The following is a 72,089-nucleotide window of genomic DNA, read 5'->3' on the forward strand; positions in this document are numbered from 1 at the left end:
CATGTCTGTGATTTTATATATGCATGTAAAGCCTTGACACGCTTCTTAAAGATACAGCACACATCACTTGCACTCCAAACTACACCAGGAAAAGCATTACAGCAGGGACTGTGCAGCACTCTCCCATATTAGTGAGGATCAGATCCAGTATGGTTGCACCCCTGGTTGGTGTACTGACAATCTGGTCCAGGCATACCTCTCAACCTTGAAACATCAAAAATCTGGACAAGGCCCATGAAAAATAGGTACAAATCTGTACGCTGTTTAACATAAAATTTGCATACATAATTATGTAACCCCGCCCACTCCCGTGGAATTGTGGGATACCAACTTTCGTGCAAATTGAAGAACAGGCAAACAAAATATGGCACCAGAGTCACCCTGCAGCCATTCCCAGTGTCCCTTTACCTGGCTATTTTGCCCCATTTACTATAAACACTAATGTGTGCACACTGCTTTACTTCTACAATGACTTGGGTTTTAATTTTTACACTTTACAGCACAATGGACAAACACCAATAGACACCTGTTAAACTGTCTCACAATGAAAATAGATTTGACATTAAAACTTCTCTACCCTTGAAACTCACATTCATTAAAATAGCGTTGAAACATGCACCACATCCAAAGAAATTACATCTGGCCACAGTGGCCAGTGGTGGTTAAAGATTACCTTTTGGGTTGTTTTCAAATCACTGGCCCCTTGCACACAAAACAAGAAACATACATGTCTTTAGTAAATTATATTCCTTGTATAATACAGCACACTTGTTATAGCACATTTTAAATTTGTTTGAACATTTTTTCAGTAGGCAATGAAACAAAATGCATGAACCAGTAATAAAACAACTGCCCAATTCAGAACATTTCCATCATAAAAGTCTACTTACACACACACCTCCTGTCAATCCCTGAGCTGCAGGGGCTATAAGACAAGTATATTGAGATACTAAATAGGAATTTGTGAGCTGTTATCTGCCTAGATTAATATAATGTCTGAGCTGCATCACACACTCTTCAGTCACAATCTTTGCTAAGACAGGAATCTCATAGTATAATGAGATACCACCAAATATAACCAGTCGGTCACAGAGGAATCTATGAGCTGTTAGCTGCCAGATTAATACACAAGTGACTCATGGAGATCTGCACTCACTTACTGTAACTGCCTAATACACAAGCGAATCTAAGTCTAACCAAACTGCACCTTCAATATTGATCACGCTGCAGCAGCCAGGATTAATGAAGTACTGTTGCCTGTTAGCAGAAGTCTTTTTCTTATCTCTGTGTGGGACACAGAGGGAATCTGCTAAGACAAAATATAACTTAGCCTAAGTAACCACTCACTCTGCCTAGATTAATACAAGGTAAGACACACCACATGCAAGCAAGCTATTAAATTCTAATACAGAAGTGAATCTAAGACCAACTGACATCTTGAAACGTCACATAAACCCAATAGGTTTCCTCCCACTGACCCAGGTGATGGTGTAAGACTAAGGGCGCACCAAGTACAATAATAATAATAAAAAGCAACTGAAAATAAAAGCTTTTTTTACACAAAAACACACTGCAAAATTACAGCAAAACGCAGATATTAAAATTGTTCGCTCCATGCACTTGAGAGAAAGCAGGATCCTGTCAAAGTACGAGCTGCCCTGAGATCAGATTTACTTTTATTTTTAAATAAAACCATTATGTATAGCATCACTTTGCTTTGTGAATAATTATACACAATTTATTTGTGCTACTATTTTTTATTGAAATGTGATAATATCTGTTACGCCCATAGTTGTGACAATAAACTTCAAGTGCCTCCGGAGAAAACACGGTGGTCATCACCACCGTTCAAGAAAAGGTGAAACGTAGGCTCTCAGAATGTACACAACCCACTTTGGGTTCAAAACCCAGGCTGCAACCAAATATAAGACATCAAAAGTACTATAGGCAGTGGCATGACAACACACTAATAGTGCAGAAATGAACCAGGAAGGTGTATACACAAACACTGACACACATGCAAACATAAACCGGACATAAAACACACATAGCAGCAATTCTTCAGCGTGTAATATTTCTATTATTCACAAATTCCCACAGGAACTGCATTTCCCCTTAGTTATTCCTAAACATTTGTTATCACTTAGTGTCAGCTCTATGAACAAGTGCAATTTACCAAAAAACAGGTGGCCATTAATTCGCAAGGCATTTCAAATGAGGGCATATAGCATCTCACCCACACTAAAACAAACCACCCGGTTTCCAACACCCTTAAACGATGCACACAGAAGACTCACCCGAAATCCTGATCCATGGATTTAAAGAAGAATTTGTAGCTCTGCACAGGCCGATTACTAAGGACATTTTAAAAATCTGCCAAAGTGACTTTTTCTGGAGGAACAGGCAATTTTACCAGGTACGGTGTTTCTTCCTCATCAATGTGGTAAATTATTTTAGTCTCCGCCATAGGAGAAGTGGGAGTATAGGGGGATTTCAGGGGTAAAAAAAAAAAAAAAGAGGAAAGGCAGAGGGGGAATAAATCCAGGTTGGTGGTAGTCCAGCCAGTAGGTTTGACACAATTCTAGTCCAGGCTTTCTGAAACAGGAAGGGAGCTCCGGGCACCGAGTACAGAGCTGGGAGCTGGGATTTGAGTTGCCACTTCGCCCTCGCCATACTGCTGCCATCCATTTACCTGTATCAGCTTTGTGGTTAAAAGTTAACCACCAGAAAGCCGGAAATGATGCTGCAAGCTCCTTGAGCTCAATTCCGACTGGCTGGTAGCCTGACGGTGCTGACGTCATTGCGCACGTGATGACGTCAGCTCCGACAGCACGAAACTTTAAAAAAAGAAAAGAAAAATCGGAAATGAAGGGGTGCCACTCAGGAATCGTGGCACCCCTTCATTTGGACCCCAAAACTCGGTAAAAAATGAGTAATTCGGAACGGTTGGGAGGTCTGGGTCCAGGCAGTTTGTATTTACAAAATCCTGGAATCTCTCTGCATGTACATTTGGTGTCATATAGGATTCCCAGTTAATAGTGGGGTAATTAAAGTCACCCATGAATATGGTACTGGGTTGGATGGTTAGTGTTTCTAATAAGTTTAAATACATGGTATGGGTTTCCTGGGTCATAGAGGGGGACCTATAGCTTGCAAAGAAGTGGTATTGGATTTTGTCTATGGTGCTTTAAACATGGAGCAGCTCAAGTGCATTGTCCTGTTTGACCAGCCTTGAAGTATATTTATCTTTGACGTAAATAGAGACACCTCCACCTTTAGTCCCTGCCTGTTAAGTAGTTGGCCTAAATGTGTGGAAAGCATTATAACCTTGCACTGTTGGTGTACTGTCCATGGCTTTAATCCATATCTCAATGACCGCACAGACATCAGCATTCTCTAGGGTAAAGAGAGCTTCTAGGGAGTGAGTTGGTCATTAAGGTAAACAACAAACCAAAAAATAGTTGAAGTGAATAGATTCAAGCCAGAGTTTGACCAACAATAGGGGGTGGGTGACTGTGTCAAATGCTTTACAGAGATCCAGGACTAGGCATGAGACCAGTCTGTTGTTGTCTCTGGCTTGGGAGATAGTGTTAATAAAGGATATGAGGGCTGTGGAGGTATTGTGTTTTAGGTGAAAACCATGTTGTGTGGAGGTATGTAAATGTTCTTGTATGAGGTAATCCAGCATTTGTTTGTGTACACATTTCTCCAGTATTTTGGAGACCGAGGATAGAATAGCTATTAGCCTAAAGTTGGCAAGTTCTGTGGAGTTACTGCCTTTGTGGATGGGTAAGGTAAAGAAATGTTTCCACACTGAGGGAACTTTTGATTCGGTTATAGACCGGTTGATAATATGGAGGCAGGAAGGGCTAGTGACTTTGCTGCCATCTGAAGAAAGAATGGAGATATATTGTCTACTGAGGGGGAGCAGAGTTTAAGTTTGAGAAGTAAGTATTTACTGTAGCTAGTTGATACTGTATTTAGAGAGAAGGCATTAGCAAAATTAGAGGATGTGGGAGGGTCTGAGTAGTTGACAGCTTCAGTGTTGGAGAAGGTTGGAGGTGTCAGTTTGCTAATAAAATCAGTGAAATAAGTATAAAGGTTAGGGGGTAGGGAAATGCAAATAAGCTCCTAAACTTCAAGCCTATAGCCATACTGTCTCCACTCTCATAAATTCAGGAGAACTGCACCTAGTCTCATCTCCAAAGCTTTCTTGCTACAAACTGCCTTATTTCCTCTGCACAGTATGGTTTTTGCCCTTTTCATAGTAAGTATACAGCTCCCCTTAGTTTTATGACATCTGTTAACCAATATCAGAATTCTGGGAAGTTAGTCTCAGCACTTTTCCTAGATTTATCCCAAGTTTTTGACATGGCATCCCACCACAAATTGCTTCAAAACTAGCTTGCCTAGGAATACACAAAACTTTTCTATCTTGGTTCTTCAGCTACCTCTCAAACAGGCAACAGGCAGTAAAATGGAAAATGACTTCCTTTTTTCCTTCTCATTACAGTGCATGCCCCTTTAAGGATCCATTTTAAGTCCCCTGTTGTTTAATATATTTATGAATGATCTCCACCTAACTTCTAAGCCAGGCAGTATCAGACAGTTTTCAGATGACTCAACAATCATCAGTTCTGTTAAAAGCATAGATAAATTAAAACAATTCACCTAAGAGACTTTCTCCACCATAGAGGCCTGGCTGTCTGACAGAAAGCTGCTCCTTAACCCTAAAAAGACAAAACTGATCCTGTGTACCCCAATGTATTCAACTGACTCTAAAAATAATTTCAAAATAAATTCTAACAATACCAACACAGACTTAATAATTCAAGCCAAGCTTTTAGGTAGCACTATTGACAAAACTTAAAATCTGATCATCACACAAAACAAGAAGTAAAAAAACACCCATTAAAAGCTGAGTTAACTCTATAGAGTCAAACAATACGTCACAGATAATGCCAGAAAAGTTTTGCTCAATCCCTTCTCATGCCTACACTACTTTATGCTGGTCCAATCTTGGTTACTGCACAACCCACTCAGCTGTAACTCCTGGAATAGTGTTATAATAAAGTGGTGAAATTTGCTGCCAGTCATCATTATAGGGCACATCACTGTCTGGCCTTAAAAAAACTTCAGTAGTTAGCGACTGCCTTACTCTTTCGCCACTAATCACTTCCCATAAATGCATCTATTATCAAGACAAATGACCTAGTTTGAAAAATATTCTCCAACTCCATAACCCAGGTAGACAGCTAAGATCCACTGACAAAATGTTAGTAACTGATACAAAAGCTAGCAACACAGCTGGTGACCCTTATACTCCTCTTTCTTGGCAAAAATTTGGAACCCCTTTCTCTCCTTTTAAGAAACACAGTAAACACCAACTTTTTTTAAGGCACAAACAAGAGAATACATAAGAGACACTGCTATTAAGTAATGATACTCTGTTTAAATGTTGCATATTTGTTGATTACTTATATAAGAGGTTCTCCGGTTCGATTCTCGGCTGGGGTGCCTTCTGTGTAGAGTCTGCATGTCCTCCCTGTGGTTGCGTGGGTTTCCTCCTGGTGCTCCGGTTTCCTCCCACATCCCAAAGATATGCTGTAGGTGGATTGGACACTCTAAATTGGCTCTAGGAGTGAGTGTGTGCATGTGCGTGCCTTCTGTGGAAGGTTGGGTGCCGGGATGGCAACTCAACCCTGTAAAACTCCACTGCCAATCATGAGCAGACAGGTGATCCGCTGTGGTGACCCCTAACTGGGAAATGCCAAAAGAAGAAGAAGATTTGTTGATTACTTATATACCTGTATTGATGTTTAAGTGCTGTATATTTGTTGATTACTTGTATACATGTGTTGATTACTTGCATACTTCTGTTTACTATAATGTTGGAACTCTCTGGCGCTTTTTTTCCTAGGCCTCCTCTGAAACAGTGGCAGCTTTCTGCCCAGTCAGACTATCCTGGTAAAGAAATGCAATAAATAAATAATTAGCGCAATGATTCAAATTAAAGCTAATATGCTGAGAGACACAGCTGAAAGAAGTTTTTAAATGCTTGCACAGCATTTTACTTCCAGATTGGACAAGTTTGCTAATACTGCAGGTGTGCTAATCTGCTTATCAGCAACTTTTTGAATGCAGAGGAGTGTTGCCACTTAAAGTCTTTGCCTGGATATGTCATTCTTTTGTTTTCTGTAATGTAATACATACATGCATGCATACATACAAATATTTCAAGCATGGGCAATAATGCCCTTCTAGCCTGCCAATACACCAAAGCAGTAGTTTCCATAATAGTGTCCAGGCAGTTCTTAAAACTATCTAAACTAGTGCTTGCTATAATGTAATTTGGTAGTCTATTCCATGCATCAGCTACTCTCCAATTAGTTCACTCCTCATTCCTATAGAATCTTCTATATAGGTTATCTGATGATTCTCTACTACTTTTTGATAATCCCAAAAATTCCTCGAGGTAGTTGACTCTAAATGTCCTATATAACTGAATAAGATATTCTCTTAAATATCTATATGAGAAACTGTACAAGTTCAGATATTTTAGTCTTTCATAATAACTTCAGTTTTCACAAACATGGACACCCTAGCTATATTTCTGCTGCACTCTTTCCAGTTTATAAGGTTTCCATATTGTTATTCCATACTCAAGTTTGAGTCTGTTGTAACTAACAAACAATAACGTCATAATTTTCCAATTTACTGGACTTTATAAATCTTTTTGTACAGCCTATAGTTCTATAACTATCATAAGAGACTAGGCGAACTGTACATCTGTACCCTGATTGGAGAACAAATGTTTTTTGGCAAAGTATATGCGTGAATGGGTGTTTTCATTGAAGGTTGTGCGTCAGGGCTGGTAACTCGGCACGTAAAAACAACTACCAATCATTAGCGGACCGGAGTTCCGCTGTGGTGACCCCTAACCGGGAAAAGCCGAAAGACACAAACAATTAACATACAAGTAATGTCTACTGAAAAATAAATCCACCACTTCACGGCAGTATATCAAGCTACCGTGGAGCTGTGACAGAAAAAAACTAATGGCTGCCATTATTTTACCGCTCACTAAGCAGCACTTCTGCTGTTTAGCAAGTATAAAATGTAAAAAAAAAGAAGAAAGAAAATTAAAAGAAAAAGTGTGTGTGTTTATGTCTGTGTGTGTAAGTGTATGCATGCATGTGAGTGAAAGCGAGATCGATCGAGCTGGTATTTTACACTCACTAAGCAGCAGTTTTGCTGTTTAGTGAGTGTAAAACTAAATATAACAGAAAAAAGTGTGTATGTGTATGTTTCTGTTTCTGTGTGTGAATGTGTGCTTGCGTGCATGAAAGCGAGGTATGTGTGAGTAAGAGAGAGAGAGAGTGAAGAGTGAGAGCGATCCAACACTGGCAACAGCAGCATTCAGGAGGTTTACGTACCTCTCACCTCTTAGATCCAGTTAACTGAATAAAACCTAAAATAAAGGAGGAACAATTTATTTATTTTACATTTGTTAACTGGGATAGTCTGTCTGTGTGTGAGCCTATTTTCAGCGTAGACCAGGGTAGAAAAGCTTCATAAAACAATACTTATATATGCAATAATAAAACGGAACAAATGCAGTAAATATTTTGAAGAAAGTAAAAATATACATTAACATCATTGTGTCACATTGAATCAATTGATAAAAATATTATACATTGATACAAGAGAAGTCTCAAAATGTTAGGAAAAAAAGAGTTATTTCATAGAGGGTAAATTGAGAGAAAGTGAGGTTATGACTCAGGTTAGTTGAGAAAATGAAAAAGAAAGAGAAAGAGAAGGGGATTGGAAGAAGAAGATATATCAGATATTTAAGTAGGGGGTATTTAAGTAGAACAAAGGTTCAAAACAGGAACATATTCCTGTAAAAAATGACAAAGTTGCTTCAATAATAGGACTTAAGTTAGCATGCATTTTCTGAAGTGCAAGTGTGTTTATGTGTGTATGTGTGTGTGTGTGTGTGTGTGTGTGTGTGTGTGTGTGTGTGTGTGTGTGTGTGTGTGTGTGTATGTGTGTGTGCGTGTGTGCATGTGTGCGTGTGTGTGTGTGCGTGTGCGTGTGTGTGTATGTATGTGTGTGTGTGTGCGTGTGTGCGTGTATGTTGGTGTGTGTGCATGTATGCGTGTGTGTGTGTGTGTGTGTGTGTGTGTGTGTGTGTGTGTGTGTGTGTGTGTGTGTCTAAAATGAAATGGTACTTCATGATTTTTAGATACAAGGATCACAGTTTATTATTTATTTGCCAGTCAATAAATGCGATATAACTGGTGAAAAATGAGTGTCCGGTTCTTAACCTCCTCTCAGTTTTTCCTACGTAGAAACATGGACATTTTGTACAGATGGCTAGATAAATCACAAACTGGGTCTGACAGTTGCCCTTTTTGAACCTTACTATTGTTTTATTGATATTGTCTATAGTGCGGGTGTGCTCCTCATATATGGCACAACACTGATTGCAATTAATATTCATGAGGTCAAATTGGTGTATCACAGGATTGGATAATTTGAATTAGTTAGTACTATTTAAAGGCTGTTAGTTTGAGAAATGGTGTTCTGAAGAAGTCTATGGAGGATAGATGAAAGCGCTTTACCTGATGTACCAATAAACAACAGTTTTGGTATTTTCTGTCTCTTTCCTTGGAACCGGACATTCATTTTTCACCAGTTATATCGCATTTATTGACTGGCAATTGTTGGGTTTGACTGGTGTAGTACTTTTTTGGCTTTATTATTTATTTGTCAGAGGATGTGTTTTAAAACAATGCCTGGTCAGGTGTTACTTTTTAAGATTTACAGACATGGAATTCTTAATTTCTTAGTTTGTGGAAGCATTTGGTTAGGTAAAAGAAGCTTTTATTTAGTTTCAATATATACTTACAAAGTCTGATGTTTTATCATAACTGTATTATTTGTAAACAACATAATGAATGCTTGGTTGCTTTACTTATAAGTGATTAAAAAATAAAGAGGTTTTCCTACCAAAATTACAGTAATTAATGTAGTGTGACATTGTCACATTATTATTGGACATGGCTTATGCATATTTTGCCTTGGCTAACCATTCTTTCAGCAATATGATTGTTTTGGGGTTATAGAATGTACACCATTATAAAATAAAAGCTAATGTGGTTACTCAGGGTTTCCTGACTTAATTTGTTCCTTCAGTTATGAGTAAAGCAAATCCCTTCAAATCTGAGACTTTTATTAATAAATTTGAATTTGTGCCCATTCAATAAAGCTGGATTAAAAGAACGTTCCCCTTATGTAAACTTGATTCTTGTACAAAGAGGTTTATTCTCTCCATTCTACTGTGGCCTCAGAAAGAATTGTTAAATTATGCAGTCACGTTTCTTGAATTTCTGTACTTGACTTGTGGTTGGGGTAGGTGACAGTGAAACAGTGGTAAAAAAAAAACACACTCTTGCAGAGTGCTTAGTAGAAGAATGGCAGATTGTGGGTCTACTGCAAATGTCCAAATCCCAGGCACTCAGGGTCCACTGTCTCAGAACCAGAATCTTGGGCAGTTTGCTGCTTGCACTCACATTTGACTACACGTTCAGGTGTGATGCAGCAGGTTCATAGATGAATAGTAGGCTAACTGCTCTGAGGGTTCCTGTCAGATGACCGAAGATGCATTTTGTCAAATGCGACTTGGTCGAACTTGAAATGTCAAAAAGGCAAACTGACGAAGTGGCATATAAGCAAATTCATTCCCTGGGAAAGAAGTCACTTGGCCATTTCCATCACTTTGCCATTTTTGGCACTGTAGTGTGATCTTGGGGTTGGTATATTTAAGTAGGAGGGATGTGGGGGGCAAAGCCCCCCACTTTATGCAATGTTTTAGTGTCTTTTTTTTTTGGGAGCAGAGATTTTTTTTCCCTGGGGAAAAAAATCACTGTTCTGGTTGTTCGATGTCTTGTGAATTCGAACTTTTGAGTTCGATATAACAACGTTCGATCATTTGATCACTCATTGTTATAATATAGACCCTGCTCTGAAGGGCCATTTTAAGTATAGCCAGCAACCCGAGGTCAGAATCAAACCCTGTCTCTTGTGTCTATGAGGTGAACACCTTAACTATTACACCCAACCCAGAAAGAGAGAGAGAGAGAGAGAGAGAGAGAGAGAGAGAGAGACTGCTACATCGCATCTAAACACAGTAGCTGAGATTCAAGGTAAGTCCAGCAGCTATGGGGGGAGTAACTTTGATGAGGGTTTCATGCAGTAATCAGGAGTGGAATTTAAGTTTAGGAAAGGGGAGGAGAGTTTAGGCTTAGGGAGTGATTTGGGATTTTAGGTTTAGGTAGTGCAACAGAAGTGCTAGGTTTAGGGAGAAATAATGGAGTTTTAGGGTTAGGAAGTAATCATGGACTTTAGGGTTATTGAGGAGACTGCAATGGTTAGGATTAGGGACCAGGTGGAAGGTTTAGTTTTAAAGTAAGTGTTTTAGTAGGGCTGTGCAGTTTGGTAGGGCTGGATGATGGGAGGGCTTTGTGATTAACTAGGGTCAAGCTAATGAGAGTTAGGGCAAGTGACTGGAGCAAATGTCGTGTGAACTACTAGCAAGTGAGCACATGTAGGAGCCATGCATATTGTTTTTTGTGACCCAATATATCACAGAAACAACAAAGCAATGTTGTTTACAATAACAATAATGTTATAATAAGCAAATTTGTTTTATGATAATCTGGAGAGATTTAAAAGTATAGAGTTTAGTAAGATACTTCATTTAAGAGTTAGGAGTAATGAGGACTTAAGATGAATAAAGACACTTTAAATGAACATGGAAGAGAGTTGTGGGCCCATTTCAAGTGAAAAAATCTCAATAAATAACAGTATTTCAAATATATTGACATTCCTGTGGAGAGATAACATAAAACCTGCTCTTACAGGTTTCTTAATCAGAGGACATCTATGCAATGCAAACCGGGAAGCAGTTCAGACTTGCAAATTAGTCCACTCTGTGAGGAAATTGCATAGATTATGTTTTACCAACAGCCATTTGTTTTGTGAAGTAAAATCAGAACACAACATCTGAAGTGAAGTGAAACCAGTTTCTGTAAGATGTGCATTAAACTGCCTAACAGTAATATGAAATCAGTATACAGTACTGTAAATTTCCTAAACGCATAACTCCAATTTTTATTCAGTACACTGTGTCGTAAACTTCCTATACAGTTTGGTTATTGCAGTCCATATTTTGAACTTTGCACAAGTAGGAATACCTTTGTCATTATATAATTATGTCACACACAATATCTTATATAAACTCATATTCACACATAAATAAAGTGTTTGAATGAACTGCTACTGAATGCAACAAAATAAACCAAAAAAAGACAATAGCAGTGTAAGATACCTTTCAAGTACAAGCCAGTCCTTGTTGTATTCTGCAAGAAATAATGGCTCACTCTCAGGAAATCTGCTTAAAAAATAAGTCGAACATGCAGCACATTTGATCGTCACGATGATAGTTTAGTCTAAACGAGGTATACTTTTTTAAATTATTTATCATTAATGGTTTAACAATCACAAAACAGGAGAACAGCAGTCACTACTCTTTATAAATTAACTACCACCTCCTCATGCAACAAAGAAATGATCACGACTTCACATTGCTGCTTCAAACTGTTGTGTAGGCATGACATTATAACTAAACAAAACAGAACGAGTACTTCACTCTTCCACAGTGAATCAGGTAAGATGGCAGCCAGAAAGTAACTGCTACAATTTCACTTGTTGTCACTAGAAGTGGGACCAAGGCTTAATGCCACCATGAACAAAGAGACCGTATAGTCTTAGTAACCAAAGTGTTTATGAATGCACAGTGCATGGCGGGACAATGCTGCTGTCCCATTTCTGATTGCTATGAAGATTGGAGGTTATTGCCAAACAGCAATATGACTATGTGGCTTTGTTGCCTGTCATATCAGGAAAACAAAGACCCCAGCCCCCCCAACCATGCAGATGTAGACTGGATCAAGGATCAGAAATGTGTGATGTTTCCTCCAGTTTTCTTAGATTTTGATGCAGATCACAAGTCACAGATCAATAAATAGATGGATCGATAGATAGATAGATAGATAGATAGATAGATAGATAGATAGATAGATAGATAGATGGATACGGACAGACATATAGATAAATGGATACAGACAGACAAGTAGAGGATTACATTAAACTTGCTTTTTTTTGAAAGTCAGCTTTTCAGCTTTGACTAGCTGAGAAGAGAACACCATCTTTTCCTCATAATTCTGTTAATACATTTTATTGATTATATCTTCACCATCTGTTCCTTAGAATTTTATCAATGAAGGGATTTTTACTAGTGTTTTATGATGATATCTTTATCACATGGAAGGGCTCCCTGGACAAGCTGTAAAACTTCTTCTGCATCAAAAACACCACAGACATTTTATACTTCACTGACCAATATGGTTTCGATAAGGTGAAATTCCTGTATATCACTGACCTATAAGGATAGAAATTATGAGAAGCCCAATAATGACCTTTACAGAAAATCTACACAAGTGAATCGACTTCTACATACTAACAGCATGCACCCCGAAATTACTAAAAAAAATGTGATTAACGCACAGGGAATGAGAACAGCCAGACTTTCTGGAGAGATGGATTCATTTATCACCAAGCTGGATCAACTGCTGCAAGGTTTTCTGAAAAGATGATTTAATGAGACTTTGGTGACCAACATACTGGGACCCATAAAACTCAGACAAAAAAATGATCCAGCTGTGCCACCCCCCAAAGGAATACATCAGGTGCCATACAACCAAGTATCAATGAAGGAAATGGCAAATATAAAAGAATATGATCCTAACATATTCCAAGGATTTTTATGTAATAAAAAGAAAAAAGTGTCAAACTGGAGCATCATAAGGGGAAACCCCATTCAAACACCACTCATTGCAGAATTGCTCATACCCCCCATCATCACTACAGAACATTTTCTTAAGGTGTTATCACAGTTAACAAAAATGCTTCATTCATTGGTTACGACACCATATCTGGGTGCTTAATAAGGAGCATCAAACAGGCTCTCACTGAACTCGACCTCAAACTGTTTAACCTAAGCTTAGCAATAGGCTATGTTCTTGAACCCAGGCACACTGCTAAAGTGATGCCCCTGTACTAAGTGGCTCCACCATTGACCCTGGAACTTATAGATTAATTAGCCTTATAAGTTTCATCTGTAAAGCAATAGAGTGCATTGTAAGCAATTTCATAAACTATGATAGCAAAAGTAGAATTAGCCTTGACACCCACAAATTCTGTCTTCAGAAAAGTGACATAATGCCTGTTAATTTTTGTTAAATTCTTTGAGAAGGTCACATGCTGTGGATTGAAGTCATACTGTTCACACAGCTTATCTTGGTCTGGCCAAAGTATTTGATACCATACCGTATGCCAGAATTTTAAGTAAGCTATCAACCTTAAACATAGATCCTCTCATGGCAAGATGGATAGAAAACTGGCTAAAAGATAAGAACCCACATAGTCTGTATGGCAGGTGCCGCTTCAGTTAATGTTATGGTAACCAGTCCCTCAGGGGTCTCTGATGGGTCTTATCCTCTTCAGCATCTACTTCTCTGATGCCAGAGTTGATAACTAGAACTACTGGTTGACCAGTTTTGCTGACAACTGCAAACTGGGTACAGTTGTGAAGATCCTGTCAGATATATGAACACTTTAGAAAGAGCTTACCCAAGTTAATGCCTGGTGTAGTGATAATTGGCTTAAATGGAATGTGAAAATGTATATATTATTTTGTTCAGAAAACAACCATTATCCAAAACATACAGGATAGATAACACTCCTTACTAAATGAAAAAGTAGGTCAGGGACCAGGGCAATTAGTTTGATAGTTCCCTCTCCTTTGATTATTCCATGTCAACTAAAAAGTATTTAGGCTTTTCCCAGTTAGGGGTTGCCACAGTGGATCACCTGTCTGCTATTGATTGGCAGTAGATTTTTACGGTGTCAAATTGTCAGCCCAGCGCCCAGCCTTCACAGAAGGCACATACACACACTCACACACCTACCTGCATGTCTTTAAAGTTCAGTCACTCGCAGGGTGGAAATGCAGACTCTGCACAGAAGGCACTCTCGTTGAAAATTGTACCAAACAACCTCTTGCTGTGAGGCAACAATGTTAACCGCTGCACCACTGCAGCGACCACATTGTCCCATGTCAACCATAGTCAGAAAATCTTTCTACTTAACATGGCTACTAATTAAAGGTATTTATCGAAATCCAGATATGTTTTCATTTTCCTATACTTTTAACAGATTAGACTCATTACAGAGTATAATGCCCAGATACAGATATGTTTTCATTTTTCTACACTTTTAACAGATTAGACCCATTACAGAGTATAATACACACTTTGGTATGTGCCTCTCTTGGCATGTCAGCAAAATAAAAAAGTCTCAGGGGTTCCTAACTAAAAAAAAAGATCTCTGGTTTTAAGAACCTTAGTTACCAGGAGGGGATGGAAAGCTTGTCCCTGTACTCTGTGTGATGACCGTGCCCTGGCCCAGCAATCAAGGAGCCTCAATCCTCACCACTACCACCAAGGAGGTCATCTCATAGAAGAGAGGAATGGATAACTAATACACACAGCAAAGTACAATTTCCCTTAAGTGCACACAGAGATCACAGTCAGTCCGGAGCTTGTTGCTCCCTTGCTCACCAGGTCCCCAATAAGACTCCCACTGGCACAGCTATAGGGTCCAGGTCTCAGCCTAGCTGGGCAAGCTAAAACCACCAGTACCCTCTCTGTCCAACCAGTTCTTCGTGTCCCTGCCCAAGTAGGTGACACAACACACACACACTTTGAGATAAGTATTTACACAACTTCACAGACACTCCTGGGAAAGGCTGACACAGATTCTCCAGCTGTGCCCCTTTACCCAAACCATATGGTAGTAATCCTTGCCACCACCCAGATAATAATATCAGCTACTAAAAGGCTCTTAAAAGGGTGTCCAATTATTACTGTGCAATATTATTATCCAATGGTAATGTGACTATTCAGTCTAGGCTTATCGGAAGGGCTTAGTCAGTAAACTCTATAAATATATAATGTACTCTAAAGCATAATTTATCTCTACATAAACCAGCCACAGGCAGAAGGTTTTAAAAATATTTAATAATAAATAATTAAAACATAAAGACAAAACTACTACACCACAGAGATATCTAAGAGTTCAGAGATCCCTCAGAAACTTAAAATAATACAGTAGGACAGATCTGATTTCAAAGAAAAATACCTAATTAATCTTTACTAGCTTTAACTGTTCCTACAAGAAATCACAGTGCTAAAACTTACATGTGAGCTTAGACAGAGTGCTGAGTTAGATATCCAAGATCAAAATGTTCCAGTCTCTTGTGAGAAAACAGTATTTAAACATTACTAACAAACATGTCTGCTGGGTCCCTCACACATTACATCATGTTGACACTTAGGTTTTCCCAGGCAAACAAACTGCATTATTTAGCAATCTAACACCTGCTCAGAAACGTACAACAATACAAGACATTTTACATGTATACTCTAACAGAAACCAGAGCAATAAAGCACATTCCACATCTAAATTCTGGTCATAAACTTTAGCCTTAAAACAATGGGCATAAAACCTTCATCCAGACTCACTGGAGCTGAATTCTAACATTAAAGGGTCACAACATGCTTTACTGGGCCAGTAGAGTGCAATGTTGTTACATATTTTGCAGTTCCACATTTCACAGTATTCGTCTACACTCAAGAAAACATGCCTGTATTTTTACATGTATTTACAAATGCCAGAATTATATATAAAATTCTATTAGACTAGGCTGGCAGCCTTCGCCCATCTCTCCCCAATCATCACATCTCCCCCCCCCCGGGGAACTCAAGCAAGATTTTCAAGTGCCCCTTGAGAAATGTCGCTTGAGAGTGTCAGGTTTATCTTGTTGTACCTCACCCCATTCCCTGTCTTTAGAGCCTATCTGCATTGGCATTGCTACTTCCACTGCGGTGCTGCACTGACATATCATATGCTTGCAACCCCAGACTCCATCTTAGCAACTTGGCATTTTGCTGACTTGCTCTGTTTAACCATGTTAGAGGGTTGTGATCTGTCATCACAATGAATTTTATTCCATACAGATAAGGCTGAAGTTTTTGTAGTGCCAACACTATGGCTAGACATTCTTTTTCTACTTCTGCATAGCATTCCTCCCTGGGTTGGAGCCTATGACTGAGATAACCCACTGGGTGCTCTTATCCCTCTGAAGAAATCTGGCTAAGTACAGCCCCCACCCCATAGTTTGAAGCATCTACCTGCACAACAGTTTCTTTGCTATAGTCTGGACTGGCTAACACAGGGGGTCCTCCCAAAGCTTCCTTAAGCTTCTGAAATGCCTGCTCACATGCTGGGGTCCACACTACCTTATCTGGCCTGTTCTTCCTTGTCAGGTCTGTGAGGGGAGCAGCTATGGTACTATAATTGTGAACAAACTTTCCGTAGTACCCTGCTTTCCCTAAGAATGCCCTCACCTGGTTTTTGTAAAAGGTGCAAGCCATGCCTGAATAGCTTCCTTTTTGGCAGGTTCTGGCCTTATCTTACTACTCCCCACTCTATGGCCTAGGTAGGAGACCTCTGCCATACCCACCTGACATTTGCTTGGCTTAATGGTCAACCCTGCCCTCTGTAGTCTGCCCAGCATCTCCCTGACATGCTGAAGGTGCTCTTGCCAGGAATGGCTGTAGATAGCAATATCATCCATGTAAGCAAGGGCAAACCCTCCTGCTCCTGCTAAGATATGATCTACCAGCCTCTGGAAAGTCACTGGGGCATTCTTTATCCCAAATAGCATCTTTGTGAACTCGTACAAGCCAAAAGGAGTCACAAAGGCTGACTTCTCTCTAGCACTGGGAGTCAAGGGCACCTGCCAGTAACCCTTGGTAAGATTGATGATTGTAAGATACTTAGCCCCACCCAGCTGCTCTAGGGCCTCATCTGTCCTATGCATGGGGTAAGCATCTGACTCTGTGTGACTATTTAATTTCCTGTAATCCAAACAGAACCTGGTGCTGCCATCCTTCTTTGGCACCAACACCACTGGTGAGGCCCAGGGACTGTTGGACTCTTGAATCACCCCTAGTTCCAACATTTCCTTTACCTCCTCCCTCAGAGTCTGTTTGACTCTCTCAGGCACCCTATAAGGGGCCTGCCTAATAGGCTTTGGGGTCCTGTATCCACCTGGTGCTGCACCAGGTGGGTGCACCCTGGTTTCCCAGTGAACACATCCCAAAATTCCTGCAACACTGCGTGGATTTCTTGAACCTGGGTAGGAGATAGCTGCTGGGACATTGCTACCCCTTCCACCGAGGTGTCAGCCCAAGCCTCACTGAGGAGATCAGTCACAAGATCTCTCACAGACTCCTCCTGCAATCCACTGCAAATGCTCAGCACAAGGGCCTCCCTATCATGGTAAGGTTTCATCATGTTAACATGGTACAATTTGTGCCCCTGCCATCTGCCTAACATTTCCACCATGTAGTTAACATCACTTACCTTTCTTACCACCTTGTAGGGTCCCTCCCAAGCTGCTTGCAACTGGTTGTGTTTGACAGGAATGTGAACCATCACCTGCTGCCCTACAGCATACTCTCTAGCTCGAGCATTCCTGTCATACCACACCCTTTTCTGTTGTTGGGCTTCTGCCAGGTTCTCCTGGGCCAGGCCCATGAGTTCTCTGAGCCTTGTCCTGAGGTTCAGGACATATGCCACAACAGACTCCTTGTGAGACTTACACTCACCTTCCCACTCATCTCAAATTAAATTTAGAGATCCCCTCACCCTATGCCCATACAGCAACTCAAAGGGTGAAAAAACTGTGGATTCCTGGGAAACTTCTCTGTAAGCAAACAACAGATGGGGCAAATATTTGTCCCACTCCCTCTTAAACTGATCTGCAAATGCCCATAGCATGAACTTGATTGTAGAGTTTAACCTCTCAACAAGACCATTAGTCTGGGGATGGCAGGGGGTGGTCTTCATGTGCTTCACCCCACAGGACTTCCACAGACAAGCCAGCAGGTCTGACATAAAACTGGCTCCTCTGTCAGACAGTATTTCCTTTGAGAAACCTACCCTGCTGAAAATCTCTAGCAAAGCATTTGCCACTTTCTCGGCCTCAATGGAGGACAAAGCCACTGCCTCAGGGTATCATGTAGCATAATCTACAATCACTAGGATATACTTTTTCCATGTGGAACTTGGGGTACTCAGAAGACCCACAATATCCATAGCTACCCTCTGAAATGGCTCCTCAATCACAGGCAAAGCCATCAAAGGAGCTCTCACCTTGTCTCTTGCCTTGCCTACCTTTTGGCACTGCTCACAGGTCCTACAGTACCCACTTACATCTCTGGAGATTCTAGGCCAATAGAAGTTTTGCATAACACACCTCTTTGTACGTTTTATGCCCATATGATCTGCAAAGGGAATATCATGGGCTATGGCTAGAAGTGCCAGACAGTAAGCTCTAGGCAGTACCAACTGCTGTACTCTCTCACCTTCTAGCCCTCCCTCAGGGGTCCACTCTCTGTACATAACCCTTTGTTCCAGTATACAGATTTCCCCTTCCCTTGAGAATCAGGTGCCTCCCTAGCTACCTGCCTCAGGCCTTGCAATGTAGGGTCTGAGAGCTGAACCTGTCTCAATCTCCTCCTTGTAACTCTTCCCAGCTCCCCTTCCACAGGAAGTATGGCATCTTCTGACAGTGGTGCCTCACTGTCAGCCTGGGTACTACTACTCACCTCTACCTTTACAGTTACCCTGTCCAAGGGAACATCAGTACCCACATGCGGCTGTGGCTCACATTCAGTCTCACTGCTACAGAGCAACTCTCTCCCTGAAGTAACCACCTCAGCAGTCCTGGCTGCAAGTGTGCAGTCTGTCTGGGTCTCCCCCAGGCTACCAGACCCACATACTTGTCTCCTAGCCTCACTGCATGTAACTGTATAAGTACATAGTACTGTCTCATCCAAATCCTTTCCTCTCAGGACATCTGCAGGATGGTAGTTCCATACCCCTATTGTCTCAAGACAACCTACTGTTGGCATTTTGTCTTTCCCAATTACTGGCTCCCTCACCTTTGGTTCCCCACCTTACCTCTGTGGACATCTGTATGCCACATGGCCCCACTGGTTGAATTCATAACATTTAACCCTAGCTCCTGGACGTGTACCTGGACTAGTGGCTTACCTTGCTACTGGCAGATTGTGTTGGGGCAGTCTGTGCTGCCCACCCTGGGTTCCTTTAGTCCCATGAGCAGTACTGGGGGTCCCTTTTCTGTGCAGGGCTGCCCTGCTTGCTAGGTATAGTTCTCCCTTCTTTCCCAACTCCTCTGAAGTAGCACACTGTCTATCAGCTAACCAGATCCTCATGTCCTCAGGCAAAGAGCTAAGGGCTTGTTCCCTTACCACAAGGTCTACCAGCCCTTCAAAAGTGGTGTCCTGACATCCACTCACCCAGCTATGAAAATAAGTGCTCAGTTCAGCAACATATTCACATACATTTTCATCTGCCTTGCGTTTATGTTCACAAAACTTTTTCCTATACATTTCAGGTGTTAGCTTAAAACATTCGAACAAGTGTCTTTTTACAGCAGTATAGTCAAAACAGTCAGTGTCATGTATTTTTGCTAAAGAAGTTACAGCTTTACCATGAAGTAAGGGGGTCAGGAACCATACCCAGAACCCTTGGTCAACTTCATACTGTTTACATACCCACTCAAACATATGAATGAAGCTATCAAAATTATCACCCTATTTAAACTGCGGAAGAATTTTACTGACCTTTTGTGCTTCTAGGGTCCGGTTACTCCCTTCCCCATTGCCTCCATGACTCTGGTAAAGAGTCAGCATTTCCCTCTCATGCCTCCTCTGTCATTCATTTTCCTCAACTTGTAGATTCTTCATTTTCTCAGCTGCTTCTAGTTCCATACACCTGGCCTCCATCTCAAGTCTCTTTAGCTCCAGATGGATTTTTAAGTCCACTGCAGAAAGACTGAGCTGTCCATTCTCCGAAGTTATTGTATCTCCACTGTCAATCTAATTGTTCTCCAGGCTGCTGTTTTCTGATGCAGCTGTAATCAAGGCTGCAATTAGGTCGGCATTAGTCAGGTTTCCATACACCAGTCCCCTAGCCTGGCACATCTCTGCCAGCTGGCTCCTTGTCAGCTTTCCATACTCTTCTGCCTGCTCACCCTGACTAACACTAAGCTAACAGAAGAAATAAAACAATTGTGATCTGAACTCTGAGTATACACTGCGTGGCTGTTTTAGAGTACAAAGCACATTTAGAGATCACTGTACGTAAGCTATAGGAATTCACTGTACCTACACTACTACAAGCCAATTAGTGTGTGAAGTAGATCCCACCACTGCCACCACTTGTGATGACCGTGTCCTGGCCCAGCAATCAAGGAGCCTCAATCCTCACCACTAACACCAGGGAGGTCATCTCATAGAAGAGAGGTAAGGATAACTAATGCACACAGTAAAGTACAATTTCCCTTAAGAGCACACAGAGATCACAGTCAGTCGGGGCTGGTTGCAGTCTTGCTCACCAGGTCCCCAATAAGACTCCCCACTGGCACAGCTATAGGGTCCGGGTCTCAGCCTAGCTGGGCAAGCTAAAACCTCCAGTACCCTCTCTGTCCAACCAGTGCTTTGTGTCCCTACCCAAGTAGCTGACACAACACACATGCACTTTGAGATAAGTATTTATACAACTTCACAGACACTCCTGGGAAAGGCTGACACAGATTCTCCAGCTGTGCCCCTTTATCCAGACCATACGGTAGTAATCCCTGCCACCAACCAGCTAATAATATCAGCTACTAAAAGGCCCTTAAAAGGGTGTCCAATTATTACTGTGCAATATTATTATCCAATGGTAATGTGACTATTCATTCTAGGCTTATTGGAAGGGCTTAGACAGTAATCTTGATAAATATATAATGTACTCTAAAGCATAATTTTCTCTACATAAACCAGTCACAGGTAGAAGGTTTTAAAAATATTTAATAATAATTAAAACACAAGACAAAACTACTACACTACAGAGATATCTAAGAGTTCAGAGATCACACAGAAGCTTAAAATAATACAGTAGGACAGCTCTGATTTAAAAGAAAAATACCTTTACTAGATTTAATTATTCCTACAAGAAATCACAGTGCTAAAACGTACATGTGAGCTTAGGCAGAGTGCTGAGTTAGATATCCAAGATCAACATGCTCCAGTCTCTTGTGAGAAAACAGTATTTAAACATTACTAACAAACATGTCTGCTGGGTCCCTCCCAAATTACATCACGTTGACACTTAGGTTTTCCCAGGCAAACAAACTGCATTATTTAGCAATCTAACACCTGCTTAGAAACTTACAACAATACAAGACATTTCACATGTATACTCTAACTCTAACAGAAACCAGAGCAATAAAGCACATTCCACATATATATTCTGGTCATAAACTTTAGCCTTAGAACAATGGGCATGAAACCTTCATTCAGACTCACTGGAGCTGAATTCTAAAATTAAAGGGTCACAACATGCTTCACTGGGCCAGTAGAGTGCAATGTTGTCACATATTTTGCAGTTCCACATTTCACAGTATTCTTTTACACTCAAGAAAACATGCCTGTATTTTTACATTTATTTACAAATGCCAGAATTATATATCAAATTCTATTTGACTAGGCTGGCAGCCTTCGCCCATCTCTCCCCAGTTGTCACACTCTGTATCTTATAGACTTCTGAAGAATGATCTGTGACTTGGGTACTACACCATTACACATCTGGCAGTCCTTGACCTCCCCTGTCTCAATAAGTCTAACAGTTCAACTAACATTCACTAGTAGATAAACAGAATGTGAATGACAGGTACATGTATCACCTGGTGCCTCTGCTCTCTTTGGAATAAACTTTCTCTACAGGTTAAACAAAGCAAGTCAATGTCTTCCTTCAGATTACACCTGAAATGTATACCAAAACTAACTGGCATCTCCCTCCTTGAGTAAGGACGTAAATCTTTTGGGTGGGCACTGGCATTGTGTACATGGTCATTAGACTAGAACAGCCTTGAGACTCCTATGAAGCTGAATTATAACCTACACCCTTAGGACCAAAGGGCAGACACAGACAGAATACAGCAACCATTTTCATCTAAACCAACTTTAACAGAAACAACTGCAAATATAATCAATGCATTTGCATTTGCAATCAAACTTTAACTTAAGCCCTGAAGAATCACCACACCAAAATATATGTACCTATATGGCACTCTAAATACAGTGATTACAAATGTCACACTGTATTTACATTTGCAATTAAACCCAATCTTTAAACCAAGCTGCTAAACAAAACAGTGCACCAAAACATGCCAGCCTTACAAATCCACCACTCCCGTAAAAAGATATGTCCAACACTTCATTTCACATCCAAACATGGGGGCTGTGCCCCTGCGACCCTATAATTTGAATATACTTACTTCCTGGTCACAAAACTGTGAAAAAAAGGAAACACCCTAAAACTGTGTTATGGATGATAATGCCATTAGCTGACTATAACACTATTGGATAAATTTATTCATCAACCATTTTCACAGCGAAACCTGGCTGCAATGTTTGCACCATGTGACCTCTCTGCAAAGACATATAACAGTCTGAATCGCAAAGATTTGATACATAGTCCTTTGTATCACAAAGATGTGTGTGTGTATGTGTGTGTGTGTGTGTGTGTGTGTGTGTGTGTGTGTGTGTGTGTGTGTGTGTGTGTGTGTATGTGTGTGTGTATATGTGTGAATATGTGTGTGCATTTATTCATGTGCGATGTGTGTGTGTTTATATATATTATCTATACATTATCTATATGTATATATATATATATATATATATATATATATATATATATATATATATATAAATATACACACATATATATATATATATATATATATATATATATATATATATATATATATATGGTTTTACTTCATATCATTGAATTATCATTTCATCGAATTTCAAATCATCGAGACCAAATCATTGAATACTCAAATCGTTGAAAACTCATAACATCGAATCTCAAATCATTGAAAACTATAAAGCAGCTAGAAATAACATCCCAGATACTGTTTACTACATTTATGCAGGGGGGCAAGCCCTCCTGCACCCCCCACATCCCCTGTAAATTAAATATACCAACTCCAAGGTCACACTACAGTGTGGTAGGAAATAACTTTTTCCCCCACTCTAGTGCGACCTTGGAGTTGGTATATTTAATGTACAGGGGTGGGGTGGGGGGAGGAGTGTAGTAAAAACTCTGTTGGATGTTATTTCTAGCTGCTTTATAGTTTTCATTGATTTGAGATTCGATGTTATGAGTTTCCGACGATTTGAGTTTTTGACGATTTGGTCTCGATGATTTGAAATTTGATGAAATGATAATTCAATATATATATATATATATATATATATATATATATATATATATATATATATATATACATATATATATATATATATATATATATATATATATATATATATATATACATATCAAGTGCTATTGCCAGGGTTTGGATACATGAGATTGCAGAACAGTGGGGATTGAGGAATTTGCATTTTGCACAAGCTCAGAGTTGGTTACATGTATATAGATATATCTATATATATCTATATATCTGTATATATATATATATATATATATATATATATATATATATATATATATATATATATAAAATTAACAGGGGGGGTGTTGGGGTGTAGTGGAGGACTGGCCTTCCTGCAAAAACAAAATTTATGTTTTTTGTTTTGTGGTGCTGCGGTAGCGTTGTCACCTCACAGTAAGACACTGTCCAGTTCGATTCTCAGCTAGAGCATCTTCTGCGTGGAGACATGTGTGAATGGGCCTACCTTCGTTGAAGGTTGTGCGTCAGGCCTGGCAAGCTGCTACCTAAAAATCAACTGCCAGTCATTAGCAGACTGGAGTTCCGCTGTGGCGACCCCTAACCGGGAAAAGCCAAAAGACACAAACAATTTTCAATTGGGTGGTGATTGATGAGCTGTGTTTGATTACTTTCTGTTCAATTTTGTGTGTTTTGAGTGAAAGGTCATACATTTATATATATATATATATATATATATATATATATATATATATATATATATATATATATATATATATATATATATATATATATATATATATATATATATATATATATATATATGTATATATATATATATATATATATATATATATATATATATATATATATATATATATATATATAGTATATATATATATATATTTATATATATATATAGAGAGAGAGAGAGACTGATGTTATATTGTCAGTGTTATTTTATTTATTGGTGATTTCTTTTTTCCTGACACAGCAAAACAAGAAGTAGATATGTGGTGAGTCATACACAAGAAGGGCAGACAGAAATGCATAGGGAGTCACATACTCTTATCAGTGTTGCAAAAATAGTTGTAGAAATAGCAGCATGCAAAACAACTCAAGTTATTCATTATATGAAAAAACGTTAAGAGAGATGACACTTCATGCAACTGATTTTTTTTCTTATGTCTGATGACTGAATTTTGAATGTTTGCCAGAAAATGTTACTGCTTCTGCTAAAAATAGTCAAAGGAATCTGACTTTGTGTGTATCTTTGCTGTTCCCTGAAGTTTTATGTGTATTTCTAGACCCAGGAATAGAAAACAATTAATTTACAGCTTTTTCCCTTTAGGGATTATTATGTTTTCTGCAGCTGTTAGAAATTATTTTTAGAACCTGTCTCCATAACAAAAATTATATTTATTATCAATAATGTTCATTGCCAAGAGTTTCAACGAACTGATAATAAGTTTGTTAATAAGAGATTTGAACTTACTAAACTTTTGTGGGAGAAATTAATAATTTAAGTCTCAAGCTGGTCTGATGAAGACAAAAGAATAGGCGAGCAATAATGCCCTATGCCCAACAGAGCATGCTTTGAGTTCTGAGGTCTATTCACCCCTGGAAGGGCATTATTTATACATAACACATGGCTTGCAGGGCATTCTTTCTCATATTTGTTTTTTTTTTTTTAATTCCTATCTATCTATATATATATATATGTATCTACACACACACACACAAACACACACACACACACACACACACACACACACACACACACACACACACACACACACACACACACACACACATATAAATATTTTTGATATAAAATAGTTCTTCTGCCTAATGTTTCAAACTTGCTGTAGTATCATTAACTGTTGTTGGAGGAAATATTTTGCATCCAAAATATGTTTAGGAATTACTTAATCTCAACTCATACACACACACACACACACACACACACACACACACACACACACACACACACACACACACACATGCATTCAGAAACACAAATGTACAAAAAGAGATACACATTCAGAAATACAGACAGACTCACATATTTATTATGTATAGAAACAAACAAACACCCTCTGGGGTAGATACATTAACTGCTATACTAAGTGCTGCTATCATGTAGGTGATATAGCTCCCAGCACACACAATAGCTCGCTATTTGGTATTCATTAAACAACTCTACACATAGTGTAGAGCCTCAAAACAAAAGGAAACAGCAGAATATGCTAATAGCACACTGCATTATGAGCAGACAAATGACATGCTAATTAATCAATCTACCATGCTGTAGGTATCCAGGAAGGTATAAATCAATCATGCACACTTAGTCCTCACTTTTGTCCTGAACTCCAACACCCTTTGGAATACAGGCGTGATTATACTTAGAAAAAAAAGTTAGGGTTTGCTGCTGCTTTCATTATGCTGTATGTGCAACCGGCTTTAAATCAGGATGCTGCTGCTGCCAGACCTCGGCCAAGAAGAAAAAGAAGAATGTTTAGACCCCATTTGACTTATAGACTGCATGACATGGAAATTGCAGAGCAATATGCAGTGGAAAGAGAAACACTAGAGGAAATATGCAACCTCTGCCACTTCAGGCCACAGAGAAATCACACAGAACCCATTCCAGTGGAAATTAAGGTATGTGCATTACATATGCTAGTACTGGTGCTTTCCAGAGACCCATGGAGGATATATTAGGGGCATCACAGGTATCAGCCTCTACAATATCACATCAGATTTTAAATGGAATGCTACTACATGCAAAGGAGCAAATCTGTTTCCTGCACACCCCAGAGCAGAGATAAGAGCCATGCAGGGGTTTTATGCAAAGGCCACTTCCCAGAAGTTTTGGAGGCCATAGATTGCACACACATATCACAGCCACAGTCATCATCAAGGCTGACACCAAAGAAGTGAGTGTGTGTGTGAGTAATAAATGCATATTTGTTAAAGTATACAGTGGTCAGGGCCAGTAACAACTGATGCATAGCACCCATCAGTACTGTTTATATAGCTTGCATGTGTATGAGGTGGTATAGGTGAGTTTTTTTTTCAATGCATGTGTTTGTATGAACACAACAGAGCACTATGCTAGCACTATTACCCAACATCTCTGACAGGTGTAAGACATGTACTCAGTTCAGCATTGTTAACACTGACCACAAAAACTACCTCTGCCAGGAGTTGCACTGTTGCTATCATGGCCTTGGCTAGAGGTCAGGGTGCTACCTGAATGTGAGTGATGTCAGCTGGATGACTGCATTCAGGACCTTCATCCTGTAGCCTACCACATCTTGGTGTGGCCACTGCAATCACTAATGGAGCAGTGGAGGTAGTACCACTAGGAGAGGGGATCTTGCATGGCCACATCCACTAACATTAGAAGATGTAGCAGCTCTCCAGCTATGTGGATGCCCATCCTACCCCAACAGATATTCCTTCACAGATACTGATCTATACAGTATGTCATTCATCCTCTCCAAGGAGTTGTCCACATGGTTCAGGAAGTCACAAACACATCAGAATGCACAATGTTTAGTAGTTGCACTATCCCTTCAGAGGCCATAGACGAACATACCTGTGCCTCCACTATGGCCCTACACATACATCTGATGACACCTAATGACACACCAGTATCAGGAGGGGGTGGACAGCAGGCCTACTCCAAGCATCCCTAGCAGCCCTCCTGTGTGGCACCACTTCTGACAGCTAGGAGAAGAAGCAATGAGGAGAAGCAATCAGCTTTGCAACCAGACTAACCACACTACTCTGATCAACTGCCTCCCCCTCCATATGGCTTATATCAGTAGTTTCCATGTCATGGGTTTGTGTAGGCATACTGACAGTGTCCAAAATATGCGCAGGGGTGTAGGTAACCACAACCTCAGGGCCCCACTACCCTTGTGCACTTCCAGAGTGTGCTTCTTCATTGCCACCATTATCATCAAAGGATATCAATACAGTGCCACTGTCAGGATCACCTATGATAACAAGCAATAAACACAAGAAACAGAGAAGTAGGGGATGAAAGTGATCAAACCTTTGTTTTAGAAAAGGTATGTTAAGCTATTACAGATGCTATAGCAACAAAAATATCAGTCTAGATTAGACCTAAATCTACCTTATATACAGTAATAACAATAAAAAAGAGTTGTTTACCATTTGCAGGTGGTCTTGCTGTCTACAATCCAGATGAAAGAAGGCTGATAAATATCACAATGCAAATGGCACAAGATATAGGGAATAATCCCCTTAGGTCATCGGGAGGCACAATGCCAGGGCACTTCTATGGGCTAGGCTTGTAAAGGCTCCAGGGCCATTAGCCTAGTACACACCTATGACCCTATGAACCTATTTACACGTGAGATTAAGAATTATCTCATAAAAAAAATCGACTGACCAGTTAAATTCCCCCCTCCCAAATCTGCCTCTATCTTTCGTGTACTATTGTCATCTACTCTTGTTGCTGGCTGTGGCTATATTAGACATGCAGGATACATGTCTATAAAGATATTTAGAATGACAGTTAAATTATTTTAATTTTGCAGGCCTGGAAGTTCTGCTTGAGGTACTCTGGATCTGTTGTCCTCAGCAGCACCAACACCAAGGATTCTGGTGAACCCACTGCTGAGCTGTCTGGATCTCTGACAGTGGACAAGGACTCATCTGTTTCAGTCAATGGTGGTTCAGTAGCAGGACCACCCCATTTAGCCATTTGTTCCTGGGCAACTGCAGGCACCCTATGGTGGGCAGAGGTGATCGTATTACTTGCCCTGTGTTATATCTGTGAGTAAGTTCTCCCATTCCCTATGACAGCATTGCTGTTGTTGACCATCTGTTGCCGTTTACTATCTCAGGCAGATTTGCCACCTATACCTCTCACTAAGATAAATCCTAAGTCTGGATAATGGCCTCCTTTTCTGTATCAGTGAATGGTGATTTGCAGAATGCAGATGTCTTGAGTGCTACAGCTCTGTATGAGATAAAACAGAAAACAGACACAAAAAGAAATTTATAATATATGGGCCAGATGGCTGTGAACTTGATTATGTATGAATGTATGCATCCATCATGCACACAACAATTGAAAAGATAATGCTCCCTATGAACACATACAAGTTAAGACAGCACCCCCACAACACTCATGATATTAACAACAATGATAACAGTTCTGTAATACAGACAACTGTTGCATAATTGTATAATACATAACAACATTAACAATAATAATTCACAATGTACAAAAAGAAATGGAAAAAAAACTTTTATAGTGACATCTGCACTGGTGTGGAGGGCAGGCATGTAGATATCACAACCTTAACACATCCTTTGGACCTCACATGTAAAACTAACTGACCTTGCCAATATGTTATACTACACTCTTCTGCAGTTACTGTTCAAATTCCCAGATAATAATGCTACACAATCATGTCAGGTAGCATTCTTTACAAACCTTTATAATGCAGACAGATAATGGATATACAGGGCTGTGTCAACATTAAATGTTAAAAAAAATGCAGACAGATAAACTGATGGCTGTATTGGCTATTGAAATATATCATTAATGTTAAACTAATATCATTCTGTACAAATAATCACATATCTTGGCAAGAAAGCAATTTAGAAAGAAGCTAAATCTAAGTGTATATAGCAATATCAAACTCAATGGATCCATAAGTCTTCCCACTATGATACAAGTTCCTTAGCTACACAATTACCTGTATATAGTACAGATTCAGCTCTCTGAGTACTGTGAGTATGCAAATTAATTATTAAATTCTCAGACTCACGGATCTGCTCCTGTCTGGACCCTACATAACTCCCCTCAACCTCTATATAAAGTTTTTTACAACTCTAGCTCCCTGGATAGTTCCACTATTCTATATCTCAGACTCGCTCAACTAAGTGATGTATCATCATATGTTTTCATTTATGCTTCAATGTATGTTTCAATTTATGTTCCAATCTATGTCTCATCTTATGTTTCTATGTCTGTTTTTTGCAAGTTATGCATCAACTTAAGGCTCAATTTATGTTTCGATGTATGTTCCAAGCTATGTATTTTTTTAATTGTTTCTTTCATAATGTTTGCAATGTACTGAAACTTTTCTCCTTGGATCCCATTGAAAATGGGCTCAGGCCCAGTTGGACCAACCCAGTTAACAAATGTCAAACAATAAATAAATAAATAAATAAATAAATCATTCGCATTCCTAAATACCACAATCTGCAATACATGTGTGGAAGGTAAACATGGGGTAAGGACTTACAAAATTGCATGCACACACCCTAGCACTGTTATTTATTTATTTATTTACATTTGTTGACCGGGAGTGTCTGACTGGACGTAGGTCCATTTTCAGCGGAGGCCCAGGGAGAAAAGCTCCACGGTTAAAATAAACAGACAGTAGTTACATTGGATTACATAGCGAATAACAATTTAACATAGCAATTAATTACAAACATATTTACAGATGAAGAACATACTACATCAGTAAACAACTAGAATCTTTATCTGCGAAGTACATAACAGACATTAGCACATGTCTCAATAAGAAGTTCCTGCTGTATAAAAAGTACTAGGCTTATGAGCACTTCAAGGACAAGTGTTACCTGTTAGCGTGCAGGTGACAATAATTAGTCTGACTTCAGGAACAATGACTGTTCACTTACCAAAATGTCTATAAGTACATCAGCTGACTTAAGACAGCAACATTCCTAACATTCAAAGGATGTTTTTATGACCAGAGTTCTTGCCTTTTACTAAACAATGTTGTGCAAATTTAAGGGAGTACATTACTCATTGATACAGATACCATATGCAGTAAAATGAGATAGTATTTCTCTTAGGAAAGCATAGATAAGAGAATGATGCATGCAAACAAAATAAAGACAAGAGTAAAGCTGCAGTGTTTTCAATCTTTGTTTACTATTGTGTTATTACATGGTATCCTAACTTTTGCCAATATCCCACTCACCCAGGCATGTATTGGCAAATGAGAAAGGATAGCATTCAAAGCTTTTTTCTGTTACACATTCAATGTGACTTGATACAATGTCCCATTTTGAGTAAATCTAATCTACTTTTTCTTCTTGCTAACATATGTATGTGTCTTGTCTATGGAAATATGGAAAATGTCTATGGCAAATATGGAAAATAATCTCATATTAGTCTGTTTACTACCCTGGTTTGATGGTTAAAATTCATACAGGTCACTATTGCAATATAAACTAGTAACCAAAAAACTTAATTACAACTTGAATGAAAAACAGCAAGATGTAGTCGTCGATGCCAATGAGGAGATGAAGCAACCCCGAAACTGTAAAAATATACTTATAATGTCCAACCAACATAACGGAAAGCCACCACACAAACTTTGCAGCAAACACTTCTTTATTGACCTAGGTTTCGTCCTTGCGAACTTCTTCAGAATACATAATGCTGTTTCAACACACCAAATTTATACCATGTCGCATATTGAATAATTGTTTAATTAATATCCTTAATTTATTTCAATGAACTTTTTTAAAGAGAAAATGACTCTGTTAAAAATCATTGTATATCAATAAACCGCATAATGCATTCTCGATTCAAATACCTATACTCCATTAAAATTATATTATATGCACTTATACACGTTAAAAACTGCTAAATAATTATACATTTAATCAATTTATACTTAAAATAAATATAAAATATAATATATTATATTATGATATATACAAATGTTTTGAACCCTTTGTAAGATGTAACATATGCAATATATATATGATGTATTTATATTTTAATAATAAACATGCCTATCTCAATAATCCAACTGTGATGTATAAATTACTAAATTTTAAATATTCAACATATATATATACATTCATTTGTTTATATGCAATGAGTGATTGAATCAAGTATGGTATTGTGATGTAAATATTATCATGAATACAATCAATATAAACTGATGTTTTATAATGATGTGGGTGTATAAATTTCTTTACCATAATGAATATTATAATAAGCAAATGATATATTGTATTATATTGTTGTATATAACAATACATATTACAGTCCCGATGTCACTAACCAACTTTCAAGTATTTCTCCACTTGTAATCAATATATTGTACTCAATTGATAATTATATATATATATATTTATACATGTACGTTAACATATTTATGTACATATATTTTTATATTATTATTTATATTACCAAATTTTATTTTTTGTTTGCAATATAACAATGTTGAGGAAACATTACAAATGTATATTTTTGCTCTTTATACTTTGCATGTCATCTGGCATTGGACTCCATTAATTGACAGTGGTCAGCAGCAGAGAAGGACAGTTCACTTTCTGAAGTAAAAATTGACAAATGGAATTTGGAATGTCATCAGTAGCACAAGTGAGACTGGCATTGGTGTGCTTTCCTCAGCACTCTTGACAGGACTGAGCAAAGAAATTCAAGTTGTCAGCTACCTATCTCTGTGGCATAATATGTAAATGAAGTGAGATTAGAGAAACAGTACAGGAGATGCAGAGTTCAAAAACCTGTTTACAGATAATTTTATTGAGAAAGGTCATAATAAATATTGACATTTTGGCATATGAATCTGTTATGGTGCAAAACTGAAGTAATCTCAGTATTGCTAAGGACATGTGATATGGAGGAGGTAAACTCTGAAACTTTGTAAGTTGTGATAACACACAAAAAATAACATGACATGTGAAGAACTGTTTACATATGATAGTTTACATCAACATGTCTCCCTGGCAGTAAACTTGACAGATTTATATGTCATTTGAAATTATATCACTATTAGTTGTCTGCACTGTGTCAAAAATTATAGCATTTATGCTGTTCCCTTTCTCCTTTGCCATTACCAAGGGATTACATAAAGTCCTGATATTGTGAGACAGAAATTATATTGTGATGTGGCAAGGAGATGTAAGAAGGATGAATGTGTCCGTGTAATGTGCTACTATCTTTGCTCATTGCAAGATACAGACTTTGAGTCATTTCATGTTCCTTACAATTATCAAAATAATTTTTTCAATATTTTTATTATTGCCTTCTGTATTTTCCTGCTGCTTAGCAGCATGCAGTCAACTTTCACAGCCTAAGGAAAAAAAGGTTAAAATTTAATTTGACTTGCCTTTAGTAATCCAAATAAGCATGGTGTCAGTAAGCGGCCATCAGCACCCTGGAGAGTAATGACTGCAGAGAATGCACCTGACAGATGTCCAGTTCTATGGGACAAGGTGTAAATGAAATGGGCTTAGAGTAAGAGAACACATAATGCAGGCTTTGAATGCTATTTACAGATCATTTTATTTGGGGAGGTCATAATAAGTAATGATACTCATTTTAGTCTATGAATGTGCTGCTGTTGGAAAATCAAATATTCACAGTAATAAGAACAACATGTGCTATGGATGAGTTTAAATATGAAAGTTGAAGTCCTAATAATCTGTCACAAAAATGAATTTACTGGTGGGGCAAGGTCATCTGAAGAGGATGAATATGCCATCATTAGGCATTTGCTACATATAATCATTGTTTAAACTTCCCTTTCAGTTATTTTCAATATCTATTCTTTTCTATGTTTTTTTCATTGAATTCTGTATTTGCACAACATGCAAGCAGGGTTCACTACTGAAAGAAAAAAGTAAAAATATTAATTTATATTGCCATTAGTATTGCAAATGAGCCCAGGATTGGTGCATGGCTGGCAGCACTCCAAATAGTAATGATTGCATAAAATGCATCTGCTACCTGTCTCTGTGACATGGGCTGTAGACTTTAGAGAAAACAGATCTTCTGGGGGCTTCAAATTGATATTAAGGATTGTTTGGATAATGGTTTCAGCTGAAAAGATAGACATATATTTTGGAAGTATGTGTGATGAATGCTGAATATGTTACTTATAGTCCTTGTGAATTGCTGTTACCAGTATGTTGCAGTAGTAAAATCATCTATACTTCTTGCTAATGACAACATTTGCTATACATAATATCAGAAATAGTTTCTAATGCATAAGAACAAATATTTCAGAACAGGATAAATGTTGTAATATGTATAATATATGACAGATTAAGTATCACTCATTAGAGTGAGACAGTCTCCTTTCAAAGTAAATCTGTATGACTTGTATATGGTGTATCACAAATGAGATAATGTTAAATGTTCTGTAGTCCTATCTTGCCTTCATTCTTACACTTGGGTTCGGAGCTGATCCTTGGCTCTGACTCGGCAATTCGCTAGCTCAAAGTCTTCTAGTTGGCTCGTGGAAAGGAGGTATCCCATCATGCACTGCTGACATATCCCAGATATCATTTGCCGCTCAACAAATTCAGAAGTGCTTCTTCTTGACCATGGCTAAGTGGAATTTTTTCTTTTTATTATTCTACTTTATAGTGTTTAAAAAATTGATTAATCTGTATTAGTATTCGTTACTAGTTCTATCTGTTGTTAGACCTTGTGTAGCATTATTTTCTGTGTTTCTGCTGTTTTTTTCTTGGCCGTTCTTTCACAGGCCTGTTTGTTGTATCCCTGCACCCGCTGTTTGGTTTTGCTGTTTGGGCTATTGCCTAGTTGTTTCCTTATCTTCTAAAGCTATCCTTTCACCAAGAGCTAGGCCTCTGTCTGTCGTTTGTGTTTTCCCTTTCCTCTAGAGCTAGGCCTGTTCAAGTTAAAGGACCTAGTCCTCTGTCTGTCATGTGTTTCCTACCTCTAGTGCTAGGCCCGTTTAAGTTAGAGTGCCTAGTCCTCTTTCTGTCTGCCTGTTGTTTTCCCTTCAGGGCTAACCGTTTAAATTAGAGGTAGTTCCTGTTTTGTTTTAGTGCTAGTCACTGTGATTTTGCTTATTCCTTGTCTGTGTTAGTATCTGTAATTGGTGGTAGATATGTCTAAAGAATTGAAAGACCACAAACCTTCGGGGTTTAAGAAATGTTCCAAATGTGCTCAAAAAATGTCCTTGACAGACGGGAATATTATTTGTGTATATTGCTTAGGTGCTATTCACCTTCAAGAATCTTGCTCCTTTTGCCATGCTTTTAGTCCTCGAGTCCTTCAAGAGAGAAAGAACAAACTTATCCTGAAAGGTCTCTTAAAGCATTCCTTTGAGGAAAAATTGGCTTCTTCTTCCTCCTCTAGTTCCAAGTCACCCTAATCTAGAAAAGACAAAGCTAATCCTGCAAAAAGGCGATCTCCTACTCATTCAGTGTCTTCGGAACCACCGGAGAAAATATCCAAATCAACTACTTCCTCTTCGGCTCCATTGGTTTTGGTGCCAACAGAGATTATTGATGTGGAGCAATCAGTTTTGGTTCCAAAAGTTACAGAGCCAATAACTGAATCTGTGTCTCGGAGCCGGTCGGCTGAACTTCGTCTAGTTTCTTTGACACTCAGATCGCCAATTTTTCAGCGGTCTAGGTCCCCATGTTATCCTCCAGGTCCTCTAGGAGCCTTTCTGTTGAGGACACTGAGAGAGTGGTGCGCAGACTCCTAAAGACATCAGCGCCGGCAAATTTACTTTCAGCTCCATCCCAGTCAGCTCCGGAGCCTACTGAGCCCATCCACCCTATTACTATTCCTCCTCCTCCGAACCACACCGGCTCTTTGCAGCCAGAGATGTCGGTGCCACTTGCTGTGGAAAGGTCAGTTCCAGCTACCTCTGTGGGCCTCCTGGTGCCGGTATCTGCTCTGACATCTTCAGTGCCTTCATTGGGGTCTAGGCTCCTTAGCTCTCCGGTCAGGCCAGAGGGGGACGCTTGGATCTGAACTTCAGTTCCGAGCTTACCTCTCGATGCTTCGGCTGAGGTGGGCTTGGACCCCACATCTGTCTCAGGGCCTAGCTCCTTGGTACCGAGGACTGCCTCTGCTCCTTTGGAACAAGGGGTGTCCTTGGAGCTGAGGGGGTCAGCCTTTGAGCTGATGAGTAATGTTCTGTTTAAGTCTTCATTTCCAACTAGGGGCATCGACACTCTTCCCCCTAAAGCGTCGATCTCTGTCTCAGCACTTTCTCTCATCCAACACAGTGGAGACTCACAGCCTCAGTAACCCCCCATGAGTGGTCCCCAGTCTTCCAAGACCTCCTTCAGAATATCCTTCTGAGGAGCCCTCTCAGAAGAAAACTTGTAAGAGGAAGCATGTTGACTCCCCCAATGAGTCCATTACATCAGACTCTGACCTCAAGGAGTCAGAAGGGTCCCCCAAGTTGTCCTTTGATGATATCTCCTTTGCAGATATCCTTGAGATCCTGAAATAGAAAGGCAGCTGGCCCACCACCTCCCCTCCTTCTGATGAGGAGTCAGTGTACCTGAAGGCTTTCAGGTCTCAACCTTCCACCTCTTGGGTATCTCCACCTTTTGACAAACTTTTGGATCTAGTGAGTTGAAATGTGCGTAAATCTCCTGATACTGTGGAACCAGTTCCTAGAAGACCCAATAAATTCCTATCAGCACCTCAGGACAAAGAATTTCTCACCAGGGGTGTACCAGTAGATGCCATGGTGCTGGCAGCAGCCACCAAAAAGGAACTAACTGAGACTTCCTCCACCATCCATCCACCGAACAAGGAGTCTCGAACGATGGACAGGTACGGGAAGCATGTCTTTTCTTCAGCGGTTTTCACACTACAATCACTGAACTGCATCTCTCTTTTCACTAGGCTCCAGAGAGATCTCTTAGAAGAGCTAGGAGATACTCTCCAAGGTAACGTATCTGAAGTGGTAGCTGATAAGCTTAATGCACAGATGTGAAGGCACTCCTGGATGCACTTGTGTAATTTTGTGGAGGCCTTCAAATCTAACTTTAACAATGCCCCTTTTGATGGATCCTAATTGTTTGGACCTAAGATAAAGCACACACTCACCAGGTGCAAACAGGAAGGGAAAACCCTGTCTGCCGTGGGAGTCCATTTTTCCATTCCTTCTAGACCCTATCCCAAAGGACAGAAGGGTGGAAAGATGTGGTTTAAAAAGTCGCAGAGGTTTTTCCAGGATGCACAGGGTGATTCTTTCTCCAGAGGCAGAGGAGGAGGAAATAATGACAGATGTTGGCCTAGAGGCAGAGGAGGTCTGCAGAATCAGGGGAACTGCAATTCATTTCGTGGTCATCCCTACCAGTGCTCCTGAAAGGAGGCCCAGCTGTGCATCTCTGGAGCCAGTCAGAGGATGTGTATCTTTGTACCCAGAAGCCTGGTGCAACATCACACAAGACAAGTGGGTACAAAGGATAATTACCAGAGGATACTGTATTCCCCTCTCTTTCCCACCTCCTCAGACCAGAAGAATCCCAGATGTTCCAGCCAATCACAGGGATTCAGCAACTGTAGAAATACAAAAGTTCTCGAAAAGCGAATCATCCAACCTGTCCTGCAGACCAAGTAGGATTAGGGACTTACTCCAGATTCTTTTTGGTGGCCAAACAAACAGGGGACTTGAGACCCATCTTGGGTCTCAGCAAGTTAAATGAATCAGTAAAGAAGTCTAAGTTCCAAATGGTCATGTTACAGTCAATACTCCCACTGTTAGGAAAATACATTTGGATATGCTCCATAGATCTCCAAGATGCATGTTACCACATCAAAATGGACAGAGCATCAAGGAGTCAGTTACGCTTCTGGCTGGGGGCCACTCATTACCAATTTTGAGCTCTGCCCTTTGGTCTCACCACAGCCCCCAGAGTGTTCACCAATACATGGCAGTAGTAACAGCTCACTTGAGATGTCTTGGATTCCAAGTATTTCCATACCCGGATGACTGGCTCCTGACTGCTACCACAAGGCATCTACTATTACAAGCCAGGGACACCACCATTATGACTTGCTTGCAACTAGGAATTACAATAAACTGGCAAACATCTGCCCTCTCAGCAAGTGAATTTCATTGGCGCAGAAATAAACACTGTCACAATGAGGGTTTACCTCCCCATAGAGAGAGTCCAGAATCTAAGGCAACAAATTTTGAGTCTACTTCCACAGCGCAAAGCAAAAGTGAAGATGGTACTCAAATTGCTAGGTACGATGGCCTCCATGATAACATTAGTCCCATTAGCCAGGTTGGACATGAGAGTTCTGTAGTGGTTACTTTTCGCCCAATGATCTTTGCACCAACTATTTCTTTCTCACCCCATCCTGATAACAGAATCGTGCAAACAGGATCTTCGCTGGTGGACCCAGTCCAGCCATATGACTACAGGCAGTCCTTTTGTTCCATCTCCCTCAGTCATCACCATGACCACGGATGCCTCCCAAATAGGGTGGGAGGGGCATTATCTAGGAAGAACAGTCCAAGGCACGTGGCAAGAACATGAGGCTCATTTGCATATCAATGTCCTGGAGATGAGACCAGTGCTTCTGGTGTTGCAAGCACTTCACAGCTTTCTCCCTCTAGGGATGATTGCGATTCACTCAGACAATATGTGAGTGGTATGGTACATAAGCAAACAAGGATTGACCAAATCTTACCCCCTATGCAGAGAGGCCCTTCGAGTTTGGGAGTGGGCACTGTCTTCCCAATGCTTTCTGGTCGCAGCGCACATTCCAGGGAAAACCAATGTGATAGCCAACAGGCTCAGCAGGGTGATTCTCATGCCTCACAAGTGGTCTCTGAATCTGCACATTGTGGAACAGATTTTTCGCAGATGGGGACAGCCTTGCTGCGATCTCTTCGCCACCCTTCTGAATGCCAAATGCAGCAGCTACTTCACTCTGATCCCCCCAAAGGGGGAGACACCCAGAGATGCACTCATTCACGATTGGCCCTCAGGACTTCTTTATGCCTTCCCACCTTTTCCTCTGATATGAAAAGTCATTCAGAAAGCAAAATCCTTGGGAAGCAAGATGATCCTCATTGCTCCTTACAGCTCGTCAGATTTGATTCTCCTTCCTCAGGCCTCACCTAATGGACGAACCTTGGATTCTGGACCCAGTGCCAGATTTATTGATGCATATGTCAGGGGTATTCCATCCCTCTCTCCACACCCTCAACTTGACAGTGTGGCTGCTTCAGTTTCATCTCTAGTCAGACTTCACAACTTTTTTCCTGATGTACATATTCTGACATCTTCTCACAAACCTTCAACTAGAAAGATTTATGCCAGTAAGTGGAAAAGGTTTTCCTTTTGGGCTCGTGATCAAAATCTCAAATGCTTATACAGCCCTCATCTCTGCGATTTTGGAGTTTCTTATACAATTTTTTCATCAAGGGTCAGCTGCTGCCACTATTAAAGTTCAACTGGCAGCTATTTCTACCTTCCATATGGCTAATGAACCTAACCTTATGGCGCATAGATTGTAAAGAGCCTTCCTTAAAGGTGCCACATTATTGAAACTCCCCCGTGGTGGACCCTGTGGCACCCTGGGATTTGAATTTTGTGCTTCATAAACTTACTTCTCCTCCCTTTGAACCATCAGCAATGTGCAATCTCAAATTCCTTTCATGGAAAACCACATTTCTAGCAGCCATCACATCTGCAAGGAGGGTCTCAGAACTGTAAGCCTCTGTATTAGGCCGCCTTATTTGGTATTCCACGGAGACAGGGTTTCTCTATGGACCAACCCTTCATTTGTTCCCAAGGTCTCTTCACAGGCTAATATTAATCAATCCATTGAACTACCTGTCCTCTTCCCAGATTTTTCCAATAAGGCAGAATACAAATTTCACCAGCTTGATGTTCATAGGCAGCTTTGATTCTATCTCCATAGAACCAAGAGTTTCAGAAGGTCAGATCAATTGTTTATTTTCTTTTTAGATTCAAGAAAGGGTTTACCAGTCTCAAAACCTACTTTATCACACTGGATTTCAAGCTGCATTTTATTCATTTATATGTCCAGTGGCAAATATCTCCCTTTTAAGGTGAAAGCCCACTCTACCAGATCTGTTTCTACATCGGTGGCCTTCTAAGCCAGAATTCCAATGGATAACATTTGTGCATCAGCGACATGGGCTACCCCTCATACATTCATAACTCATTACAAATTGGACTTGGCTTCCAGGAACAGATCTTCCTTCGGATCCATAGTACTCAGAAGTATTGTCTCGTGAGCCACCCAAGATAATGGTGCTAGGGATGCTGTCCCAATTGTAAGAATAAAGGCTATATAGGACTACAGAACATAAAGAAGTTATGTACTCACCATAACGTTCCATGTTTGTAGTCCATCTTATACTTCATTCTTACTATGCCACTCTCCTGCCCCCTCCCTCGAGGACCTGTGGGAATTAACACAATTACTCTCTCTATGTTTGAGACTTTCTCCATAGTTGGTTCTTTCCTCTATAGTTTTTCTACTAGGAGCAGCAAACAAGATGTGGAATATGTCAGCGGTGCATGATGGGATACCTCCTTGCCACAAGCCAACTAGAAGACTTTGAGCTAGTGAATTGCCAAGTCGGAGCCAAGGATCGTCTCCAAACCCAAGTGTAAGAATGAAGGATGAGATGGACTACAAACATGGAACATTATGGTGAATACATAACTTCTTTTTTCTGTGTGTCCTCTTTATGAATAATTGCCATTACCTCAGCCAAACATGAGGTGTAACACAGGTTATAATGTTACAAGCCAATGGTGAAAGTATTATTCATATTTAATTTTTACTTTCATTACAATTTCATATAATTGTTTGCTTTGTTGCTTTTTGTATTTGTGTGCTGCTGAGCTGCATGCAATTAGGTTACAATGCCAAAGGGAAAATATGAAAAATGTAATTTGGGCTGCCTTCTGTAGTGCAAACATACCTGGCAGTAGTGAGCAGATGTCAGCACTCTGGATCATACTTAGTGAACAAATTCTACCTTTCAGACAACTGTCCCTGTAGCACAAAGTCTAAGTGAAGTGGATTGAAAGGCGGGTGTTTCATGTTTTGAACAAAGTTAATTGTTTACAGAGGTAGTTCTGAATACGTTTACACTATTTTTAGATCACTGTGTTGTATAAAAATGAAATATTGTCAACATTGCTAACAGCATGTGAGTTGTCTGTCCACTTTTTGCATTATTTTTCATCAACTACAAGTCTGATAATGTGTTCCACAAAGTACATTTCTGATGCTGAAAGGAGATGTGAGAAGGATGAATTTGTTAGTGTAATGCACTTCTTGTTCTGTTTATTTCTAGATATACCCATTGACTGAATTAATTTTACTGACAGTTTTTTCTCTCTCATGTTTTTTCAAATGTATTTTGCATTTGCTCAAACATGGTTCATTGTCTAACGAAAAAAGTGAAAAATTTAATTCAGGCTACCTTCTACAGTACATGCACACCTAGCAATGGTGCACTTTTGCCAGCACTCTGGACAGTACTGAGTGGAGAAATTCCAACTGTCACATATCTATGTCTCTGTCACAATGTATAAGTGCAGTGAGATGTGATAAAGAACACAGATTATTATGGGTCTGAATCTAGCTACCAGATACTTTTACAAAGGGTGTTATAACCCCATTTCTCACATTTTGGTTAGGAATGTAAACTAAATATAATTAAGAATTATAAACAAATTTATTGCAGGTAATGTATTAGTAATGCTTGCACAAGTAATCTGCTTTCTTTTTAGAATATATCATTAATGCTTCACATATAACCTCAAGGCAATGTGTGCAAAATTTGTTAAACATGACAATGAGGATATCTAATTTAAAATGCACTTGCTTGTGTATGAAGGACACAGTAGTTTTATTATAATCATCATTGCTAATAATATATCCTAACTATGTGTTTAGGATAGTATGTCTAACAGGGGCAGCTTGTGCTATAGGACTGCATGACTGTAGCCCCCCAAGCTGTAAAATGAAAAGAAAAGAAAAAGAAGTGAGTCCCGGAGCTCCCTCAGTTGTAACATGAAAAGAAAACAAAACAGAAGCGAGCCCCGGAACTCCGCGCATGGGTGCTCGGCGTTCCTGGAACTCACAGGAATCCGGACTGCTGTTTAACCGGTCCGGATTAATAAGAAGGCATCTCTGTAGTCTGATGCCCAGAAGTCTATGTGGTTACAACCACAAAGACTGGAAGGGAATCAGACTGTAATGTCTGCAGGCTGAAGCCTGCTCTCGCAGAAAGGACAGGACTTTTTGCGCATGGGACTGGAGACATTGAAGCTGCTGCAGACAGACTCCCAACTCAGGTACTTTGTGTGTGTGTGTGTGTGTGTGTGTGTGTGTGTGTGTGTGTGTGTGTGTGTGTGTGTGTGTGTGTGTGTGTGTGTGTGTGTGTGTGTGTGTGTGTTTGTGTGTGATAGAGAGAGAGAGTGACTGAGAGAGAAAGACAGAAAGAGAGTGACTTTGGAGAAGCAGTTATTTCCTTCTGTGGAAATGAAAAATATTTTGTCAAATGAATTTTCTTTAGAACTCAGTAGTGATAGCCTTTACTCCAAAGGTGAATGCCATTTTCTGGGCAACTTCTGAATTTGACTCTGGCTCATGCATGTCTCATAAAGCATTGTGGCTTCTCCTATATAATGATACTTAATGGCATTGATAGGAAAGGGTGTTTTTTTAATAGTTTATGCTTAAGCCTGCTGTATCCTGTAGAGAGTCTGCTCACATTTGTTTTGTGGAAGAAAGAAAGGATTGTTTAAAGACTGAGTTTTGTACCGCTTTCTGCTACAGGAACTACATTTTTATGTTTTAAATAAACTGTGTTGTTAACAAATGAATTGAGATAGTAGCACATACAGGAGTTAAAGGGAGACTGAACTGCAACTCTCTGTCATAGATAGCTCATCTGCTGCCATGCATTTGTACTTGGAATGAAGAAACCTTTTATTTTGGTTAATATCCCTTCAGTAAAACCTAATCCATCTATTCATCGATCCACAACCCCTTTCCCCATGTTTTGCACATGAGGTCTGGTTGTCACTTCAACAGTGAATGGTTTAGAGTCAAGGAGCATACAGCTAGCCTATTATTTCAGGGCATAGCTCTCCATCTCAACTGTCCATTGCCAATTTTGCAGAATGTCCCTCTTATTTCTCTGAGCCTTTAGTGGACAAATCACTAAGTATTGCAGGTAGTCAGTAGTGTTGGTCATTAGAGCTTCACACTGTTTATAATTTGCTGAATGGGTTAATTGCACTGGGCTAGTAGCATCAAAGTGTGCTACCTGTTGTAACACTGACAGGGTATTGTTCAGAAAAGGCATGTAGATGCAAAAATCTGTCTGAACTGGAGCTCTTTGATGAATAGTAAAGACAATTAAGGCTCAGATTTCTTAGCAAAATTGCTTCAGAGAGTAAACTGCAAAGGTTTGATTTTTTTTTATTTTGAGTTCTGTTTGATTATGATCAACCCATGTGTGTTTGTGGGTCCCTTTTTGTGTCTGTCCCCTAATTATTTTTGCCTTTATGCACAATTCTTGGACAAAGAAGATAAGTGGTATTATAGTCTGTGACTAGTAAAATTGTTTGGGTTTATATTAAAACACCGTACGCTGAAAACAGTGAACGGTGTTTCATTGGTACATATTCAGTGAAAGCTGAAAATGTTGAAACAACAGAACAGCAATTTCTTTCCTAGGGAAAGAAATTGCTGTTCCAACCCCCCCCCCAAAAAACATTAAACACTTCTAAACACATACACACATACCCTAACCCTAATTATACCCACCAAAAAACAGTAAACAATGAAATACACATATGTACATAACCCAACCATACATCTAATGAAAAAAAAACAGTAAACATTTTAAAACATATGCACTTACCTTAACCCGCACCCTAACCCTAAGGTCAGTAACTCTCGCACATTTACATGAACAGTTCCAAACAGATACACACTTACCTTAACCCTAATTCTACCTCCCCAAAGCAAAAGTAAACAGCTGAAAACACATATACATGTAACTCAACCATACATCTAACACAAAATAAAAAAACAGTAACCACTTTCATACATATGCACTTATCTTAACCCACACCCTAACCCTAAGTTCAGAAACTGCTGCACAATCACTCGGGAGGTATACCGGAAAAGGGGCCACACTACACTTCAGAACATGGCAAAGCAACAAAGTGGTCAAGTGACTTCTTTCCCAGGGGAAGAATTCACTGAACAGCTGCTTTGCTGTTTTGCCTGTTCGCCTTACATGTGTCAACAAAAATGCATTCGACAAAATGCATTTTCATCGTTCTAATAGGAACCCAAATTGTTCCTTTCTCACAAATTGTGCACTGGAGTTAGTAAACAGTGTCAGTGATAGAAATGTGAGTTTCATTCTTAGTATCCTTCAGAAAAATGCTTGACAATACAGAACTCATTATTATAGCTGCTTTTTAAATATTTTGGGTCACTGTGTTTAATTCTTGAGCTAAGAAGTTACATAGAGCCAAAAATAATTATGGTACTACCCATTAAAACTTTCCAAGCTCACCCAAATCAAAGCTCAATGATCAGGTTCAAATACTGAAAATCAGGAATAGACTTTAACTATTGTTCTAATATATTTAGCTACTAGTATAAGAGATGTTACATTACCAGGCATTTTCTGAATGATATGAAGTCTGCAAGTCTCAGGGCTGTCATGGGTATTGCAATTCAGCTGGTTTCTTTGGTTGGCTTTGACAGCAGCATATCCTGACATATATTTCTGAGGTATTGTGTATGCAGTTTTTATTTATTTGATCTTAAGTAGAAAACTAATGTAAACACAGTCATAAAAGTGGATGTAATTGATGGTCATGTGTGTGTGTGTGTGTGTGTGTGTGTGTGTGTGTGTGTGTGTGTGTGTGTGTGTGTATAAAATATCCCTGTTAATATATAACTGGTGGCTAGAGAGAAGCTCAGGAAATACACCTGGTGGCTAGAGAACAACTCAGGCTCAAACCCTGCACATTGGGTACAGGTAACAAGAGCCTGAATTCCCTACCCACCACCACTTGTGAAAACTATTCAAATTTTTGCCTCATATTTTTATTCTGTTCTGTTCTTCATAAAATCTGTGGTTTTCTGGATGTTGATTTTACTAAATAATGACAGGCATTTGAATTTCAGGCTTCATATTCTTCAGAAAGTACATGGCAACACAAAACCTTTTATTCTTGGAAATTTCTAGATTTATAAGATCAATATTTTAAATGTGTTCCTATTTTTTGGCTTTGTCCAGGTGTTTTGGGCTAAGAGGTTGTGAGCTATGGTGAGAACGGAATTCACAGAATATGTTTGGGGGCTGTATTCCTCCATTATTGGCTTTGTCCATGTGTTTTGTGCTAAGAAGTTGAGAGCTATGGTGAGAACTGAATTCACTGAATATGTTTGGGGGCTGTTTTCTTCCATTATTGGCTTTGTTCAGGTGTTTTGTGCTAAGAGGTTGACAACTATGGTGAGAACGGAATTCACTAAATGATAGCCATTTATGTTTCAGTCTTCTTCTCTTTTTAAGAAACAGCTGATTTGGCATAATGGCATGTTTCTCTGACTGTAGTGTACAGGGTCCTGGGTTCAAGTCTTGGCAGTGAAATGCATGGTGATAACACAGCATTTTATGCTAGCAACTTTCCAAGATTATACAAGCAGTGTTTAAAATGTGTCCCTGGTTTTTGGGCTTTTGTCCCCCCCCCAATAAATTTTGGCTTTATCCAGATTTCTTGTGATGCAAAGTTGAGGGATACAGTTGAGTGTCAAGTGGATTTTATAAGGAGCTGAGAGCTTCAGGGGAAGAGAAGTTTAGTGTTGCTTATACTGAGTCTGCTTGCATTGTTAATTGCACAACAAGTAGTGTACTTGCTTTTGATGCAGAAGGCTGTGGGTTCTACCCCCACAGTATGTAGATGCATTGCTGATTCTGTACTGTGTTGTAAAGGGGGTGGATGCTACAGTCCTGAGGATGTCCTGTTTGGTGAAGATGCCTAGTAACTATGAACCTGTTATCAGTTTGCCATCCATTCACTATTGCAATATTACTAGCTTCTCGTTTTTTAATGTGACATTGGCAATTTGTTCCTCAAGGGCAACATGCACTTTATTTGTAGATGAAACAATGAAATATAAAATTGTTTGCTAGCAGCCACCTCTTCATTAGTTACAGATCTTTTTAATGTGGAATTATTAGATGACTTTTACTTCTGCAGAGATTGTGTATATTTACTGATACTGGTGGATTGTTAAATTTCTGAGTAGACTTTTATCATGGAAATGTGCTGAATTGGGCAGTTTTGTCATTATTGGTGCATGCATTTTGTTTCATTGTTTACTGGAAAAATGTTCAAAACAATACATTTAAAATGCCTTCTAACAACTGTACTGTATTATACAAGGAATATAATTTAATACAATCAGGAAGGTGTATCAAAGAATACATGTATGTTTCATGTGCAAGGGGCCTATGATTTGAAAACAGCCCAAAGTTAATCTTTATCTGCCACTGGGCAAATGCCTTTTCTTTGAATGTGGGTTTCAATGCTGTTTCAATGAATGTGAATTTCAAGGGCAGAGAAGTTTTAATGCTAAGTCTATTTTCATTGTGAGACTGCATTCTTTGTTTAGCAGATGTCTATTAGTGTTTGTGCTGTAAAATGTAAAATAAAACTTTCAAATGAAATCCAAATCATTGTAGAAGTAAAGCAGTATGCACATTACAGTGTTTATGGTAAATGGGGTGAAATAGCCATGTAATGGGACATTGGAATGGCTGCAGGGTTGGGGCACCATGATTCTGTGAGGGGGGGAGGGCAGCAAACTCAAAGACAGCCCTGGCTGAACTATACCTCTTAACTGTCCAGATTTTCGCAGAATTAATAGATTTTTGCTTCTTATTTTTGGTTTGTTCCTCATAAAATTTGTGATTTTCTGGCAAATCATTTAGGAATGAAGTCACGAAATAATGGCAGACATTGAGTTTAAGACTTCATATCCTTCAGAAAAATGCATGCTAAAGCAAGACCTGTTATTCTATCAACTAAGTTTATACAAGAGCAATTTTTAGTACTGTTTATATGTTCCCCAATATATTTGGCCTTGTCCAGATTTCCTGCATTAAGAGGTTGAGAGGTAAGTGCAAATAAATCACTTTATAGAATTAGGCATATCCAAACCTCTCAACTGTCCCCAATTTTGGATCAAAATGTTGCTCTCCCCCTAATAATCCCTAAGCAAAATGGCAATTTTGGAAGAAAATGTGGCGGATTTACAATTAATAAATAATTGTAATGATCAGAGTTATAGATTACTTTTATTTCAGAAATGCATGTAGATTCTCTTATTTTGTCAGCTGCTCAAGTTAACAGTACTAATATTTAAAGAAGTGTCCCTTCCTTGACAGGTTCCCAGCTGTATTATGTGGCTATTTTATATTTTTGAATCACATTTTTGTCCATTTTTCATAAAGTTGTGGTTTTCTGGCAAATCAATGGCAAATCATTAAAGATTGAAATTAGACAATAATGACAGACATTTTGAGTTTCAGATTTCATACACTTCAGAAAATTCATACTAACGCAAAACCTACAATTCTATTATCTAAGTTTATAAGAGCAATATTTAAAAATTGTCCTTATTTTTGGGCTTTTATCCCAACGCCCTGGATCAACTAATCCATAGTCCCACCAGGGGCTCCAATATCCTAGACCTGGTCATTACCAACATGGGAAATCAATGCTCCAAACCTATGGTCATCCCCTCGTTAGTCACGTCTGACCATAAGCTAATCACCCTTAACATCCACATCTCACCTCCACACCTGAGTAAGAAAACCTCCATAAAAAACTTTTCCAAAGCCAACTTCATGCTACTCAAGTCAGAAGTGACAAACTTCATGACACCCATGCAGATGGGAGCTGAAAGTTCAACTGCTGAATCCTACACTAAGGCACTGTACGAGCACATCCATTCATGCATAAATCGTGCCATCCCAAACAGAACCAAGATGCTCTCATCCAAAAAAAAGAAGCCAATCTGGTGGTCCCCTGCCATAAACAAACTTTACAACAAAAGGAAGAAACTGTTGCAGAAAAGAGGAAAATCCCAAGATGCAAAAAACTTCCTTACCAGCCTCAGTAAGAAACTGAGATCCCTCATAAAATCCTCCAAAGCTAGTTACGAAAATAAAATTGCCAAAGATTCCAAAGACAACAACAAGGCATTTTATAACTATGTCAAGAATCTAAATGGCAATGCTCAGATCTGCTCTGAGCTAAAACAGAATCACATTAAATATACTGATCCCAAGGATATTGCCAAAATCCTGGCAGATCAATTCAGTGCCAACTTCACCCCCCTCTCACCCCCTAAATGGCCCATCTCAATACCGGAAGATTGCCAAATTCCAGTAATAACGGCCACACAGGTAAAAAACGCACTCTCCAAAGCTAGGAATACAGCATCCATGGGACCAGATGACATCCCGGGCTGTGTACTACATGAACTACAATATGAACTGGCACCTCACCTAAGTGTCATGTTTAATCATAGCTGCACCTCAGGTTTCATGCCCACTGCGTGGCGCACAGCTACAGTTATCCCACTCCACAAGGGGGGATCCACCTTGGATCCTGGAAACTACCGTCCCATCAGTCTGACAAGCCTTATCTGCAAGGCCATGGAGCGTATTATCATGGAACTTATAAACAAAGACATTGGCAACCTTCAAACACTGGACCCCACCCAGTTTGGGTTCGTGAAGGGCCAATCTTGTCGCCTGAACTTGATTGACTTCTTCGAATCAGTCTCCAGAGCCATGGACAAGGGTAAGGTGGCCCACACAGCCTATCTAGACCTTTCCAAGGCCTTTGACACCATCCCCCACTCTGGAATCATAGATAAACTTACTAAGCTGGGCATTAATCCTTACATCACCCAATGGGTTGCTAGAACCCACACTGTAAAAGAAGCCAACTCCAAATCCAGCTCCAGACAAGTGACAAGTGGAGTACCTCAGGGTTCAGTCCTGGGACCGCTCTTGTTTGGCATCTACTTCTCTGAAGTACAGGCCAACAATAAGGGACTCTGGATAACAAAGTTTGCAGATGACTGCAAACTGGGAGCCATTATTGAATCCCCAAATGATGTGGATACTCTACAAAAGTGCCTTACAGAAACAGGTGCTTGGTGCCAGAGCCATGGGCTCAAGCTCAATGCCAAGAAAAGTATAGTTATTCCCTTTGGGAAAAAAACATGTATCCGTGAATTACCATATAGGTGGCAGTACACTAAACACCAAAAGTTTGATAAGAGACTTAGGGACACAGGTGGACAGTGGTCTCACCTTCGATAACCACATCACCACAACAGTCAGGAAATCCTTCTATGTGACACACCTCATCAGTAAGGGCTTTTCATCCAGAAAAAAGGAGGCCATTGTCCCACTGTACTCATTACTCATTAAACCCATTATAGAATACAATGCCCCATTTGGTATGTACCTCTCAAGACATCTGCAACAACTGGAAAGGCCACAGAAATACCTCACTAAAAGAATCACAGGCCTAAAGCAGATGCCCTATGCTGACCGCCTTAAAAAACTCCAGCTATACTCTGTCGCATATCGTCTACTCAGAGGTGATCTTTGCTTAACATACAAGGCCATGTCAAACCCAGAGCTGTTGGACATGCTACACTTAAAGAAATCCCAATCCCTCAGAGCCACATGCTCCAGGGATCTAAACCTTGTCATCACAATAAACAAAACATGCTGGAGGGATAGGTTCCTGACCCAGAGACTCCCCAGACTCTGGAATAGATTGCCCATACATGTCAAGCAGAATGCCTCTTTGGTCCTCTTCAAAAGGAACCTTGACGATTGGATGGGAGAAAGGAAATTCACCACGGGGATCACGTCAGTCGCCCTGCTAGACAGAGGTCCAGGGAAGTAAATAGTGTGGGAAGAAATAGTCAGGGAATTGTTATGGCTAGGCTTGTATAGGCCCTAGGGCTGATAGCCTAGTACCAAGCTATGAACCTATGAACTTCTATGTATGGCTTTGTCCCGATTTCTTGGTCTGAGGTTGAGAGGTATGACAAACGTGTCAGAGCCATCACTGTCAACCAGAGACATTTCAAATTGTGACATACTTGTTGCATCCCCCTCCCCCATGTAGTGACTCTGGATGTGTTCAAGCAAGGCAAGGATCAGTTATGCAGTGTAAATGTGCAGAGTATCCCCCCATCCAAGGTAGACACAAGTACTACAGTGGCTTTTCATCTCTTTGATTTTTCAGAATGTTCTGATTTTCTGTCATATTTTTATACTGTTGATTTATGCTTATTATTCAGAAAATGCATCCTGTAGCAGTGCCTGTTGGCCTGTGCTTAAGTAGCAATGCTTTAAGGACCATCAGGTAAGCTTGTCTGAGACTGTAAGATGCAAGTAAGCTTTAATAAGCATACTGTTAAAGAATTACCAACATTGAAAGCCTTTTTGCTGCTGCCATGCAGAGAATAGTTACATAACTAGATAGACTATAACCCTTAGGTATTAAAATACATATGACAGTATTTGTAATAAAGGACAGAATTACAGTATTTTCAGAAGTTCATTACATTTGTTGGAGACTTGTAGTCATCTTTGCAGGCTTTACCCATACGCTAAACAGAATGCCAATCTATCATATGTGGTCCATAACCTGTGCTTTAATCCTTTAAGCAATTTATCTGGAGCTTGTTTCTCGTCCGCTGTTCATTTTTTTACTTTGATCATGTTTTCCCCATGAAACAAGTAGATAGTTGTCAGGCAGCAGGTCTTTTTTGGATAAGAAACATTTTTACAAGTGGGGGTATCACAGAGATTGCTACTTTCAGCATGTTACTTGGTACTTTTATAAAGCTGAATATAAATTATAATTAGAACTGCAGTGCAAGGAGAAGTGGTTTCAGTTGAATGCTGCTTGTTTTTTTATACTTGATTTTGACTGGCATTCCAGTAATGTATTTAAAAAGTAATTTATTTTTTCATGCCTCACAACCTTTTTGTTTCCATCTAGATATTAAATAGGCTGTCATGTAGCCAATGCATCAAAGTATTTTTTTTTATTCTACCTTTCATTTTGTCTTGATTGGAGTCTCATAATGACGGTTTGGCACCCAGGGCAGTGTATTTAATTAAAGTTCCAGTTTTTGTGGTTTTGAGCATATCTCTGCCTCTTTCTAGTTGGTCACACCCCTTCCCATTGGCCCCACCCATTCATCTGTCTCCTGCAGCCCGCCTTTGATTTGAAGTCACCAGCCATCACTGATGTCTTAGGAAGTATGTATGTAACATACCCTAACCTGTATTACTCAGGTCATGAACTCTATCCACCTGAAATATTTTTACAAACAGAAATACTGTCTTATACATAGGAATGCAGTCCCAGGACTACTTAAAGTCAAACAATTACATGTCTCTCTGAAGTATATCTCCATTCATTCTGAAATGACTATATATATAATTACTATGCATAAAAAGTTCTCCTGTCACAATGAGAATTAATAAACTTCATTTCAGTTTTTGCATTCTTTAACCCATGGGTTCAATTCCCAGCTTGTACAGCAGAATTTTAATAGTGTGTATGGCCTAACATCAAAATATGTCACAATTCATCCTATTTATCCTTCCAAACACCAAAGATTATAAGCCAAGTGATTAAACATGTCATTGTTAAACATTGTAACATGTGTCAATTGGGTGAGCAGCACACAGGTCCAATCTTGCTACCATGATTCAGACCATTATTGCTGTTTGATGTAAGTACTGCCAATGTGTCTACCAAGGAATCCATATGCTTTCAACTTCACAAATGTAGTTGGTAAGTCTATACATTCTTGCACACAAACTATTACATGCAAAATCTGAACTAAGAGTCAATTCAGGCATATATAGTTAGGTTGACTTTGGCAGACATGGCTGGTGATGGAGAACGTGGTGCTAAATTTAGAGCACAAGGAGGGGGGAGGGGTTGAGGACTTTAGGACTTTTGTGGCACTGCTTGTGAAGCACCACAGCTGTAGGCTGCTGCAAGGGGATTATATCAAGTCTCACTCAAAGGCTGAGGCTTGGAACGGCTTGGGCAAGGCTGCCTCCAGTGCAACTGACATTTCATTCGCTGAAGAACAATGTCACAAACACTATAGTGACATGAAAAGCACAAGCAGGCCCTCTTAAGCCAATGTGAGGATGCATTTAAGACTGCAAGCACGCCTCAGTTGTATATGTATACTGACTCATCAACAGTCAATGATATATCACACATCAGACAGCCAAGACATTTATTCATTATGCTTTTGTATGTGTTTCCTTTCTTTTTTTTCCTACTGCATAGCTGCAGAGGAAATAATAGCAAACTGTGAGGTGCACCAGGAGAGACTAACTTGCCTCAGGTATGAGATAAGCATGCCTCATGTCCATATGCATGCCAGATAAGCATTTTCAGTCCCGCATTCCCTATTATCTAGAGCAAGCATACTTCAGTTTTAACATTAAGCATGCATGCTTTCTCCAGTAGCTCTTGTTGCTTTCATTAGGCAATGAGAACACCAGCTTATCTGCATTTGGGTTCAATACGCAGAAGCAGCAATTAAGTTTTATTACAGAATAGTATTACAGAATAGTATTTCCAAAATGTTAACATCAGTAATGAATATCATGAACAATTTGGTTATGGTAAGTGCAATTATTACATGTGAATGCATAAATCCTATATGGCATGTTGAAGTAAAATCTGCTATTTCTTATATCCTAGCAGTGGGAATTATTTATTTTGTGATGCATTAATATCTTCACAACATGTCTGGATTTATCATATTTGTTTACATGTTGAAAAAAAAAGTAATGTATTGAAAAAATAAAATAATGTGACATGCCATGGATCTAATTCTCTTTTTTTCCTCCTCCCACCCTATCCCACTTTTTTATTATTTCTTAAAATTCTGTTTACGTACCTTGCTGATCAACAGTACAGAGCAGTAGAATGACCATTGCAGCATGGCCTGCCATGCCTGCACAAGTGACAGCACTGACACCTAGCATTTTGGGGTCACAACCTGTCAGTGTTGCCTTCACAACCCCTGCTGTACTTGCTCCACCTGAGTCATGTAGCTCTGTCCCAGCATTCTTTTGCAGCAGTACCCTTCAGGAGCAGTACTACTGGAGGTGGTGATTTTGTCACCTGGCAGAAGTTGACAGGGCTGATGGAGGATATAATGGAGAGGGGCCTTGGAGCCCAAATTGGCAGGGTTGAAAAGGTCCTGCTTCATGTTGCTAAATTGATGCCATGTCCAGCACTGGCACAGGCAACTGACACAGGAGATGGTGCTAACAGTTCTGAGGGTGAGGACTAGATTCTCACTGTTCTCAAGCTGGACATGGGTGCACATGCAGTGTCCCCTACTTATTTCCAATCACGGTGTATTTTGTATACCCTGTATGTCTGCACCTGATTCCTAACCTACCCTACCAACCTGACCTTGACATTCATAAGCCCCTTTCCAACCATATTTCTCTCTTTAAAGAAATGCAGAACATGGGCACCTGTTCCACAAAAAAAAATCTCTATACAGAGCTCTCCACTTTACCTATTTGTCTTCTTGACACACTTGAGTTGGTCTAACTGGCTATACAACATTATTTTGTTGTCACCCATTCCTGGAGTGGTGACTCTCCCAAGTCATGGAATTCTTGGTACAATTCTACATTTATATTCTGAAGAAGTGGATAGCTATAGTGCTTTTGCACCACCCTCATGCAAATTAATTTATGCTTTTCTCTGAGTTCTACCCTCTGCTTATCCCCATTTTTACTACTGTCCTATCAACCCCTTTTTCACATTTAATCTGGTCAGAAATAGACTCACACACAACACACATGGCCAGAAATGGCCAATGGAAAGGCCTTAATGTTTGTCCACAGCATTTTCACGGAGGTTGGTATAGGGCACTAGTGCTAAGTGACAGTGAACATTGTTTAACTTCTTGTGGTAAAAACTCAAGATTTTAATTTCAGAGTAGCCTAGTTACTTTCACACAAATGTGCTTAAATCCACTGCACTATGGGAATACAGAATAAAGATAGACTAAAGGTAGTACTGTGTAACAGTTACTGTAAAATTTAGTAGGCTGGTGGATGCAGTAAACTGGAAATTCCCATGCTGCATACTGAGATCATTCCTGTGTTTGTAGACTGATGTTTTACATAGTATCATGGGTTTGATTACAGCTGCAAGACAAACTGATATTTCATATAGGTTCATATGTTCATAGGTAGGTACTAGGCTATCGGCCCAAGGGCCTATGTAAGCCAAGCCAACAAGGTTCCCTGGGTTACGCCACCCAAGAAAGTTATTTTCCTGTGCCACTGTTGAGCAGAGAAACAGAAGTGATCCCCGGGGTGTATTTCCTATTTCCCATCCACTCATCGAGATTTTTCTTGAAGAGTGCTAATGAAGAACTTTGCTTGACATAGATGGGTAGCCTGTTCCAGAATATGGGAAATCTATGGAACAGAAATGTATCCCTCCAGCATGTCCTGTTTATTGTGGTGACAAGGTTTAGGTCCCTAGAGTGTGTAGCTCGGAGGGATTGGGATTTCTTTAGGTGTAGCATGTCCAACAGCTCTGGGTTTGACATAGCTTTATATGTTAGGCAGAGATCACCTTGCAGTAAGTGATATGCTATGGAGTAAAGCTGGAGTTTTTTGAGGCGGTCAGTATAGCACATTTGTTTGAGGCCAGTAATCCTCTTTGTGAGGTACTTCTGTGGCCTTTCCAGCTGCTTCAGATGTCTTATGAGGTACATTCCAAAAGGTGCATTGTACTCTATAATGGGTCTAATGAGTGTTGAGTAGAGGGGAACAGTGACCTCTTTTATCCTGGATGAGAACCCTTTTATGATGAGCTGTGTCATGTAGAAGGACTTCCTGACTACTGTGGCGATGTGACTATCAAAGGAGAGACTACTGTCTACCTAGGTCCCAAGATCTCTTATCACATATTCAGTGTTAAGTAGATTGCTGCCTATGTGGTAGTTCATGGGTACAGATTTTTTTACCAAAGGGGATGACACTGCACTTTTTGGCATTGAGCTTGAGGCCATGGCTCTGATACCAGGCATCTGTCTCAGCAAGGCCCTTCTGTAGGATGTCCACATCATTTGGGGACTTGACTATGGCTCCTAGTTTACAGTCATCTGTGAACTTAATTTACCAGAGGCCTTCTGTGTTAGCCTGTACTTCAGAGAAGTAGCTACCAAACAGGAGAAGTCCCAGGATGGAACCCTGTGGTACTCCACTTGTCATTGCTGTGAGGTCAGATTTGGAGTCTGCAACTTTTACAGTGTGAGTTCTGTCAGTGAGCCAGTTGGCAACCCATCTTGTGACATAGGGCTTTATACCTAGTTTAGTGAGTTTAGCTATAATTCCAAAATGGGTGATGGTGTTGAAAGCCTTGGTGAGGTCAAGATAGGCTGTGTAAACCACCTTACCCTCATCTACGGCTTTGGTGACTGCCTCAAAGAAGTTGATCAGGTTCAGGAGGCATGATCTGCCTTTCACAAACCCAAACTGGGTGGGATCCAGAGTTTGGAGGTTACCAATGTCTTTGTTTATGAGTTCCATGATGATACGTTCCATGGCCTTGCAGACCAGGCTCATCAGGCTAATAGGTCGATAGTTCCCAGGTTCAGTGGTGGCTCCCCCTTTGTGGAGTGGGATAACTGTTGCTGTGCACCATTCAGTGGGCACAAAGCCTGATGTGAGGCTATTATTGAATATGGTGCTTAAGTGGGGAGCCAGTTTGTTCTGAAGTTCATGTAAAACACAGCCTGGGATGTTGTCCGGTCCCATGGATGCTGTGTTTTTGGCTTTAAAGAGTGCAGCTTTTATCTGCGTAGTTGTGATTGCAGGGACTCTGCTTTCTTCCTGTATAGATATGGGCCCTTTAGGGGGTGGGGGGTAAAGTTTGCACTGAACCTATCTGCCAGGATGTCAGCAATATCAGTTGGTTCTGTAATTGTCATGCCATTGTGCTGTAACTCAGAGCAGATCTTCATATTCCTATCATATAGTTTACTGTAAATGTCTGTACTTCTCTCCATTTGCATTTCATTAACATACTATCTAAATAGTGGAGTAAGACATCATTTCAAAATAGGCCCAACAGGGAGACGTAGTAAGCCCCCTTATCCTGCTTATGTCTTAATATTGGTTCCCGTCACCTACCCCTTCTTGCTCTCTACAGCAAGCAAATTATTATACAGAGCATGACAGCTTAATAATGAGGAAATAGGTAAGAGAAACACACCATTAAGACAGTCCTACATGTCCCACAGAAATACTGTTGCTATTTCTCTATCCACTTTCCTGTATCTCTCTCTCTCTCTTCAGCCCTTCTGCTTCTGTAAGTTGTTACTGTCCTTCAGTTGAGTTATTTAAAGTGTGCGAAGTAGGAGTTCCTTTGATGAGATAATGCTCATATCTATTGACAGATTTTTTTCCTATGTTCAAGGGTTCTAGTCTGGGCATTAGCTAAGTGTTACTGACCATTTGTAGTACATGATTTCATGTGTAGCTGTTGACTACATATTGTTATGAGCCACCATTATCCAGCTTCTCTCAGAAGCTTGCTTGCATCCATCTCCACTTGTCTATGTATCTTCACCCTTCTGTGTCATTAGTCTTCTTCCTCTGCATTTGCACAATGGCTGGTGCTGAGCTCCAACTGCAACTGAGGCTAAATGGAAGTACACAGCTTATGGCAAAATCTGTCAGTTTTTTCCATTGCCACACTACTATGTATAGTCCTGTTAATCTACTGTTTTCACTATGGGAAACTGGTGTATTTGTGTGGGATTTTGGGGGTATAGTCATAGGTATGTAACACTTCAGTATCAAAGGTGCTGTGTCCACTTCCCCTGAGGAGAATACATTTAACTTTACAAATAGCTCCTTCTGCACTTCATCACACTTTTAACAGAAACATCCACTCTGCAATACAGTGATAAGGTCATCCTGTCAGAAGTGTACTCTCTCTCCCTTAAGAGTCAGACTTCTCCTGTGGTGCTTGCAAATAATGCTGTGCTGTCTAGATTGACTAGCTAAATAGGTAGGAAGTTTGATTTGATCCTCACAATAAGAAACCAGTGTGTGTGTGTGTGTGTGTGTGTGTGTGTGTGTGTGTGTGTGTGTGTGTGTGTGTGTGTGTTTGATGGGAGTGTATAGAGTAAAGTGAACATGTCCTCATGCACAACTGTGCTCAATCAACTTCGACTCTGGAAAAAACATTTTAAACTGCTGGAGGACTCCACCATCCTCTTTTCCCACCTTTCACAACAACATCTTCTCTGCAACATACTGATGAAGTCATCAATGCAAAGCTTACAGCTGTCAAGAGGGTAATCAAGAATAACTCATACATTCTAATTTTCTGCAATTTGCTGTCACATGAAAACTTTGTGAAGTATGACTTCCTATGTGGTTTGTTCATATAATACTTAAGTCTGTCGTTTTTTCTTGGAATGCTGTTATGGTTTGAATCCAGATGTATACAAGACTGTTTTTGAATGTTTGTATGATCCCTGTGGTTGTAAATGCTGGCTACACCTTTCCTTAACACACCATTATCCTACTGCTATATTAATGTGCATGCCCCCCATTGTGAAGCTTGTCTTGTACAGAACTTGCCTGAATTACTTTATACTGATAAAGTAAACAGTAATGCAACACAAATATGTGCAGAAATGAAACATGAACTAATGTGTGATTATGTCTGTATTTTGTATTTCTGTCACCAACTGTCCACCTCTTCCCACCACTTCTGTCTCATCCAATAAACCTCTTTTAAGTGCCTCTGATTGTCCCTGTTACTAAGAGTTTAAAATTAATTAGTCTTGTCACAGCTGCTAATTTAATGACCATGAAATGTAGATTGTTGTAAGATATGTCCAAAAGCAATAGTGCAGTTAGTAAAACCTCATTGTGAGATGCTGCTAAGAAAGCCACAGCAGCAAACAATAAGCTTGCATCTGAAAGATCTAAAGTATGACAGGATGCTGTTTGTTCATGCACTTAGTGTATACATGGAATCGGTTGTGGGATATGTAACAGATCTGTTTAGAAAATATAGTAAATGTAGCTAGTGGTATTAATGAAAATGTGATTTTAGTTTTGATTCTGTACAGAAGTGCGAAACTCCTTTTGAGCGAATACCAAAACCCCAACATGAATTGCGTGAACCGCGAGAATACTGAACGCACTAAACTACAAAATTTTAAATCTCGAACTGTCATAGTTGGCCAGCCCCACCACCTGCTACATACTACCTACCCAAACAAAATAAATATACCACATACATACACTAACCAAACCCTAATTCTAACCCTAAAGTAAACCACCAAAACCCTACTTCTAACCCTACACTAAATCCCACATACACAACTATCTATGCGCTATCCTTAATCCCTCCCTAACTCTAAGGGTTGTAACTACCGCACACTTCCCCTACGAAAATATAAACAAACAAAATAAATAATCCACATACATACATTTAACAAAACCCTACTCCTAACCCTACACTAAATCTTACATACATTAACTATCTATGCACTTACCTTGACCCACACCCTAACTCTAAGGTCCATAACTATCACACACTTACCTTATGGAGCTATACCACAGATGGGCCAACCATGGTAATTCGACATTTCCAAATTTGCGGTTTTGGACGTTCCCTGTAATGCCGGTTCGCACAATACATGTCGACGTTTACGGATTAGCTTAAATGAACTTTTGCTCTTGTAATAGGGAACCAACAAGTATATGTATTGCTGTCTTTCATATGAGGTTCCAATATCCAAACCCTGACAAAGACTACACATTTATCCCTTACTTAGCGGAGTCTGGGGCTCCTTTCTCACAACTCTCTTTGTGAACCAAGGTGTCCTCAAGTACCCTTACCCACAGCATCTTCCTTTTAAACAAATTATTATTTACATAAACACACACACACACACACACACACACACACACACACACACACACACACACACACACACACACACACACTACTCAAAATTCCCAGTGAAGGCTGGCAGAATTTTCCAATTCTTCACATCTTTCTTCACAACAAGTATCTGACCATTCTTGATTTAGCCAGAGAAAAAATATATAAAAATCTTACTGGTAGTATGCTCAAATGATACAAGAAAGACTAACTACAGAGCAAACAAGTTTTTCAACATTCAGATATTTCTCATTGGAAAAGTTTCACATATAAATTTTAACAACTGATTCCTTTGAAGTGTCCTGTAATTGTAGCTTTATGATCCCAGCTTTCCTAAGAAAGAAAATCAATATGTCATGTTTGATATCTCATTTATAAATTTCATGCAGTTATTTTAGTTTCATCTTTTTTTCATCTTTTGTTTTACATAGAAAAGGTCACACATTCTCAGGCCCGGGTAGCACACATAATACAGACTACAGACAGATATTTAAATATAACTTGCAAAGGTGCCAACAGTTTGAAATAAGAAAGAAAAAAGAAAGTGCATTACATTTTTTGAATAAGTTTTCCCTTCCCTAGTACCAGATTTATTTATTTTATTTATCCTTTGTTGACCAGTTTAGCCCCACTAGAATATTAGACTCATTTCATGTGAGACCCAAGATGGTATTTATACTACTAGTAGAACTGTAACCTATGCATCAGAGAACTTTCCCTACTTTTTGTGATAAGTACCATGGGATCTTTTATATCCACCTGAGCTGCTTCTAATTCAAGCAGATAGGGCCTTGGTTTAATATCTCATCCAAAGGATGGCAAACTCAGGAGTACAGTAGAAGACTGTGATATAAAAATCTATGAATATTGAAACTCTGTATTAGTGTCGACCAAGGAAGTAGTGCTAACATGAGTCCAACAGGGATGTGGACCCAGGTCTTTTGTTCTTATGATTTCAATATTCTGATTTCCAAGATTTTGTGTTTCAACATTTTTAATAGTAAATGAGTGTATTTTAAAAATGTTATATATAAAATTTATATCAAGATTCATTATAGCCCGCACAACACATTAAAATCCCTCCTATGGCATACCTAAAGAAAAACACATACATAGTGTTTTTGCAGGGTGTAAGTCCCCCCACAATACCCTTAAATATCTAAACAAGCTAATCTGAAGTCATACAACATTCTGTTGTCATGTGATCATGAAATCTCTGTGTAAGTGAAGTGAGGTTAGGTAAAGAGGGCACATAATGAAGGGTGGTTCAAATCCAGTTTGCAAATGCTTGGGTTTGAGGTTAGTATAATGGTTAAGATGTTTGCTTCACAAGCACAAGGTACAGAGGTTGATTCTCACATTTGAAAGGGAAATTAGCTAGGCTTAAATGGCGCTCAAGGGTAACTAGCCTAAAACTTACCTATAAGCAGATACTGTATCCATAATCACTTTTTTTTCTGTAAAACAAGCATTGAAACATCTACCACATTCCAACGAATGAAGAATGCAATGAAAATTTTCTGCTGAAATGAGCTGTGACAAAATACCATTTGATACTGTAAATGAGTTCATGTGTGTATATGGTGGATATGTACAGTTTATGCTTGCTGAATAAAGCTGCTTTGTGCAAAGGTGATTAAAATACATTTCACAGGTGTAACTATGCATGAAGATGTTTCACACAGATAAGTGGCAAAGAAGAATGAAACAAGATATCAAACTCTTCAATATGCTAGTAAATGAGAAGATGAGGAAAGGACTCAGGAAAATATGTAGCATTTAGTACATGCATACAGAAGCTGGGTTATAATACTGGGTAATTAAGTTGTTAAGTTCCTGTTGAGTGTGTAATGACAGGGTACATTTGACTGTGATGTTACCAGACCATTTACTGCATTTTCAAAGTTCTTCTAGTATATTGTCAAGTCCTTGGAGCCTGGGCCACTTGTAATCAAAATGTTCATCAATAATTAACATTTCAGATTAGATGGGGATTACTGAGCTTGAAATTTAAATTTATAGTTTTATTTTTCTTTAGCACTCATGTTTGATAAATGGACATTTATGAATTACTATAAAGTATACACCTATGTATTTTGGGTGACTGTGATACTTGTCCACCTCCTTCTTCAACTCTGGACTTCTGGAATGAAGTGGGAACATAGGAATGGACAACTGCGTTTAACTGAGCCATCATTTTATATGAGGCTAGCTATGACATTAACAGTTTTGCATGGCATAATTAACTAGTTTAACATTATCGGTAAGTTACAAAAGATCAATGGGCATGTTGGTCACAGAATAACACTTACATGCGTCATAGCTCTCTGAAAATTATTTATTAAAGTAACAGTTTCTTGAATTAGCAAACTGAGCTTTTATATAATAATGACATTCGGTTTCTGCAGAGATGTTATTCCCCTGTACCTTTAATGTGGTAAACTTTACCTCCACTTCCACACTTAAGTATTACAGTTCTGAAGTTGTATTATATTGGGGAGGAAAGACATTCTGGTTGAGTCCCTCTAAAAACATTGCATCATTATTGTTTTGAGGTGACATTCTTGATTCAGTGACATTTTTTTATTCAGTGACATGCTGATTAAGTAATCTTTAGAAAGGTATAATTTGGTGACTCTTTTATCAGTTCAGAGATTCATTGGCTGACACTAGACAAGTAGTCGTAGCAATCATATAGAAACACAGGAAATAAGTGTATGTGTCCCATCCTTGGGTTTGGGGTGCTTCAGTTGTACACAGGCGAATAAGTGTATGTGTCCCATCCTTGGGTTTGGGGTGCTTCAGTTGTGCTCCTCAGCTTTGCAAGGAGGACTGCACAGGCTGTCCTGGTGAATTTATGAAAGTCCATCCAAAACTAAGAGGAGTTAGGTACTACAATGTTTGAAATGTATGGGAAACTTGCTCCAAAGAAAGGGAATTGTAATGCTAGGAGCATGTCTTACCACTGACTCTGAATCTGATATACTTGCTGATGTATATTAAGTTCCTAGAGTTGCATATTTGAGGAACCATTGGATTTACTAAGGAGGACAACAAGAACCTGCCACTCAAGACATAACCCAGGTGCCAATCAGGGCCTTTTCTTATGTATTCCTAGCTATCCCCCCACCTATGCCTGTAGCATCTAAGGACAACTGTGCAATGGGATTCTAGTATATTGTCCAGACATTCACAAGTAATGTTACCAAAGCCTGCCCATACTTTACAGAAGGCATGCTGTATGACCCTGGTAACTATCAAGGAGTCCAGCATGGGAGTGATCTAAGAACATGTTACCATTACCACCCCCCCCCCAAGGTGAGGCAAGCAAGCTCTACATCATTCACCCCCCCAAAGCTCCAACAGGTGCCTTAGATGCTAAGCAAAATCAGGTACCTGGGTCATAACTAGGTCTTTATCCCTATTTGCCTCTAGACATGGCATGTTTAAAGGGGTACATGCCAAAGTGAGCATTATACTCAGGAAACAGGCCTGACAAGGGATGAGTGTAGGGAAACTGTCTTTACCTTCAAGTTATAGGAAATGCCTTGTGAAGATCAACTGGGATAAGTACAGTGATTTGTGAATTATGATGGAGATATGATAGTCAAATGACAGTCTGTTATTAAGGTAGGTTCCCGGGTCACTGATAATTGTACTGGTTTAGAGAGAGGGGTGTCATTGATTTGTTATGACCTAAGGATTTTTTCCCAAAAAGAACCACACTGCATTTTTTTATAATTTAGTTTAAGACAGTGGTTGTCACTCAAGGAGTTGGCATAGTTAAGCCCCTGTTGGAAATAGCATTTGAAGGGATGCAAGTATTTGCTTCCAGTTTACAACTGTCAAAAAACCTTGTTAGCCATAATCCTCAAACCTGTGGTTAGATATCAGAAAAGTAGATGCCAAAAAAGACAGAACCCAGTGATGAACCCTGCAGGACATTATAAGTGACAGTCTTAATTCAGAGAAAGCATCAGCCTTTACTGCCTTTATTGTATGAGCTCTCCCAGATGGCCAGTTGCCTATCCAGAAGAAAAAATAATGGTTTATGCTAAGCTATGTTAGCCTATAAATAATGCAATTGTGGTTGATTGTATCAAAGGCTTTGAAAAGTTCAAGGTAGATGGTTTGTATGAAATGGCTGCTGTCTGTGTCTTCACTGACTTTTCTGAAAAAGTGTTAAGTTTAGGAACCAGGATCTACCTTTCACAAAGCTGAAGTGATTACATTCTAGGCCAGGAGATCAAGTACAGCTAAATTAATGAATTCTGATATGATAAGATGCATGACCTTACAAATAATGTTTGTGAGGTTCAAAGTAATAGCTAGGGTGGAGCAAAGTTGGCAGTTGCCCTGGGCTTAAGCTGTTAAGTTGCATGATCAGCACTACAGAAGAGGTGCCAATTATTCCTAGTAAGTCATGTATGGCTGAATAGTTGGAAGGGTACTAGATGGGGAGTTGTCTATGGGACTAATTGCTCCAGCTATAGCTGTGGTGAAACTAATAGGTCTATAGTTGTCAGTGTTGAGGCCACCCTTATGAGGTGGCATAACCAAGATAGTTTTTCAAGTGTCAGGGACATAGTCTTTTGAAAGGTTGAGATTAAAAAGGTTAATGTTGGGTTTACACAGGCTGTATATGGTGATGATAAGGAGTAAGTCTGGTAAGTTATCAGTGCCCATAGATATACTGTTCTTGGATTCAGATAGGGCCAGCAGGAATTTATTGGTGGTTATTTTGGGTGAAGATAACTGAGGAATAAGTGGAAGTGGTGTGAAGTTGGAGAGGAATTTATATACTAAGATTTTGGCTATGAACTGTGGATCAAAACTATGTGGTTTTATTATAAAGAAGCATGGAGCATTCTAGAAAAAGCATGGAGAATTCTAGGTAATACTTCTCTAAGTGTCACAATGTAGGTGAAGAAGAGTTTTATGGTTGTTCATAGGTTCATAGGTTCATAGCTTCATAGGTGTGTACTAGGCTAACGGCCCTGGAGCCCATATAAGCCTAGCCCAAGAAGATTCCCTGGCATCATGCCACCCAAAGTTAGTTCCCAGTGCCCCTGTCAAGGAAAGCCATTGAAGTGATCCCCAGGGTGAACTTCCTATTGCCCATCCACTCGTCAAGATTTCTCTTAAAGAGGGCCAGTGAAGTGCTCTGCTTGACGTGAATGGGAAGTTTGTTCCAGAGTATGGGGAGTCTCTGGGTTAGGAATCTGTCCCTCCAGCATGTGCTGTTTATTGTGGTAATGAGGTTTAGGTCCCTGGAGTGTGTGGCATTGAGGGATTGGGATTTCTTTAGGTGTAGCATATCTAGCAGCTCTGGGTCAGACATGGCTTTGTAGGTCAAGCAGAGATCGCCTCTACGTAGTCGATAAGCGACAGAGTATTGCTCGAGTTTTTTGAGTCTGTCCATATAGGGCATGTGTCTAAGACCTAAGATCCTCTTAGTGAGGCATTTTTGTGGCCTTTCCAGTTGTTGTAGGTGTCTAGTGAGGTGCATACCAAATGAGGCATTGTATTCTATAATAGGTCTAATGAGAGACAAGTAGAGATGGATTTAGTGAAGTTAGCAATCCTTAGCTCACTTTCAGATATCATATTTTAATGGTACTCATGAGTTTCTAGATAACCTGTCTCACTGCTTTTATTTATTAATTTATTTATTTTTCTTTTGGTGAAGAGATGGGGTGTCATCATACATGGTAAGCATATTTTTTCACAGTTTTTGTGCAATTTGTTTATATGGGGTTTTCACTATAAGGTTCTTCTCTTACATTTCCCTCTGTGCTTGGAGCAGATACAGATGGTCTTTTTAAAACAACTGTTTCAGTACAAACAGAAGTCGGACATGAAAATGACAGGTATGGCAGTGGGTTGACGAGAACAGGATTAGTTCTGAACATCATTAAGTTGGCCCTAGAGCGAAGGAGAAATTAGTAAAATCTGTCAGTTTGCAAGAGAGGTGGCACAGATTTTAAAGACAGAGACGAATATGGATTTGTGGTCAGTCTTAACTTGGTAGGTGAGACATGGGGTGGGGTGGGGTGGGATGGAGACATGGGCTATGTTGGTGAGGACAAGGTCAAGGACATAAAAGTGTCAAGTGAGAGGACTGGAGATTTGCCTAAGGGAGTTGGCATTAATGAAATCTAGAAAATCTAGGAAACACTAACCATATGTATGACTACTGCAACAGGTTTGTCAGTTGATTATTGGGCAGTTCCTATGAAGCAAAGACCTTAACCATCATGCTAAACCCTGTCTTAATTTTGCTGAGTATAATAGAATTATGATCCAGAAAAAATACCGGTCAATGCTTTGAAAAGTTCTGTGAGAAAATGATTTTTAAAGCACATTTGTTTTATTTAAATCATAATCTAAACCAAACAAAAACCATACTGTCCCCACAGAAGATGCATGAGGTTTTTGTAATGTATTTATCCTCCTAATTAATTAATTCATTAGTGAGATTATTTAGCTAATTTGGTTAAAACAGAGTTTTAGTTGCACTAACAGGAAATTACAGAATTTTATTAAAGTCAGATACTCCCTGCATTCATAATGCATTGCTAATAGCTGGGTTACCATCCCACTCCACTTAAGGGCATTCTGCAACCTGAAAGACTTTAAATGCCAGATGAAGCAACACCTGATAGATAAATGGCTCTACTCCTGCCTCACTCTTGGTTAAACTGGTACTGATATTGCTATATGAATTTGTGCCTTGACCCTCTTCTGCCCAAATGTTAAAGTGCTATCACAGTTATACCCTCCTATGCTTCCTTTCTTTGGGCTACTTTAACTTAAAAAATGTACAAGTAATAAAAAGGCAGGCAACCACCAGGCTGAAATAACACTTCTGTATTTAATAAAACAGAAATACAAATACAATCCACATAACATAAGCACTTTCAGGTCCAAGCCCTTCATCAGATAACAAAACACTAAAAACAATTTAGTTTTAAACAAGTACTAACCAATCAGAATTCAATATTGCACCCTCCTTCTTTTCAGTGCTGGTTTTAAAGGTACCACTCCATTAAGTCCAGGGGCTCTATTGGCCACTAGTTCAATTATCCATTTCATTTCATTGAACTCTGTATGTTTAACCATATCCCCTCACCTAATAAGACCATACATGATTTGTAAAACCATAAATCTAAAAATATGATCAGAATTCTTACATATATGCTGATAAAGTACATTGTGCTCATTTTTTAACCTAATGTATTCATATATAACCCATGTGACTGTGATTGCTAATTGAAACTGTTTGTAAATTGGTCTATATTAGAACACCGAACATTCAAAATGTCGAGTGTTCTAATATCGAACCCTAGCAATCGAAAAAAAAAACATCGAATATTCGGAACAGCGAATTTTTTCCTAGGGAAAAAATTTGCTGTTCCAAAACACATACATACATACACAAGCACACCAAACAAACAGCAATCCACACACATACACCTAAACTCTAACACCTAATCCTACACTAAACTATACAAACACCACTAACTATCCACTTACCTTAACCCAAACCCTAACCCTAAGGTCCATCACTATCGCACAGTCACCTCACCCACACCCTAACCCTAACTCACCTAACCCATCCTAACTCACACGTCCACACAATCGCACACTTACCTGACCCACGCCATAACCCTAACTCACATAACCCGCCCTAACCCACACGTCCACACAATCGTACACTTACCTGAACCCGACCCATAACTTTCCACCAGAGTGCTGAAAATACCGAAGCAACAGAAACGGACAACCGAATTCTTTCTCTAGGAAAGAATTCGGTTTCCTGTTACTTCGATATTTTCAGCATTCTCTGAAAACGGGTCGATATTAGAACACCCGACATTTCAAATGTTCGGTGTTTTAATATAGACCCTTTGTAAATTATGCAGTTGATGACTGAATATATAGTTGGTGTTAGGCACCTGCGGAACTCATGGCTGCAGGGAGCCCCCAATAATCTTCCCCTGAATAATGGACCCCATGCAGCAGCTGCAGGTTTCTCCACCTCTTCCTTTCATTCCTTGGCACCACATGGATATCAGCACAGCTGTGTGGCATTACCGAGCGATCGCAAACTTTTTCATATTTTTTCTTTTTTTTGTCTGTAAGCTGCAATCAATCAAGTACTTCAGTAAAGCAAGGCAACTGATTAGCTGCAGCAACCAGGGAAGAAAGTGTCTTTTTTTATGGAGAAATGATGAAGCAAGGACCTGATTGATCCTTGCCAAGCACTTCCTGTGTTAACTACCCTTAAAAAGGCATGTGTGCAGCAAGCATTACTTCTCTTCTTGTTTTTCAAGAGAGGAGTTGATTTGCATTGTGTTGGTGGCAGATCGATCAGGGCTGTGGATTACAGGTATGAAGATGGAGGAAGGAGGACAGACGGTAGATTCAAGCTTTCAGGAGCAATCATGGTCACTGGACAAGCCAAGGTATTTTCAATTGCCCTTGTAAGGGCAATTTCTAAAATATTTGAGAAACTGTTCTTTTAAGGACAATTTAAAAGGACTGAACTGGTTTGGTTTGTGTGTAGGGGAAGCAAGCAACAGATCAGTCTACAGTCATGAAGAGGGAGCAGAGGATTAGAGCTGCCTTCAATCAACTGCATAAAAGGTAAGTTTTTGGGTTTATTTTTAACTTCATGTTTTGCGGGTGGGGGTGAGGTAACCTAGGGAGATGACTGCATTACTTTTTTATGAAGGGTTCTTGTGCTAGGAGGAATGGGGGGTGAGGGCTGTGGTTGTAACAGTTTTATTTTACTTTTGTCCAGAATTATTCTGCTAAGAGATTGAGAAAGGGAGGCTTGTCTGTAATAATTAATGTCCAGATCTAATGCAGTCTTTTTAGTCAGTTTTGCACAAGAATGTTCATTAATTTATATTTGTTATGTCTATAATTGTGCTGAAAGATTGGTAGTGGGGGATCGTGGCTGTGAGAATGCTACTGAACATACAGATGTTGTTTTAATGTATGCCAATACAAACACTGTTATGCTAGTATTTTATTATGTATGCCAGTGATGTTTACAACTGTTCCTGATGATACGCCTTTGTTCTGAGGCATTGGTGAGTAGGGACTGTGAAGATTTTACAAAATGTACTGATGTCTTAATGCATGCTAATGCACAATTAGATGTTTGCCTGGTATTTTTGGTCTGCTCCTCATCAAAAATGTGGGTTCATGCAATGCATGCTACTGCAAAATATGTTCTACAGTTTTTATTAATTCATAATTACATTGTTTATAATGCCTAATTTTGTGAGGGGGGGTTAGCAGCTGTGAGAATGTTGCAGAATGTATCAATGTTTTAATGTATACTAATGCAAACCCTGTTATGTTAGTATTGTGTATACCAGTAATGTTTAAAACTATCCCTGATGCTATGACCTTGTTCTATAATTTTTTTGCTTTGTCCATAGTTATTGTGTTCAGAGGTTGGGAACGTGTTTAGGGACTGTGAGAATGTTGCAGTGTTCAAATGTTTGCCTGGTATTTTTTCTTATTTCTTAAATGTGGGGTCACACAATGTATAAGCATGCTGTAATGTTATGCCTTTGTCTTGTTTTTATTTTGTTTTCACTTCATCCAGCATTATTGTGCTGAGACATTGGGGGAGGGGGGTATGAGAATTCTGTGGAATTTACTCTTGTCTTAATGCATGCAAACACTGTTCAGCTATCTAAGTTTATCATAGCAATGTTTTAAACTATCCCTGATGTTATGCCTTGGTTCTGCAGTTATTTTTGGCTTTGTCTGGAATTATCCTGAGAGGTTAGGAGGTTGATAGGGCCTGTGAGAATGTTGCACAATGTCCAGATGTTTATTTTTGGTCTGTTCTTCCACAAAAATGTGGGATCATACAACACATGCTACTGTAAAATCTTAATCTAGCATTGTTATTAGTTTATAAACCCAGTATTTTAAATCCCTAATGTAATGTCTTTGTCTTGTGGTGGTTTTACTTCATGCATATTTATTATGGCAATGTTTAATACTACCCCTTATGTTGTACCCTTGTTCTGCGGTTATTTTTGTCTTTGTCTAGAATTGCTACGTTGATAGGTTAAGAGAGGGGTAGGGCTGCTAGAATGCTAGAATGCTGCACAATGTTTAGATGTTTGCCTGGTAATTTTAATCTGTTCCTCATCAAAAGTGTGAGTTCATGCAATGCATGCTCCTGCAAAATTTTTTCTACCATCTATTAGTTCATAAGCACATTGTTTTAAATCCCTAATGTTACACCTTTGTCTCATTTTTTTTACTTTGTTTACTTTGTCTAGAATTATTTTCTTGAGACATGGGGAGGTGCTGTGAGAATTCTGCAGAATGTACTGTTTTAATGAATGCTAATGCAAACCTTGCTATTCTAATAAATTTCTAAGTTTAACATAGCAATGTTTTAAACTGTCCTTGATGTTACACATTTGTTCTGCAATTATTTTTGGCTTTGCGCATTAGAATTATTTTGATGAGAGTTCGGGGGGGGGGGGGGGTCTGATATTTTTGGTCTGTTCCTCGCTCACAAAATGATTATATAACACAATGTTGAAGACTGAAGTTACTAGCAAAATGGACTTCATATTTCATATCCTCCACGTAATGCATGGTACATTGCCTGGTTTTATGCTTTTGTCTAGAGTTCTTGTGCTAATGGGGGTTGTGGGAATGTGTGTCTATCGATGTTTGCAAGTCTCTGATTTTACTACTTTGTTCTACCAATGATTTTTGGTTTGTTCAAAATTGTGTGCCAAGAGATTGAGATATAGTGGGTAGGTGTATGAATATGTTGTACATGTAATGCAGTGCCTGTCATTGTGATTGTATTCCTGAATTTTGGCTGGTTTGTTATGAAAGTGGGAATAGGTTTTGGAAATGTCTTGCTTTTTGCTCCATGACTTTTTTCTTGCCTCATAATTTGGTATGTTCCCCTTAAAACTTGTGACTTTCTACCTAACCATTTGTCCTTTCAGACTTTAGTTATCTGTTCCAGAGAGCTTGTAATAGCAATATTTTAATTCTTGTTGGGCCTTTAACTATGTTGGGAGAAGAAAGGGAGATCATTTTGTAGAAAAAGATGAGCTTCACCTCCAGTGTTTGGTATTTAACTTAAAACTGTAACTTGGACCATTCCCGTTAATTTTTTTGCCTACTGGTCAGTCATTCTTCAGCCTTTCTGCCTGAGGTACAATAGTAACTGATGCCAGTTGAAGTCATTATGTAATATGTATTTTGTAATGCACTTTAGTTGTGCCTATTGCTTACATTGCAGTTCTTTTTGCCTACTGGTTACTGTTACTCAGCAGTTTTTCGGCCTGCGGCACAATAGTAACAGATGTCAATAAAAAGTTTGGGTGTGCCTGTTGTATAGCTTGTCATGAACAGCGTTCAGTATTAGGCTGCTCATTCGTTTGTGCCTGCAGTCATACTAACATGACTTTTAGAACCTAATCCATTTTTCTGGTTTATATGCCTGCACTGCAGTTATTTTGCATACTGGTCCTCATCTCTTTTCAGTTCTTCCTACTGTGCAAGAGGGAATCAAATGGGCCCTTCTTGCTGGGTGTGCACCATGGATTGTGTAGCTCTTGACTGGCTTGGCATGGAAACTTCAGTTTTGTTTTTGCTTGACTGGAATGCATTTTGCAGTGGTCTTTCATATCAAGATGTAGTGCTACCTGGTTATAGACCATATCTTTGGGGTTATTTCCTTTTATTATTATGACTTTTTGTAGAAATAGTAGTGCAATACAGTACAGGATGCTTGGAGAGTAATGCACAATAGTGACTTACAGTTAGTGATTGTAGTTTGCAAGCAGGTGAAGCAAGTGTCAGTGTGTTAAGGGAAAGGCTAAAGGTTTATAGCTTGTGCTTAAAGTTAAGACATGTATTGCTTACACTGGTTGGCTAGCCTGGAGTTTGTATTTCACATATTGTGGCGATGGGCACCTCAAAGTTGAGGGTTTGCCTCAGTGGGCCTATTTAAGTAAACCTAATGGGTAACATTCCACCATTGTCATGGGAGTTGTTTGTGTGTAATCTGGAAAATACCATCCTTAGAATGTGTTCAGAATGCTAACGTTTGATATTATGCAGTCCAGGTAGGTCAAAGAAAGTGGCGTAACAGGTACCTCAAGTGTAGTGCTTTTTACTAACATTATGACAAAAGGACCCAATGTCTGCATGTGTAGTAATTCTGTTTTACTTCCATTCCCAGTTAGAAATGAAGGGTAAGTATTTGTCAGCAGATGCAAAAAGAAAGCTTCAGCAGCAGCAGAATGAGGATGTAAAGAGACAGGGTTCCATTAAGAATTTATTTGAGGGTCATTACTGAGGAGAGATTCAGCAAAACTTTTGTTTTTGGGACAACACAGTGGTTCTGCAGTACAGCCTATCCACCGTCAGCCCAGTATTCTTACCATATAAAGTGACCGCTCTGTTGTGGCTGCACCACAGACTACCTCCTGTGAACCTACAGTTGTTATCATGGGTAAACTTATGTTAACAAATGTGGATTCGACTTTAGAAGTGCTTCCCGGATGACCAGAGTTTGATTCAGAAGGAGCCCATGCTTCTGTAGTGACAACATATGTGGTCTGTGACTTGGAGAGAGTGTCAGGTGTATCTTTTGAGGATCTAAGAACTTGGCCAGACTTGATAAGGGATGAATTTAGGGTAGCTGCCATTCAGCATGAACCTGTGCAAGTGGTGTTTCCACATCTACCAGTCAATGAACAGAAAAGAAGATTTACGCTGGAGAACTATTTCAATATGCTGCCCAATGGGGAGAGATCAAAACACATTTGGATGACATATTCAGTCTCAAAAGATGCACTGTTTTGCTTTGCATGCAAATTGTTTGGACATGCTAACCATCTTTTCAGGTCAGGTGGTTACACAGCAAGGACAGAGATGTCCAAAGCTTTACACAGTCATGCCCAAGCACCAGAGCATGCAGCATGCATGCTGAAGTTAAAGGAACTGGACAATAGACTAAGGAGTAGGCAGACAATGGATGATAGTAGACAAGCAGTGGTTGAAAAAGAGATAACTCAGTGGTATGGTGTGTTAGAACACATTATAGCTATTGTCCATTACCAGGCAGAATGGAACATGGCATTCGGTGATACTAGTGATGTCCTGTACTCCTATGTCAATGGCAATTTCTTGGGCCAAATGTACCATTTGTCACAGTTTGATTCCATCATGGCTGAACATTTGCATCCTTTTAGGAATAAAAAAGTAATGGATCATTATCTTGGGAAGGACATACAGAATGAAATTATCCAGCGGATTGCAAATGCTATTTTAAGGACTATTGTCTGGAAGGTGAAGGATACTTGGCACGTTTCGATGATTCTTGATTGCAGGCCAGACATCAGAAATCAAGAGCAAATGAGGTGTGTGGATATTTCAAGGACTGCAGCCACAGGTGAGGAACATTTTTTGGGATTTGTGTCTGTGAATAATGCAATTGGGGTAGGACTTACAGAAGCACTTCTTCAGGCTCTGCAAAACCAGCAACTGGACATTAACAACTGCCAAGGACAAGGATACGACAATGGCAGCAATATGAAGGGGAAATGAGCTGGAGTGCAGGCCCGGATAAAACAGA

The sequence above is a fragment of the Protopterus annectens genome, chromosome 10.part0 (genome assembly GCF_019279795.1).
Source record: "Protopterus annectens isolate FY-2018-M chromosome 10.part0, PAN1.0, whole genome shotgun sequence".
Lineage (NCBI taxonomy): Eukaryota > Metazoa > Chordata > Ceratodontiformes > Protopteridae > Protopterus > Protopterus annectens.